Source organism: Typha angustifolia, chromosome 13, assembly GCF_048772165.1.
Source record: "Typha angustifolia cultivar Huaian chromosome 13, ASM4877216v1, whole genome shotgun sequence".
Taxonomy (NCBI): Eukaryota; Viridiplantae; Streptophyta; class Magnoliopsida; order Poales; family Typhaceae; genus Typha; species Typha angustifolia.
Window position 1 is genome coordinate 10,638,535 of NC_133251.1, and position 67,904 is coordinate 10,706,438.

At 36.2% G+C, this 67,904-nt stretch overlaps 2 protein-coding genes and 1 pseudogene across 2 annotated transcripts; 2 read left to right on the top strand and 1 right to left on the bottom strand.

The window, feature by feature from the left end:
- Positions 1–3,446: 3,446 nt before the first annotated feature.
- Positions 3,447–5,201, top strand: LOC140774699 (outer envelope pore protein 24, chloroplastic-like). Its single transcript, XM_073117785.1, has 3 exons — positions 3,447–3,725; positions 3,986–4,363; positions 5,063–5,201. Exons 1-3 carry the CDS (start codon positions 3,528–3,530, stop codon positions 5,141–5,143), a joined length of 657 nt encoding a protein of 218 aa, XP_072973886.1. The 5' UTR covers positions 3,447–3,527; the 3' UTR covers positions 5,144–5,201.
- Positions 4,427–4,612, top strand: LOC140775209 (U2 spliceosomal RNA; annotated as a pseudogene).
- Positions 5,202–42,494: 37,293 nt separating the features above from the next.
- LOC140774944 (COP9 signalosome complex subunit 4) lies at positions 42,495–59,120 on the bottom strand. The gene is made up of 14 exons (XM_073118138.1): positions 58,874–59,120; positions 58,632–58,783; positions 58,314–58,417; positions 58,153–58,213; positions 57,978–58,070; positions 57,770–57,870; positions 57,150–57,258; positions 53,424–53,468; positions 53,266–53,334; positions 53,086–53,177; positions 52,949–52,991; positions 49,293–49,352; positions 44,077–44,136; positions 42,495–42,820 (listed from the first exon to the last, which is right to left on the bottom strand). The coding sequence occupies exons 1-14, from the start codon at positions 59,007–59,009 to the stop codon at positions 42,746–42,748; spliced, it is 1,200 nt and encodes a 399-aa protein (XP_072974239.1). The 5' UTR covers positions 59,010–59,120; the 3' UTR covers positions 42,495–42,745.
- Positions 59,121–67,904: the final 8,784 nt, after the last annotated feature.

A 67,904-nucleotide genomic window follows, 5' to 3' on the forward strand; every position in this document is an offset into this window, starting at 1 on the left:
CAAATTTCTCCGATGAAGCCGATGAAAGAAAAACTCAAAATTTAATTATAATTCTTAGCCAAAAATTAAATTAGTTACATTGAGGGGTGTAAGAAACTAACCTATGGTTGGATTGGCTCGACGGTGCTCCAGTGGTCCACAACTCCTATCGAGCTATTCGGTGGCACAAAAGAGAGAAGAAAGAGAAAGAGGTGATGGGGAGGAGGAGGCTAGAATCAAAAAAATCCCTTAAAGAGGGATGGCTAGCATTTTATAGAAGAGAAGATGCGGAGGGAGTGGACTCCGAACTCCACTCCAACAGGCAAGATCTCTCCCCTCTCTTAACTGCTTGCGAGAGAGGGGGAGAGAAGAGGGGAGGTAATGCACGCACTCAGCGCATGATTTGCAGGTGAGAGATTTCACGTATACTAAGCTTCTTTTTTTAAGGGTGTTACAGTGTGCTTGTGGATCATCTACCATTTATTGAAGCACAATAGAGAAGCTTAAGCATCAGTGTACATGAAGAGTTAAAGAGCAAGAGTGATTGTGATCCACGTCGAGTTAAGGACAATTAACGAAGATTCAACATATATACATGGAATAGTTGATTGAGAATGAGTTCGAGCAAAAGAAAGATTTTGGTCATAAGGTAGGGAAGATTGAGAGGTACTTCAATTAATGGTCGATGGGCAGTTGGGATCTATTTCAAGCAAATATTTATTTTAGTGAAACAGATTAATATGAGATGTTAATTGGATATGTGTCTCTAGGCGAGAGGGTTTTCATATTAAAAAAGCCATGGTTATTTGTTTGTCATGTTTTATTTCTTTCCTACTGGTATTCAGCTTCTTTTTCCTATTTGGCTTTGACTTTGACATTTAATATCACTCTGAAAATTTCAACAGACCATGGCATATTGAAAAGCAAATCAAGTTTCTTAACAATAGTAGATACATCAGCTTGAAGATTTTTAATGCTTTATCTTTGCTTGAGCTCCAAATATAGAGCAAGAGCCCGACACACTCCTATGCATCGAGCTCCACATTCAGCATTTATTAATATATATATATATATATATATATATATATATAAATCAATTATTATGTCTTAACATTATTATTTTTTAATAAAAATTTAGAAACCTCATATCTTTAAATAATACTATTTTTTTAATAATTTCATAAGTAATTTTAAAATACTAATTTATTAATTAAGTAAAGATCGAAAGTAAAATTCTATGCATACATGATATTACGAAAAGAACCGAAGCAAAAATTATATGACAGAAAATAAGTATCGAAATAAACATTTAAACAGTATGGTAAGTTATCTCCGTAGTATTTAGAATTCTTCAAGCATAATTCGTCATTATTAAAGGACTAGCATGCTTTTAAATATGACATCATAACTACTATATAATATGATTGTGGAGGATGAGCCGAACGAGGAACCAAATATTATTTATTCTACTTAATTTTTAATCATTGAAGAACTAAAGCTAATAATGATAAACGATTTCAACAATTACTCATTCAACATAGAATGATTCAACATAGAGAGGTGCATTTTAAGCTGTGATTAAACACTTCTAGCATAAGCACATGAACGAAGGAATGTATTTTTTTATCTATTTTTTTATTTGATATATTTTATGTTTGATGTATTGTAACATTTATTATTTACATTTGAGGATAATTTTGAGTCATTATTTGAATAATTTTAGAACACTCTAATTTTAAATAATAAATCAAAAAATATTTTTATTATATAATGTAAAAATTAAATCTTAAATAATAAAAAATTAATTTAATGTATTTAAAGGTCTCCAATGAGACCTATCGATAAGTAAAATTAATTATACACTTTATTTAAATAATCAAATTATGAAATAAAGATAACATTATCATAAACATTTTGTCGTATTTTATCGCAATAATGTCATATCAGTTTTCTTTATTTATTGTTTTGTCTTGCATCTCATATTACCAACTCAGAAACTTACAGCTTTAACACTTGCGGATCCAAAATATTAAAACAGTTAATTTTCCATTTAGAGATAAGATTCATTAAAATTGTCAAATTATTTAGATGTTTGCCATCCTCAAACGTTAGAAATAGAATTTAAGAGAAGGAATGTAAAAAAGAATCGATTAACACAAACAAACAAAAAGTATCATCAGAAAACATTATCATAAATTTGAAAGCCACGTTAATCTTTTTTTTAATGAAAATGATGCTTGTCAAACAATTACGATAATTACAGACATATCAGAAACATAAGGGGGTTAAATATCACAAATAAAGGTTAAAGGAACTCCAAATTTAAGCCCAAACTAACTGGGTAAAATAAACTTTCCCCCAATTTTATTCATCTTGCATCCATAAATAGGGTCACACTTGTGATATATACATGCAAGGAAATGGTTATTAGACTAATGGGCCTTAAGATAGTATGGGCTTTATGTGGGTTTTGATACTTTATTATGGGCCATGTATAAGGTGCCACTGTCAAGTTCCAAAGGTTCAGAACTTTTCTACTAGATGTAAAAAGGGATCAACTCCAATTCTAAATAATTATTATAAAAAAAAATTTAGTGATTTACGGTAATTTTAGCTTAATGAATTCGCTCGATTGATAGCTCGGCGGTGCAATTAACTTGAAAAAATAGTTCGATAGTGCAATGACTTTGAGCACTATCTTAGCGACATTTAGTTCGGAGCAATAATTCGACGATGCATACAGTTTGAAGTCTAAATTAGACGGCTTAATATATTAGTTAAAATTAGCTCTTTATACGGCTCTATCTAGTCTTTGGCATTTTGAATGATAAAAACCACGAAAAACTAGGCCAATTCTTTAATCTATGCCGTGAAGGACTATGAGATAATTGGATGAACCATGAACTAAGTCCGTATACGAAAATTCATATGTCTTAATCTTATTTTCACCAAAGTTTATAGTACATCTAAGCAGCCTTTATAGAGAGTTTTTCTTTGTCGAGAAAAGTTAGAATTTAATGGCGTCACAATTAAATTGGAACTCAGAAGACTCATACAGTGTGAGCACCTTTTAACTATTTTAGCGTTATCTCACTGATCTGGGTTTATAGAGATGTGGAGTAATTGAAGGAAACCAATCTCATGGTATGAGTGTTGCAAATTGCAACTCTGAGAAGACAATCATTGAAAGCCTAGAACTCCATTCCTCAAGTTCTTGGACCGTGCATCTAAGCCTTTCAAAGAATAATCAAAACAAAAGGAAGAAGGAACAGAGACGAGGAGAAACAAAGAGACCGCAGAAATCCATATTATTTGGCCTCACTCTCTAATCTCTATACTCTTTCGGAATAAAGAAAAAGTAAAAGAAGAACAAAGATAAAGCTAAAGACAAAAGAGGGTCGAGATTGCATAGAAATCAGATTCTTGTCTTCTGTTCTATTCTCATCCACCCTTCCGTCCCAGCCATTAATTTCCTCCAAGAACTCACTTGGGGCAGACTGAAGAAAAGAGAGAGAGACGCCAAAAATATAATTAGTACGAGCGAAGAGATGACCGCTACTTTGACCGCCAAGTATGAGACGGACAAGAAACCCTCCGCCTCCGTCTTCTTCAATAGAACCATCGGCCAGGTCAAGCTAAGTACCTCCGTTAAAGATGTCGCCCTCGGCGGCTCCCCCTCCCTTCAGGACGTTTCCTTCTCCTTGGAGAAACCCGATTCCTTCTCCGTCAACTACTCCGCTAACAAGGTACGTACCAACTCTAGCGGGTGTAAACGAGCCTCTACCAGCTCAATTCAAGCCTAATTCGAGATTGAACCTTAAGCAAGTCCAACTTCAAACTAGGATCAGGGTTAATTTAAGCTTGAATTGAATGACTCGTTAAAGCTTGAGGCTCACGGTTAGTACATAAAACTAATCATCAACTTAACAGGGTAAAAAATAGTCTCTGTTTTTTCAATCTAAATTTCGCTTAGTCAAACTTAACCGACGGAATAGTATTGTTACAGAATGTCACGTTCAAATTCATGAACTCGATCACGGTGCTCACGAAGGCGGTGAACTTCACCTACACTCACGAGTACCCGGCGAACCGGACGGTCGTGGACGGGACGTTTCCGTTCGACAATGGGAACAAGATGACGGTGAACTACGGCCTTGGGACGGGTGACTGCAAGGTGAAGTACAAGTACGAGAGTGGGGAGAAGGAGAAGAGGCAGGTGGTGGTGGAGCCGTCCTACGACTTGATGAAAGATGCATGGGATCTCGCTGTGACGGGGACGTTCGAGGATACAGATGTTATCAAGGCAACGTATGCGACGAAGAGCAACGTTCTTGGGGTGCAGTGGAGCCGGAAAACCAGGGGAAAGGTAAATTGGAGCATGAAGGTACGAGAAATATGAACTTTTACAACTCTTGTACTCTTGAATTTTTAATACAGAAACTGCACGAAAACTTGACGGGCAGGGCAAAATAGACTGTTCTTATCAGTTCAATATCTGATACGTGGGCCATCGGCCCACCATGATATTAAATTAATTTCTTTTGGGGGAGGGCCCACCTCACAGTAGCTTGCTACCGGGGACCTCAAGCATCGCCCATGCGTTGCACTACTGCACAGGCCTGGCGCACCCCTTCAAAAAAAATCAAGGAAAAAAAAAAAAAAAACCATATGAAAACTAGGGGTGTCAAATAAGCTCGGTGACTCGCCATTAGTTGAATGAGCTCGGCTCATTTTTGGCTAGGATCGAGCTAAGCTTGAGCTAAACGTTTGAGTTTTTCTTTTCTTTTTTTAATTTAGATTTTACTCTAGCAATTTGTATATGAAAATAATTGAATTTGCTTTTAGCAAAATCAAGTTAATGGGATACACACTAATAAAAGTAAGTGCATTTAATGCACATACCTTATTTATCAAAAAGAAAACATGACCTTTATTTAAGTTTTCTGCTATTTGTCATCATGTGGGTATTAAACATGACCTTTTAGTTAACATCGTAGCATGATTTCTTTCTTTGGGTTATTATTTTTTCAAGTTTAAAAAGAAAATTATATTAATCAGAATTTTGTGACTATTATTGTCTCAGGTTTCTACTTCATTCAATCTGGCGGAACGGCAGGAACATCCCAAATTTATGGCAGAGACTACATTGAACTACGACATCTGAATATCATTTTTTCTTTCTTAAAAAACATTTGTGTTTTATGATACGAAGTCCATATTTGCTCCACTCATGATATTTGGTTTATTGGGATGAGCATATTTATCTAGTTAATTCTTTGTTTGAAGAAATAAAAAGATTTTGCCGGGGAGTATTCGAAAGCAAGGACCGTGTTCGAACAGGCTATACGAACGCCTACAGGCGTTCATAAAAGCAGAGAACACGATTTGCACGTTCGAATAGGCTCGCACGATCTGAACGCGATCGTTTGAACGCCTGCACACGTTCGCAATGATAAAGAACTGTAATTTTGCGTTCGAACGTGATCGGGCGCGTTCGAACGTACCACGACGAAAATTGTTAGTTTGTTAGTATTTTTAACTTAGTTGATGGATCCCTAGGGTGAGCCTTTATAAATATATAAAGGAAATCCTAATTGGAGTTTTTATTTGATAATTAAAAACGTCATTGTGCCTTTATCTCCTTCCCTCTTACTCTAGTCATTGGCACCCTCTTCCACCTCCTTCCTTCCACCGCCCAAGTCTTTGGTCAGCTTCCTCTAACTTCTAATACCCATCTTCTACAACAACTTCTCCCCTTTCACACTAAGGAATTAATCTAGCACCTATCTAACCATCGAAGGGCTATCAAGCTAGGGTTTATCTAACCTTTGGCCACTGATTGGTCGATATCTGAAAATCTAGCCATCCAAACCCTGCAATATTAGATTCGTTGGAAAGATCTTTTCAAGGGCGACAACATATCCAAAATACATGAAGATCTAACGGTTAGATTATCCGTAACTTTCTTCGAAAGTCATGTCCATAATATAGTTCGAAACCGTTACGAATCGGTTCAAGCCGATTCATAACAACTAGTATTAGAGCCAATGTTCTTTGGACCGTCATGGTTACCACAAGATCGAAGGTAGCAAGGCAAATAAGCGACCAAGGCTTGGAGACAGACCACATGACTTCGTCAAGGTTGCCATCCCCACCTCATTCGCAAGATCCCATGGAGTACCTAGCAGGTTTAGTCGATCTACCTCAAGCCATAGCTTTCATTGCACAAACAATGTTAGAGATGAAGGCAACCATGATGGACATGAACAAAATTTTCAAAGGCGTACCCCTGAGCATATTAATAGTGATGAAGTTAATCAAGACGGCATCCCACCTAAAAATAATGAGGAAGATCCAGCTAGGGCTGCGGCTTCTGTGGCTCTACCACTAGTTGCTATCCGACCAGATTGTCGACCTCCACCTTGTGAGCACTATCGAAGACAAGAGGATCATCCCTTACCACGAGATAGAGTCCGACGAGGATCGATCATGGAGGCACCATGGCAATAACGCGACAAACCGCAAGGGCGTCGCACTAATTTACCTCCCTTGCACTCGAGGGCTCCTATGGCCCTATCCCTAAAGGAGGAACCTTGAGAGGAGTGAGAGGAGCCCCCATATCAACCAAGGGTCCAGCAACATGAGCCAATACATCAAGGACACGAGAACGGACGCGACCAAATGCTAAAACCCCAAATCATTCGAGTTGATTTTCCTAAATTCAGCGGGGGTGACCCGTTGGATTGGATCTATAGGGCAGAGCAATTCTTCACCTATCAAGGGACACTTGACCACCAAAAAGTGCTTCTGGCCTCATTCCACCTTGAAGATGTAGTAGTGAGGTGGTTTTAAGCAGCACATCGCGTGTGCGTCTTCATCACTTTGGAGGAGTTTTTTGATACGCTTTGTGTGTATTTCAGACCCTCTAACTATGAAGACTTCCAAGCCACATTGATGAAGCTAACCTAAAAGACACCTATAATAGCCTACGAAGAGGAGTTAGAAAGAATTAGTAATCGAGTCCACAGGTGGTCAGACACTGCTCAAAAGCACCTTCGTCTCTGAGCTTTGTCGTGATATTCAAGCAGAAGTCAAAGCTACTCGTCCTGCCACCTTAGTAGAGGCCTTCTCAATGGCACAAATAATTGGGGAAAAGATATGAAAGTTGAAGGCAATACGCCAACCAAAAGTGGACCACATTGGAGTCAACAACCATGGATCAAACGCCATTGAGCAGCCCAAGACCGTCAACCTCAAGTGTGCCATATTCGGGACAAACTCGACCAAATCCAAGCGGGCAGCCCTACCTCAAATAGGACCAAACTCTAAGGACTAGTCGAGGTTGATAGGTCAACGCCTCACACTAACGGAGATCGAAGATTGGCGCTCGAAGGGCCTATGCTTCTATTACGACCAGCGCTTCATACTGGGCCATAAATGCTCCAAACAGCTCGCCTCCATTATGCTCATGGAGGAGATGATCAAGGATGATCCGAAGGGCAACATGGAGGACCAATCACAGGAAGAGCATGGACAAACTGAAAAGGATACACACTCAATAAAGCAACTACATAAGGCTTGAAAACCACCACAGACACCTTGATCGGATTCGAACTAGATCGGATCATGGTGAACGAAAGCATGGTGCAATTATACGATTCGAACTAGATCGGATCACCTCGAAAGACATTGGGCTCAATGGATTGTCTAATTATCTTATTTTCTTGTTTTGTTTAGTTAGAGCATTAGTAGGTTAAGATTTTATTTAATTAACTAAATCCAGCTCTGCGTAGTTTTGAAAAAATATTTGTAGAATATTCTACAGATATCTGAATAATATCAAACTAGTTGGATAAGATCATCAACCTCTAGATCTACAACGGTTAAATTATTCGCAGCTTCCTTCAAAAGTCACATCCTCAATCTAGCCCAGAACCATTACGGATTGGATCAAATCAATTCGTAAAACTTTCATTCAGTTAAAAGTTAAAAGTCTTTTCTCTTGATTATAGTTTTGTTTTATTTCTAGATTGAGTTCACTTTACCGACTAGTAATACTAAGGTTTGACTAAGCAAATTTGTCTAGTCTTCACTTGTCCAGACCAATTGAACAAATAAACGTTTGAAATATATTTTTTTTAAGAAAAGGAGATAGCTTCTTGTTTTAACAAAAAAAGATAGAGATGTTTAGTCCAACTCTATTTATGAATATGTCTAACAACAGAAAAATCAACAAGCGATAAATACAATATAGTGCACAAGAGATCATAACTAATATATAACATCGTTCTCAAAATAAATATATTTTTCAAAAAAATTCCAAAATGCATGAATTATGAATATTGCAATAACTTGCATCTCTAAATAAATCACTCTAAAAATAGAATTTGTATCTGTTGAAATTAATATCTTAGATACCCAACAAAACTAATAAAATGGCATTTTATCTCTTTAATGGGTACTCGAATCCGTGGCCACATCACACTACTAGTTACTATCGGGATGGCGTCTGAGAATTTTCTAGATAGCCGATTCGTCTAGGATCACAATAAACACTTTGCAATACCATATCAATTTTTTTTAGCCATTGAGTAAGATTATAGCCACTAGGATAAAAATCTAGAAATATTTTTCCTAATTCTGCCAGAATTACTTGGTAGCACATTGTAATATTACATTCCAAGAATCTTTCCCCTAAACTTATCTCTAAATGGGTTTTAAATATCTTTTTCACCAACATAATTCATACTGACTTAATCCAAATCATATCATGATCATAAACTTCTAGATTATAATTTTTAACTAATGACAGTAAGGATCTACAAATTAATTAAATCATATCATAACCATCACCCAAATAATGATGGATATATCTCTCACATTTCATCCTCAAGTTCCCAGATAGCTTCTTCAATTGAATAATTTTTTTGTTGAATCTTCACAAAAGGCACTACGCACCTATGGAGTGAGTTATTCATGGTATCAAGAATCTTCATAGGCTTTTCTTCATAAGTCATATATTCACGAATTTGGTGGGGTGCATAATCAATAATGTGGTGAATCCAACTGTCCAGAATTTTGAACAACCCAATGTATTAAGGACTTAGCTTTCCTTTCTTTCCATATCTAATAACTCCTTTCCAAGTACTCAAAAATATGTGTTCACCCACATCAAACTCTAATTCTCTTCTTCTATTATCAGGATAATTTTTCTGGCGACTTTGAGCAATTAATAATTTCTCTCAAATGGTAACAATCTTCTGAGTAACGTCCTTGACTAATTTTGGTCCCAATAACTATCTCTCACCAACTTTGAACTAATAAAGTGGAGATCTGCACTTGCAATCATAAAGAGCCTCATATGGAGCCACACTTAGACTGGAGTGGTAATTATTATTGTAGGAGAACTTAATTAATGGCAAATAATTGTCCCAATTACCTTTCCATTCTAAGGAATAAGCTCTCAATATATCCTCAAGTGTTTGAATGGTTCTCTCAAATTGTCCATCTGTCTGTGGATGGTAAGCAAAGTTGAAATCCAATCAGGTCTCCAAAGCTGATTGCGGGCTTCTTCAAAATTTAGATACAAAATGTGGATCACGATCAATTACAATAGATATTGATGTTGCATGCAACTTAATAATTTCATTTATATAAATCCATGCTAGTAGATTGAGAGTATGACTCATCTTGATAGCAATAATATGAGCCGACTTAGTCAATCTACCTAAAATTACCCATACTACATCCATGCCAGATTTGGTACGAGGAAAACCTAAAACAAAATCTATTGTGATATTTCCCCATTTCCACTATGGTAAAGGCAAAGATTGCAACTTTTCCATAGGCCTTTGGGGTTCAATTTTAACTTGCTAGCAAGATAGACATTGAGTTACATATTCGGTGATGTCTCTAATCATACCATTCCACCAAAATTGCTCTCATAAGTCAATGTACATCCTTGTACTTTCAAGGTGGATACTAAAACCTAAACTATGAGCTTTAGTACAAACCTCTTTCTTTAGTTGTTCATTAGCATAAATGCATATTCGACCATGAAATTTAAGTAATTCCTTTGTAGATATTGAAAATTCAGGTACTTCATCTTTCTCGAATTCTTCCTTGATCTTTTGGTATTGAGTGTCTTACTCTTGCATTACCGTTGAAAAAAATTTAGACACATGTATGTATATAAACCCTAGGCAATGATATCACCCCTTTGCTTAAGTAAAAGTGAATAAATATTAAAAAAACAAAAGCAAAGATGAACATCAAGATTTTTACGTGAAAAAACCTAAATATAGAAAAAATCACGGATCTAAACTCAGATTAAAACCAATCACTAGAATAGTAGCAGTTATAACACTGACTCATAAAATAACTCGTTGATCCCCATGGCGTTGTTTCTCTCAGTCTTGCTCGCTAGAACTCACGATTCACCATTTTTCATGATTAATCTCCAACCTCAGTAGCCCTTGAGATTAATCGTTCGTTTAGATGACTCTTAAGACAAAAGCTTGATGTGATATAGAAGAGATGGACCTTGTTGGTAGAAGAAACAAGGGTCGGGTGGACTGGGATCACGAGCCCAGTCCACTACTGGCTACGGCGTGGGCTGCGGCCCACCCCGTAGCCAACACAACTGGTGGGGGTTTGATCAACCCCCCCCCCCCACAGCTCAGATCTTCTCATAGTAGAGAGAGAGCGATGCTGCTGCCGGTGATCCCCGTCGCCGGCAGCCAAGCTCCATCGGCTCCCCAAAGTCGATGAGGTCGACTTGTGTTGCAAGTGAGTTTGAACCATCGGCCAGTGTGGCCGATGGTGAGAATTGAGGAACTCCATGGCCGGCGGCCATGGAGATTCCTAGTTCAGTGAAAGATGGGCTCGAAGCCCTCTTCTCGAGTACCCACCTCTTCCATGTGAAGAGATGAGTCAATCGAGGTTGACGAGCGAGGCCACCACTGCCGGTGGTGGCCGCTTGTGTCCAAGTAACCCAACGGTGGGAGGCGACATGGCATCGCCTCCCTCACGCCCCGTGGGTACCCAATTTGGGTACCCATGGCAAGGGGCTGATGCGGGGAAACTTCCCAAACCGGTGGGTAGTCGACCCGAAGTCGCTGGCCGGCGAATTTCTCCGGCGAAGGTAGTAATGAATAAACTATAATTAATCATGATTTATTAAGAGATATTCAAATTAAACTAAATGGGAGATGGAGGCTAACTCGAGGATTGAGGTGAGGGGGTTTTCGTTGGCTGTCGGTGCTCCGGTGACCCGCTGTCCGCGACGAGGTCTTCGGCGGCTTGGAAGAGAAAAGAGAGGAAGGAAGAGCAAGAAGGAGAATTTATGAAGAGTAGAAAACCCGAAGGGGAGGGTTGTTGGAGTTTAAATAGAGATGAGGCGGAGAGGGGAGCGGAGTGGAGTTCAACTCCACTCTGACGCACTTCTCTCCCACCTCTCGCAACTAACTACGAGAGGTGGGGAGAAGGAGAAAGAGTCAACGCACGCACCAGGCGCGTGCGCTTGCAATTAGAGTGCACGCGCTTGGTGCATGCGCTTAATTTTTTTTTTTACATGGGTGTTACACACAGTTTGGTGATAAAGATCCCAAACGACAAACCTTCACGAGGAGCCTCTTATTGTGTCGCTGACACAATGCTATTATAAATAACGGTGGCGATGTCAATGGATACGCCTATAAGCATTGCGTGAAGGAGAAACACCTGATCCTAACTAATGCTGGAGTGCCGAGTCTTTGGGGTGACATTGTAGAGACAGATAAGATGTAACATGCGAGCCACTGATGTCAACATGGCATGAGGCATCATATTGCCTATCCACTCTTCCCACTGTGCTAAAATGTCACTAGCAATATACTGAACAAAAAGAAGAGGCTCGGAGGAAGGGTACTCAAAATCGCCTGATGGAAGATGAAACTCTGCGCAAATGACGTCGGAGTCCAGATAAATAGAGACCATAGACTATTGATCGTATACACTGATCTACAATAGTAGCATTACTAAAGAATTCACGGACAACCTCCACATAAGCTGTTTCATCCATCTTACATACTGCTAGCCATCCACGCTTAGTAAACAACTTTTCAATCCCCAAAGATGCAAAATCTGATATGGTCAATAGCCTCTCACATATTATTGGGCATATTCCAAGTTATGCTTATATCTTCCTATAGCAGTTGATAATGAAAATTTTGGGGTAGATGACACCGAAGAAGACGGCCTTGGCCTCTTGAAAACAACTGCTTTTTTGGGCATTCTAGAGAGAAAACACATCTTAACATCCAAAGCATACCCAAAGCATAATAAAAAATAAAAAATCCAAGAAACCATGAAAACCCTAAGTGAAATCCATATTCCACTTGAAAAAGCAAGTTTGTCATATTCAATCGCTCAAGAAACATCAAGATGAAAACTCCATTGTGATCAAAACTTGAAAATGCACAAAATCAACCAAGATCAAGAGGCTAATTTGAATAAAAAAAAATAAGAAAGTATTCACAAATCATACCTTGCAAAAAGTGATGAAGAATTTGAAGATTCAACCCAAAAGCACTAGATCCAGAGTAGAAATGGCCTTTGAGAGAATGTAAAGTGGAAGATTTAGTAAAAAATGTGAACATCTTGATGATTTGGGAGAGTGGAAGAAAAAGGGTTTTAGGGTTTGAAGATGGGGAAGATAAAACCCTGGGTTCGGACGCAATATATACAATCTAGAACTAGAAACCAAAAAATCAAAAGATTTTCAGAGAAAAAAAACCTAAAAAATAAATAAAATAAAATAAAATAAAAACACGTAACACCGTACTCAAAAGAAATCAATTCAAATCACAAATCCCTAAAGAAGTATGAAGATACTCAAATCTCTGTATATCCAAAAGTTTTGTAAATAAATCCCCCAACTGTTTCTCCGTCTCAATATGTTTTAGTGTTATTACTTTGTCTTCAACTAACTCTAGTATAAAATGATATCGGATATCAATGTGTTTTATACATGAGTGTTGAATAGGATTTTTCGATCTATTAATAATACTCATATTATCAAAATAATACACCATAATACTCTAGAGGCTCTGCTATAAAAAGATGCCCTCACTACTCTAAAAGGTGATGCTAAATTGTAAGCGATGAAATTGTTGGTAATTTCATGTATTTGATATGAATTTTTTATTAACTTTGAGCTAAGTTTTAAGTGGGGCCCACACATTATTAATGATAGTTTAATGGTGGAATTAATTTAGCTCAAAGAGTACTTTATTGTCAAATATTCACTTGGTCAAATCCATGAAGAGAAGTGAATGAAAATTGGCTCTAAAGTGGGTATCATGGTAATGGAAAATAAAGAAAAATGAGTTTGGTACCATATTGGATATTTGAGAAATGTTAGTATGGTATATAAGTAACAAACTTCTTATGGGCCTTGGGCTCTAAAAAGGGGTACATATTTTGTGGGTAAAGATTACTATGCAATTTAACTCACACGCGCGCGTCGCCCGACCTGGCTCGGCTCAGTTCACATGCACGGGTTAAGTCCAATTTTAATTTTTTTCCTAATACGGGTTCAAATCTGGTTTGATTCGGAGTCGAAGTGGTGTGTCCCTTCGATGAACCGAACCCGTGCATGTGAGCTATTACTTGGTTTCAGACCCGAAATGGTGCATCCATTCGGTGACCTTTTGCAACTTTTCATCAAGCCTGTTTAATTCTATAAATGGGCTGTCAATCTACATAATTTCATATAGAAATTTGGTTCATTCCTTCTAGAGTCGAGTCTTAAGTTTGAGTCTGCATTTGAGAGAGAGCACAGTACGATTCCAGTTCAACAAGGCAGTCGTTGTATCCTAGGAAACTGACATCCACTGTTCCAGAAGCAATCGGTAGAGGGCGAATCGGTCTTAAAGAGATAGTGTCCAACACTAGACTCGACTATTCAGAATTTTATATTCTGTAATTTGTAAGTTTATTTAATTTATTTTGATTAGATTTTTTGTGACTCTTTGGAATCAAATTGTTACCGCCAACAGAAATAAGTGTCGCTAACAACTTCCTACTTTTAGTATCAGCCACTACATTTGCTTTGCCTAGGTGGTAGTTGATACTAACATCATAGTCTTTGATTAACTCCAACCATTAGCACTGTCTAAGATTTAGCTCCTTCGGTGTGAATATATATTTAAGGCTTTTATAATTTGTATAGATAGAACAAGACTCTCCACAGAGATAATAATGCCAAATTTTAAGAGCAAAAACAATTGCCGTCAAGTCCAAGTCATGAGTGGGATAATTCTTTTCATGAGGCTTTAACTGTCGAGATGCATAAGCAATGACTTTATCATTCTGCATAAGTACAAAACCTAATCTATGTCGTGAAGCATCACTATAAATGATGATATTGCCGCCTATAGTTAGGAGTGAAAGGATTGGTGCTGAAATCAATTTTGTTTTGAGCTCCTGAAAGCAATTCACAATCATCTGTCCATTTATATTTTATCCATTTTCTAGTCAAGATATCATCAATGAAGACAACACCATAATGATTTAATTGAGGCCTGAATATTCTATTCCTCAAATCCATGAATTCTGCGAATGCATTAGTAAGTCTAAAGGGCATAACCAAAAATTCATAATGACCATAGTGAGTCCTAAACGTTGTTTTATGAATGTCTTCCTCCTTGATTTTTAATTAGTGGTAGTCGGATCTCAAATCAATCTTGGAGAAGACTTGAGCTCCTTGTAGTTGATCAAATAAGTCTTCAATGTGAGGTAAAGGATATTTGTTTTTTAATTGTGACCTTGTTTAGCTCACAATAATCAATACAAAGATGCAAAGAGCCATTTTTCTTTTTTACAACTAAGACTGGTGCTCTCTAAAGTGATACACTAGACCTGATAAAACCTAGGTCTAATAATTCTTACCATTGGGTTTGCAACTCTCGCAATTCAACTAGTGTGGTTTTAGATATTGGTACAATATCAGGAGTCAAATCTATTTTGAATTCAATCTCACGATCTGGTAGTAATTCGGGAAGATCTTCAGAAAAAATATTACGGAAGTCTCTCACAATTGAAAAGTCTTCTATGCTTGGTGTTGATTTTTGCATGTCTACAATAGATGCTACGTAGCCCTTACAACTTTTCTTAAGTAATTTATTAGCATGAAGTGCAGAGATAATGCTTGTTCAAGGGAACTTTTTCTCTCCCTGAAAGAAAAGTTCAGGTTGACCAGATAGAGTAAAAGTAACTTTTTGCTGCCTATAATCAATTGTCGCATGATGTGCAACCAACTAGCCCATACTGAAGGGCCTAACCCTAGTGGGTTGAGCGGAAGATGCAGCTTGATCACTAAGTGTTTGTGCTATAGCTTGGGAAACATGGAGTATCTTATCAGCAAGCCGAGAACTAGTGCCAGAACCTGTAGGCATTTCATTTTAAGTAGTAGTTGATGTTGGATTGCTATCAGGAACCACTAAGACATAATCTGCTGCAGGGGGTATGTCTGCTCGATTTGGGCCAAGCTCAAACTCTTCATTAGCAGCAATATTGCTAGCAGTCCTATCAAAATTTCGTACTATACGTCTTTATCTAGGAGGTATTTGTGCTTTCATTAAGTTAAAGAGTCTTTTCTCTAGATTGTAGTTTTGCTTGATTTCTAGATTGAGATTGTTTTACCGACTAGTAATACTAATTGGGTTTGACTAAGCAAATTTGTCTAGTCCAGACTTATTTAACAAATGAATGTTTGAAATATATTTTTTTAAAGAAAAAGAGATAGATTGTATTGCTTAATCTTTACGATTACAAAATGCTAAGCAAATATTAGTAGTCAAAAATTATACAAGAGAAATGGGGAAAGCTCCTTCCCATATACATCCAAAACTTATAAATCTAATAGTATTTATGAGCCAATCAACATTTTTATTGCCTTACAATACATATAGGAAACATAACAATGTGAAATAGCAGAACTGATGAGTTGACAGTCTTCAACTAGTGTGGCCATAATCCAAGGTGGCTTATGCAACCCTGTTGAGTTGACGAAAAGCAGTTTGTCACACCCTACTTAGTTATATGACATGCTATATAATATGAGAAAATAATCCCATGAGACATGAAGCCAATGAAAACAAAATGTTTTATATCTAAAATAAAGCCAAAGATTTTTATTCAAAAATTAATCTAAAGTAAATAATATCTAAATAATTCATAAGGTTCAGCAACTTCTGACATAAAAAGAAAATCTAAATAATTAGAACTAATCCATAGACTCCTAATATGGAAGATTTCAATCTCGAGCTTGGTTTTCAAAGTCCAACTTTAAATTATTCTGATCTGCTCCTGAAAAAATAGATTTTTAACGAGCTCGACATTTAATAAGTAATCTCACTCTATCTATGAATATTTTTAACAATAGAAAAATCAATAAGTGATAAATATAATATAGTGCATAAGGGATCATTACTAATATATAACATCTTTCTCAAAATAAATATATTTTTCAAAAATTTCCAAAATGCATGAATCATGAATATTGCAATAACTCACATTTCTAAATAAATCACTCAAAAAAACTGAATTTACATCTCTTAAAATTAATATCTTAAATATTTAACAAAACTGATAAAATATTATATTGTCTCTTTAATGGGTACTCTTACTCGTTGCCACATCACACTACTAGTCACCATTGGGATAGCGCCCAAGAATTTTATATATAACCATTTCGTTTAGGGTCACAGTAGATACTCTACAATGCCCTATTAACTTTTTCTCTAACCGTTGATTAAGATTAGTCACTAGGACAGAAATCTATGAATCTTTTCCCTAATCCTGCTAGAGTCACTTGATAGCACGCTGTAACGTTACATTCCAAAAAAATTTCCCTGGACTTATCTATCAAAAATGGGTTCCAAATATCTCTTTCACTTGTATAATTCATACTAACTCAATCCAAATCAAATCATGATCATATATTTCTAGATTCTTAAATTTTATCAAAGAATTGATTATACATCAATTAAATAATGCATAGATGTCAATGTTTTGAATCAAATAATTTTAAACTCATACAATACTCTAATATCATCATTAACTTTTATATCCTATTTACATAAAAACAAAGTCGGGTAAATATCTAAAATCCAGTGTGTCTTATTATCTAAAAGAAATTATTCTAAAAAAAAATCTAATTCTTAATCATAAATACTAATAGTAAATAAACATTTACATGAACCAATAAAATATAATTATGAATGTCAAATTATCATTATTTCCAATAAACCAATAAAATATAGCCATGAATGTCTAACTTATCATTGTTTTTAATAAGCTAATAAAATATACCTATAGAAGAGATCATAAACATTTGAACATCTTTATACAGATTTTATCTAATAAAAGAAAATTACTATTAATTTTTCTGCATTAATAAAACAAAATGTGAACAAAAAAACTTATCTCTCACGCTTATCCAAATAAATTTTAATTTTTGAAATGTTCTTTAAAAATCACTGTTCCCAAAGCTATTTGTCCCTTTCTTCCCTTCTTTTGATTTTAGTATTGCTACTAAGTATCGTGTGTACTATAACAGCAAACCCCTTCTCTCTTTCCTTTTTTTTAAACTTCCTTCTCCCTTCTTTCTCCTTTCTTCTTTCTTCTTCTTCTTCTTCTTCTTCCTTTGTTGCACTCCCTTGCTGCTGACGTCAAAGTTCATTGTTCCCGAAGTCCGCACCGCCGAAGTCCACACACACTCTCTGTCTCTCTCTTAAAAGTTTAGGATTTCTCTTCTCTATATATTTTTTTATTATCATCTAGTATATATATATAAGAAGATAAATCCTAAAGAGATACAAGTTTAGTTTTCTTTTTTATTTCCTAATAGGATTCCAATACGGATTAAGGATAAGTGCATTATTATCCTTATCATTATTATATGCTTATCTTCTTTTTTCGGTTATTACACAGTTAGTCTGAGAAAACATGGTGCCAAATGGCCATGAGCATTTCCCATAGGGCAACCACTTCAACCATGAGCACAAAAGAGAAACAGCCAAAATGATTACTAGCAAAGATAGGAGTGCCTCTCTCTAAGCAAAAGATAAAACTCAACCCACCCAACTAAAAGGGTCCAGTGAATGAGTCATCTGTGTTTAGCTTAAGGAAGCCTGACAGAGGAGGTTTATAGCAAGCTTCATAGTACTCGTAGGCAAGCATAATGGATCGCCCTAGTTGAACACTACATCATTACAAGCTTTCTAGATATTTCAAAACACAACAGCAATAAGGGAATAAAGCATAGCTCTATAGGGGTAGAAAGATTTTCCCCCACAAAGAAACATTGTCTATTCACCCAACTCGAGATGAGGCAACAATCATAGTTCCAATGCAGCTACAGGTTTGACCAAATATTAAGATCATAATTGTAGCAAAACAAAAGATGAGAAATAGTCTCATCAAAAATACCACACAAAGGGCAAATGCGATCAAAGCCCCCATTCCTAGCCAACCCAAAGCATCGCGAGTTTGGAGACATTCTAACAAAGCTTCAAGAGAAACAACTTGATATTTGGTGGTAGTGACAAGGCCCAAAGAAGCTTCCTGCCTTTCTAATCCATTGAGCTAGCGGGTTCCACCCTACGAAGTTAACTGTACACACTCCTAACCAAGGCCAAACTTTGCGATTGTGGGGACAAGACCTAGTAGTCCAGACCCACTTCCATGGGCAAGCAAATCTCAAAAACCTTCTCACACAATATCAGTCCAAAACACTAAAGAATAAGGTCCTCCCTCCAAACCTGACCCATAATAAGAGCAGACACATATGGATCATGTTAACATATCCATGTTAAGAAAAGTGGGCTAGACAAAAAGAGGGAGGACGTCGATTTACAAATCATCCAAAATGCAGTAGAACTGCCATCTCTAATGATTTTGAAAAGGCATTCCCGAATGGCAAGAGTAGTCTCAAGAATGAGATACCTACTAGTAGAAATACCCATCCGCTTATTAATCCCCTAAGCAAGTGGTTTGCCATATTTCGCCATATTTAGCCTGCCCTAGCTTAACCCACTCCCCCCCTCAAAGCAATTAAGGACATCAAGGATTTTCTTGGTAGCAATAGCTAATTGCACTCTTCTAAGAACCTAAATCGCCAATTCGGGCATGCTTAGGATGAGTAATTACATCCCATCCTAGTATATGGACGCCCCGTTGGCCATGTCCATAATCCTAGAGAAAACCCCTAGCAACCTTGGCAATTGATCAACCATAGCCAAAAGGATCCAAGTGGAACAGAGCATATGAACAAGAATATAGTTCAAGATAGAGTTAATGAGTGTGAGTCTATCCGCTTAGGAAATGGATGTCTTCTTCCATAATGCCAATCTCCTATCAATCCGAGCAAAGAGATCTTTATGATCTTTAAGAAAAAGGTGTTTATGAGATATCCAAGCACCCAAGTAAGTAATTGGAAAAGACTCAGTCCGTATTTTAAGAAGATCCCCAATATGGTCAACAAGAAGGGGAGGCAAATGCGACAAAAATCAAATGCCTAACTTATTTGAATTAATACAAAGGTTAGAAATTCTTTCAAAATTATTAAAAATCTTGAGAAGATTCTCACGAGAAGTTACCTCAGCATTAATAATGATGAGAAGATCACCCACGTACATCAGCTGGCTAATGCCAATATTAGCACCCACACTAAACAAAGTGATCTTTCCATCATTAATAGCCTCATGACTAAGATTTGAAAGAACCTGAGTAACCAAAATAAAGAGGTAAGGTGAGAAGGGACTCCCTTGTTAGATGCCTCTTTCGCCCAAAAATCATTTCAATGCAGATCTATTGAGTAGGGCAGCAAAGAAACATAAAGAAACACAAGAAATCCAATCAACAAATTGAGACAAAAAATTCATCTTGATCATTGCCTCATGAATGGCTTTCTAGTTAACATGATCATATGCATTTTCTAGATTCACTTTTATTATGATAAACTTATCCTTTTATTTGCGAGGGAACACAGATTGTGCAATCTCATGAGCAAGGATAATATTGTCATAAATATGTCGACTTGCCACAAAGGCGGATTGCTCAAAGGAGGCAAGCTTAGCGAGAAGAGGTTTAATATGGCCCGCAAACGAATGAGCAAGAACACGGTAAGCCACTTTATATAAGGAAATTGGTCTATAAGTTGCCACCTTGGAAGGGATAGGCTTTTTAGGAATGAAGACTAAATAAGTTTGACCCCAACTCCTAGGAATAACGGAGGACTGCTAAAAAAAGAGTAGGCAAAAAACAAGTCATGCCCAACTATATCCCAATAAGTATGAAAAAATTCAACATGAAACCCATCTGATCCAAGAGCCTTCCCAGCCAGCATAGCCTAGACAACATGTTCCACATCATCGAAGGAGAAAGGTCTAAGCAACTCATCATAGCAAGCAGAATCAAGAGAAGGCAATCGCGACCAAATCATAAAGCAAGAACTACCTGGATTATAGCCCAAAAGCATCCGATAAAAATCCACAAAACCATCACTGATCTTTTGAGGGACAACAATAACAGAGTTATTAGGACCCTCGAGACGCAAACAAAGTTTGATTTACTATACAATTTTGTAGTTAGATAGAAAAAAAAATGAGTATTTTCATCACTATCACCTCTGCCATTTGAGATTTATCTAGCAGAGCAAAGCCACACATCTACGATTGAGTGAGGCCAAGGCCCGACTATTAGCCTCCCCTATAGCATCCAAAGCCTCCTTAGCCTCAAGCTCTGAGATAGTAACTCTAGCAACTTCTAGATTAATCTCTAACCGGCCAAAGCTAGTTCAATTACAATGAGATACATCATGAGATATCGCAAGAAAGTTAGAATGAAAACAATACAACGAAGAGGGGCAAGGACTACGGAGGCACTCCCGCCACCAAGCATGCTTGTAACATCCACACACACAAAAATTGCGCATGCACGTGCCCAACACGTGCACTGAGCTTAAGGGCGCGCACGTGTGGAGCACATGCGCCCCTTTCCTCTCTTCCCCCTCTCTATTTTCTTTTTCTCTAGCTCTCCTTCCTTTTCTTTTTTTCTTTCCTTCTCCCTACCCATAGCTCATGCGACCATCGACAACCACCCTTCCTCCTTTCGATCAAGGTGAGGAAGAAGGGAAGGATGAGATGTCTCTGGCTCGGGCTACGTGTAGCCCAGCCCGAGTTTTGGGTCAAGCTAGGTGTAGCTTAGCCCGCCTATGATCTAGGCCAAGTGGGGCTAGGTACAGGCCAACCAAAGTTTGTGGTGTCGTTGGGCTGCATGCAATTCAGCCCAAATTAGTGGTAGGTTAGGCTATAGCCCAACCCAAGTGGCTTTATTGGGTAGTGGGGCTTCAGGCCCAACCTTGGTAGGTTAATATAGTGGCTTTGGGGCTTTCGGCCCATTCTTAGTGGATTTGTGTTAAATTCTTCGGGTTTTGAGCTGGCCCAAGCAAGCTAATGACTCTCTAATTTATTTCAAATCCTTTAGTCTTTTTATTTAATTATCGCTATCAAACTTGAGCATTATAATAATAATTATCGATAGAGAGTAGTTTTGTTTGTTATGATGTGTCATATACTATTATTAATAAATGATGCAATAGTATAAAAGTACCACTAATATTTAATTTTAATGGTTTAATTTAATAAGAATTTAGCTCTAATTAGGGTTTAGCATTGTGAATTATAATTTTGGGTTAAATCAATTTTATCAAAGGAGTCCATGATTGGAGTGTATCTGTATTAATTGCTCCTATTAGAGAACTAATACAAACTATTGTAGCAAAATGATAGTAAGCAAATTGCCCTATTTAGCGAAGCGAATTAATTCAATGTTGCCCATGTGATTTACCTAAGCGATAATAACTAATGGAATGAGAATTCTAGGAAAATTATTTTAAATTACTTTCAAAATCGCGCTAGGCGCTAGTACAGCTATGCTAATTCTACCTAATTAATAAATATAGGAATCCAATAGACGAACCTACCCAAGCCTAGGGTGAACATCAATATAGTTATTTAATTAATTAGTGGGAGGTATTAGTGTTTATACTTTTTATTACTTTTTTTATTGAGGTAAACTCCGCACCCTATGGGGATGATTTTGTGGTGTAATAGTAGCTTGTACAGAGAAAACGGTTCAAGCAAGTGAAACTTCTATAATCTAAGAGTAATATAGAGAAAGAAATAACTTACCTTATGATATCATCACATTTATATTATACATGTATGTTTTCCTTACTATTATTATTGCACATCGTGCATATTAATTTTATTTGGTTGTTCAGTAAGATTTCGCATATCATAATTTCTATGTATATTTATTAGGCATGAGCATGTGTTAGCACATAAAATATGATAATGATGTATGTTCTATTATGCTTGTTATGTTATACTTACATACGTGCACGACCATAAAGGAGGTGATAGCTACGTCTTGACAGCTACGTCTCAACAGTACGGGACACCTCCCTAGCTAGGGTTAAGAGCGGGAGATATTATTATACTTATATATATATATTAGGGCTCATGATTGAGGTCTCAGTCTATTAATCGTAGACAATTAGGCAGCCGTTTAGCCGAACAATGGGCAATTTACGGTAAATTGACCAAAGTCATACCCTTTAGGGTATTTGAGATAAAGAGAGAAAGGTAGGATGACGTAGACTTAGCAGTATCTGATGACATATGGTAAGAGCGTCCGTGAGCGATAGCTCATGATTTTTATATAGTGGTGCGATGATGTAGAGCCATGGGCAATACTGACCTATGTTATGGGCTTACGGTTGAGATCCTTAGTATACAGTGGTGGATAATCGATCATATTGTTCATCGAGCGATGGGCTAACAATTCTACTACTAGAGTCTACTCTCTCTTGGAGGTATGTGTGTGATCGAGTGTGAGTATTGCTGTGGCCTACAGGCGTAGCTCTACATGAGTCTATGTTACAGATTTAGTAGTCTGAGATAATGCATATCATGTGGTATAGTGTTAACATAGCCTATGGGCAGAGCTCGGTGTGAGCTCGAGTCTAAGGACTTGATAGTCAGATTTGATACATGATAGGTTATCAATTGCTAATATATGTGCGCATTAGATGAACATATTGAGTATAGGATACCGATACATTGATTTAATCATAATGTGCATAATTATATAGAATTATTGTTGTATCATTCATTTCACTACTTTTAAACTATAGTGGTGGTTACTTGCTGAGCTTTATAGTCACCGTCATTTGGTAAAATTATTTTCAGATAGTGTCCAACACTAGACTCGACTATTCAGAATTTTATATTCTGTAATCTGTAAGTTATTTATATTATTTTGATCGAATTTATTATGACTCTTTGGAATCAGATTATTATCGCCAACACACCATCACCGTCATTCTTTCGTGTTTTCGTCCCAGTTATAGTTCGAATCTATGAAGAGCGTAAATACAAAAATTGTAGATTAGAAAGTTAAGAATCTAATCTACTTGGTTTCGTAATTTTCTGACTATAGAAAAATATTTGACGAATATTTCATAAACTATTTTCTACAATAAATTTAGACTTTAAAAAAATTATTTCGTAACCAGATAACTAACTCATCAGGCTCGAGGCTTATCCTTGAGATAGATTGGTGCTCAAGGAGCTCGGACACCTACATCGATTAAGTTTGCAGCCTGAGGCAAATCCTTGGAGATCTTGGCTATGAACTTATTCCCAACGGTCACATAAGGTGACACGTTGGAACCCAAGCCAAGTCCTTATTAAGGCCTCTAGAGAGGACGGTGATAGACATGAGGAGGAGTGGTAACCTCACCACCATCCAGATGGCAGGTTCGGGGCTCAAGGCATATCCTTGTGGGAGATCTTTGCTATGGATTTTCTTCCGATGGTCACGTGAGGTGGCATCTGGGACCTGCAACCGGATCATTTATAAGACATCCAGATGGGATAGTGACAAAGACATGTACGAAAGTGATAACCTCACCCACTACACCCTGCACAGAAGTGGTGCTTGTACCCTAATAGGACCCAGAGAACTCCATTGGTGAAGGGCTAGTTGTGAGGTCACCAAGGTTGAACTCACCATTGAGCAATTGCAGGATGTAGCCACGTGAGCATCACTAACTGATTTTTTAGGACAGCAGTTTGTTAGGTTTTTATTTGTTGGAAATTGTGTACAAAATATTCTAAGTGTATTTTTTACATGTATATGAGCTTTACACAAGTCTAGAATATCTCTGATCTAAAGAATTGCAAGGTTATTGGAGAAAAGCTGTTGAGTTCACACCGCATTCACAAACGCGTTCGAACGCGGTGCGTTCACAAACGAGTTCGAACGCGAAATCTGCGTTCACACAGACAGAAAGCCGCGTTCACAAACGCGTTCGAACGCGGGCACTGCGTTCACACAGACAGAGAGCCGCGTTCGAACGCGGGCACTGCGTTCACACAGATAGAGAGCTGCGTTCACAAACGAGTTCGAACACGAAATCTGCGTTCACACAGACAGAGAGCCGCGTTCACAAACGCGTTCGAACGCGGGCACTGCGTTCACACAGACAGAGAGCCGTGTTCACAAACGCATTCGAACGCAACCTGAAGAATTCAAGCTGTCGCGTTCGAACGCACTCGAGCCCGTTCGAACGCACCAACAAAGTTTAAAAATATTGGACTTTCATGAGTACGGATAAGATTCGGATTTGGCTTTATCTTGAAGAACATGAGTACGGATAAGACTCGGAGTTGGCTCTATCTTGAAGATCATGAGTACGGATAAGACTCGGATTTGGCTCTATCTTGAATATCATATATAAGGATTATGAAACCCTAACTCTAGGGTAGTGGAAGAAACATTATTGAGGGTGACTTCTTGAAGCTACATCGGTTCTTCTACCAACAAGGTTCCACTCATCTACAAGAATTTAATCTTTCGTCTTAAGGGTGATCTAGACGAAAGATCAATCTCGAGGGCTACTGAGATTGGACTTCAATCACAAGAAGCAGTGAATCGTGGGTTCTAGCGATCAAGACTGAGAGAAACAAAGTCGTTTGGATCGACGGGGTGTTTTGTGAGTCAGTCTTGTAACTGCTACTATTATAGTGATTGGTTTTGATCCGAGTTTGGATCCGTGGTTTTTTTTTCCCGTTTTGGGTTTTTCCACGTTAAAATCTTGGCGTTCATCTCTACTTTCGTTTTTAATATTTCTTCCGACTTTTACTTAAGCAAACGAGAAATATCATTGCCTAGAGGTTAGATACATACGTGTATCTAGGGATTTATTTTTTTCAATTGGTATCAGAGCGGGTTCTCTCACTCTTTGAGAGAGATCAAATAGGCATGGATTTTCATAGAGATGGACCCTCATCTATTAGACCTCCTATTCTAGATGGATCAAATTATGGATATTGGAAAGCTAGGATGAGAGCTTATTTGAAGTCTATAGATGAGAGAGTTTGGATGGCTATTATGAACGGTTGGAGTCCACCAATGTACATGGTGAATGAAAAACTTATTGAGAAACCGATTGACTTATGGGATAGGTCAGACTATGACAAAGTCGGCTGGAATAGCAAAGCAATAAATGCTATTTTTAGTTGTGTTTCCTCGGAAGAATTTAGAAGAATTTCTACGTGTGAGATAGCAAAAGAAGCCTGGACGATCTTAGAAACTACTCACGAAGGAACCATGGCTGTAAAACTTTCAAAACTTCAAAGGTTGACTACTAGTTTTGAAACCCTACGTATGGAGGAGAATGAGACATTTGATGAGTTCTATGCAAAGCTGAGTGATATAGTCAACTCTAGTTTCAACCTAGGAGAGAAACTTCCTGAAAACAGAATTGTCCGTAAGATCCTTAGGTCCCTTCCAGAAAGGTTTCAGGCAAAAGTTACAGCTATTGAGGAAAGTAAGGATATCGATTCAATGAAAGTTGAACAATTGGTAGGAAATCTACAAACATTTGAGTCCAGTCTTTTAAAACCGAGGAAGTCCAAAGGGATGGCCCTATCTACAGTTGAACAAAATTTAGAGGAGTATAATGATGAAGGTGATTTAGATGTTGAGATGTTGACCATGTTTGTCAAAAAGTTCAATAAATTCTTTCGAAAGCCAAACAAGTTAAATGCTGAAAAACTTGAGAAAAGCAAAGCCTTTGTAAAAAGGAAGAATACTATGAGTTCAAATACAGGTGGTACCAACAACAATGTCAAACAGAAAAATAAGAATTTTGAGAATAAAGTTCAATGTTTTGAATGTTCTGATTTTGGACACATCGCACAACAATGCCCTAATCGTCTTAAGAGGAAGGGCAAAGTTATGAAAGTTACTTGGGATGACTCAGATGAATATATTGATGATTCTGAAAAGGACGAAGAAAACTTTGTAGCTTTTACCTCTTCTCTACTTTATACTGACTCTATTGTTGATACTGATAGTACAGATGATCAGGATATGTTACCTGCTGAGAAAGATGAATCTGAAATCCAAAAGGCATATAATGACTTATACCTAGAGTCGTTTAAACTCAAGAAAAGCAATCTTAGACTACTTCAACGACTCAAGGAAATTGAACCAGAAAGAATTCAATTTGAGGAGAAGTACAAATTGGAGCTTGAACGTGTCAAAGACCTTTCTGAACAACTTGACAATGCGAAAAATAAAATGAAGGTTAATGAAATTGAACTAGAGCGATTGCATAAGGAAGTTACATTTCTGAAAGGGAAGAACAAACTTGACGAAATTCTAAAAGCTCAGATCTCTGGAAAAGACAGGTATGGTGTTGGATACACTGGTAATTCAAATAATAATAAAACTGTATTTGTTTCTGCAGGTATACAAAAGGAAGAATACCTGAAGCCATCAACCGCATTTACAAAGCAATCATGGATGAACCCTTCTAAACAGAACTTGAATATACAAACTGGTGAATCTTCGACGGTACCAAAGGTAAACTCTAATCACTCTCCTCGACATAAGGTGAGTAGAAAAAGGTTTGTTCCGACATGCTATCATTGCGGCATTCTAGGGCATATTCGACCACATTGCAAATTTTTGCAAAAACCTAGAAGTGCTTTTATTTATGGGATGAAAACAAAGGCCATATGGATCAAGAAATCTGATTTGAAATGTTATGTTGTGCATACTGCCTTGAAAGCCTTAAATTCTGAATTGTGGTATTTAGATAGTGGCTGTTCAAGACATATGTCGGGTGACAAGTCTTTATTTTCTAATCTCGAAAAACATGAAGGGGGAGTTGTGACATTCGGAGATGGTAACTCATCCAAGGTAATAGGTAAAGGAAAGGTAAGTACTCCAGGGATTCCTAGTCTCGAAAATGTTCTTTATGTTAATGGCTTGAAAGCAAATTTATTAAGCATCATTCAATTTTGTGATGAAGGCTATGAGGTAGAATTCTCTAAAAATGATTGTACTATTCTAGATCATGATGGTAATGTTATATGTTTTGGATCTAGAACATCTAATAATTGCTATATTGTTAGAACTTCACATAATCTGAAATGTAACAAGACAAAACAATAGCAATAGAACATGTTGAGATGGAGAAACAGTTGGGTGATTTGTTACAAAACCTTTTGATTTACAGAGATTTCAGTATCTTCGCACTTATTTAGGGATTTGTGCTTTGGATTGATTTGTGTTTTAGTTTGCGAGTTTCTTATTATTTTGTTTCATTTTTTTAGGTTTTATTTTACTCTGAAATTTTCTTTGGTTTCAGTTTTAGATTTGTCGAGAGTTTTTGTTATAAAAAAAAAATTGATGCACTCCTAGATTCAATAATATACTCTTGACATAAAAATATGATTTTTCTCTTGATTATGAGTTATTATAGTCAATCTTGTCATCTTGTAGTATATTGTATCAATTTTGATTTTGTCACTCCCTCGACTTCTATAATAATAAATTTTTAATGCCTCATAACGTATATATATTCTTGTGTGAGCATGATATCATGAATATTTTTTTAAATAGCTCACTATTAACTTTGATTTGCACAGTTTGACCTCATACTTAGTTATCAAATATATTTTTATAAAAGATCAATGAAAAGGGCTACAATGAGTTAGTGTGAAAGCCGTCTTGTTTCGAGTCCAGTTTGACTCAGTACATTATATGCAAATTCAAAAAAAAATGATAGATGTGAATTTCTTCTTGCACTTTATTTGATTTGTACTACAAGAAAAGTGCTACCTACTCAGGTGTGAAAGCCATCATTGCACCTATTTTTTTTTAAAAAAAATACAGGAAAAATTCCTGTTATGTTATGGAGAATAAGTCGAAAAGTGCAAAATTTCAATACTAAGTCGGTTTGACTACTGTGTTGCATCATTGTTTATATAGGAAAGTTTGTTTAAGAAGATTGGTTCATGTTATCTATGCTCATCTTGCATATGTGTATCGTTATGATCAATCAAGATTAATTTAATTTTGAGTGATATATTAGAATTGATTATAATATGCTTTTGATGACTTGATTGATCTGTGTATGATTTATTTCATTTTATTGTCATATTCTATGTCTTGAATGTATTTTGAATTTCTAGAAGTGCATCTCCAAAGTCTATTGATCTTGATTGATTTCGTGTAGTTTCAAGTTTTGATCATGTTAAAGTTAATATCTTGATGTTTTTTGTGCGATTGAACGTGATAACTTGCATTTTTAAGTGGAAGATGGATTTCACTTAGGGTCTTCATGGTTTCTAGAATTTTTGGATTTTTTTTGTATTCTTTGGGCATATGTTGAATCTTGCGACTTTTTTCCTTCTCTAGAATGCCTAAAAAAGCTACAGTTACTAAGAAACCAATGCCGCCTTCTTCACCTACCTCGACTCTGTGTTGACGATTCTTCATCGTCAGTTTCCTCCGAGTTCCTAGTCTTTGGCATTTGTGTCAAAAAGGGGGAGAGTGTCTTAGTGTCTAAGTTAGTGTCTAGGTGTCTAGGTGTGTAGGGGGAGTATGAGCATAGGGGGAGTTTATGAGAGTCTTAAGTACTTTTGAACTTTGCTTGAAGTAACTGTGAACTGCTTAAGTACTTTTGAATTTATGCTACATTGATAACTTGTGTTTAGATTGTTTATTCATTTCAAGTTATTTTCACTTGATCTTGGATTGGTATATGTTTATTTGCAGGGCTTGATGTGCAAAATATTCTAGACTTGTTGATTGCTCAATTTGAAGTCTTTGTAATATCTTGTAACCTAGGTGTTTTGTCACAAATTGCCAAAGGGGGAGATTGTTAGGTTTTTATTTGTTGGAAATTGTGTACAAAATATTCTAAGTGTATTTTTTACATGTATATGAGCTTTACACAAGTCTAGAATATCTCTGGTCTGAAGAATTGCAAGGTTATTGGAGAAAAGCTGTTGAGTTCACACCGCGTTCACAAACGCGTTCGAACGCGGTGCGTTCACAAACGAGTTCGAACGCGAAATCTGCGTTCACACAGACAGAAAGCCGCGTTCACAAACGCGTTCGAACGCGGGCACTGCGTTCACACAGACAGAGAGCCGCGTTCGAACGCGGGCACTGCGTTCACACAGATAGAGAGCTGCGTTCACAAACGAGTTCGAACGCGGTGCGTTCACAAACGAGTTCGAACACGAAATCTGCGTTCACACAGACAGAGAGCCGCGTTCACAAACGCGTTCGAACGCGGGCACTGCGTTCACACAGACAGAGAGCCGTGTTCACAAACGCATTCGAACGCAACCTGAAGAATTCAAGCTGTCGCGTTCGAACGCACTCGAGCCCGTTCGAACGCACCAACAAAGTTTAAAAATATTGGACTTTCATGAGTACGGATAAGATTCGGATTTGGCTTTATCTTGAAGAACATGAGTACGGATAAGACTCGGAGTTGGCTCTATCTTGAAGATCATGAGTACGGATAAGACTCGGATTTGGCTCTATCTTGAATATCATATATAAGGATTATGAAACCCTAACTCTAGGGTAGTGGAAGAAACATTATTGAGGGTGACTTCTTGAAGCTACATCGGTTCTTCTACCAACAAGGTTCCACTCATCTACAAGAATTTAATCTTTCGTCTTAAGGGTGATCTAGACGAAAGATCAATCTCGAGGGCTACTGAGATTGGACTTCAATCACAAGAAGCAGTGAATCGTGGGTTCTAGCGATCAAGACTGAGAGAAACAAAGTCGTTTGGATCGACGGGGTGTTTTGTGAGTCAGTCTTGTAACTGCTACTATTATAGTGATTGGTTTTGATCCGAGTTTGGATCCGTGGTTTTTTTTTCCCGTTTTGGGTTTTTCCACGTTAAAATCTTGGCGTTCATCTCTACTTTCGTTTTTAATATTTCTTCCGACTTTTACTTAAGCAAACGAGAAATATCATTGCCTAGAGGTTAGATACATACGTGTATCTAGGGATTTATTTTTTTCAATTGGTATCAGAGCGGGTTCTCTCACTCTTTGAGAGAGATCAAATAGGCATGGATTTTCATAGAGATGGACCCTCATCTATTAGACCTCCTATTCTAGATGGATCAAATTATGGATATTGGAAAGCTAGGATGAGAGCTTATTTGAAGTCTATAGATGAGAGAGTTTGGATGGCTATTATGAACGGTTGGAGTCCACCAATGTACATGGTGAATGAAAAACTTATTGAGAAACCGATTGACTTATGGGATAGGTCAGACTATGACAAAGTCGGCTGGAATAGCAAAGCAATAAATGCTATTTTTAGTTGTGTTTCCTCGGAAGAATTTAGAAGAATTTCTACGTGTGAGATAGCAAAAGAAGCCTGGACGATCTTAGAAACTACTCACGAAGGAACCATGGCTGTAAAACTTTCAAAACTTCAAAGGTTGACTACTAGTTTTGAAACCCTACGTATGGAGGAGAATGAGACATTTGATGAGTTCTATGCAAAGCTGAGTGATATAGTCAACTCTAGTTTCAACCTAGGAGAGAAACTTCCTGAAAACAGAATTGTCCGTAAGATCCTTAGGTCCCTTCCAGAAAGGTTTCAGGCAAAAGTTACAGCTATTGAGGAAAGTAAGGATATCGATTCAATGAAAGTTGAACAATTGGTAGGAAATCTACAAACATTTGAGTCCAGTCTTTTAAAACCGAGGAAGTCCAAAGGGATGGCCCTATCTACAGTTGAACAAAATTTAGAGGAGTATAATGATGAAGGTGATTTAGATGTTGAGATGTTGACCATGTTTGTCAAAAAGTTCAATAAATTCTTTCGAAAGCCAAACAAGTTAAATGCTGAAAAACTTGAGAAAAGCAAAGCCTTTGTAAAAAGGAAGAATACTATGAGTTCAAATACAGGTGGTACCAACAACAATGTCAAACAGAAAAATAAGAATTTTGAGAATAAAGTTCAATGTTTTGAATGTTCTGATTTTGGACACATCGCACAACAATGCCCTAATCGTCTTAAGAGGAAGGGCAAAGTTATGAAAGTTACTTGGGATGACTCAGATGAATATATTGATGATTCTGAAAAGGACGAAGAAAACTTTGTAGCTTTTACCTCTTCTCTACTTTATACTGACTCTATTGTTGATACTGATAGTACAGATGATCAGGATATGTTACCTGCTGAGAAAGATGAATCTGAAATCCAAAAGGCATATAATGACTTATACCTAGAGTCGTTTAAACTCAAGAAAAGCAATCTTAGACTACTTCAACGACTCAAGGAAATTGAACCAGAAAGAATTCAATTTGAGGAGAAGTACAAATTGGAGCTTGAACGTGTCAAAGACCTTTCTGAACAACTTGACAATGCGAAAAATAAAATGAAGGTTAATGAAATTGAACTAGAGCGATTGCATAAGGAAGTTACATTTCTGAAAGGGAAGAACAAACTTGACGAAATTCTAAAAGCTCAGATCTCTGGAAAAGACAGGTATGGTGTTGGATACACTGGTAATTCAAATAATAATAAAACTGTATTTGTTTCTGCAGGTATACAAAAGGAAGAATACCTGAAGCCATCAACCGCATTTACAAAGCAATCATGGATGAACCCTTCTAAACAGAACTTGAATATACAAACTGGTGAATCTTCGACGGTACCAAAGGTAAACTCTAATCACTCTCCTCGACATAAGGTGAGTAGAAAAAGGTTTGTTCCGACATGCTATCATTGCGGCATTCTAGGGCATATTCGACCACATTGCAAATTTTTGCAAAAACCTAGAAGTGCTTTTATTTATGGGATGAAAACAAAGGCCATATGGATCAAGAAATCTGATTTGAAATGTTATGTTGTGCATACTGCCTTGAAAGCCTTAAATTCTGAATTGTGGTATTTAGATAGTGGCTGTTCAAGACATATGTCGGGTGACAAGTCTTTATTTTCTAATCTCGAAAAACATGAAGGGGGAGTTGTGACATTCGGAGATGGTAACTCATCCAAGGTAATAGGTAAAGGAAAGGTAAGTACTCCAGGGATTCCTAGTCTCGAAAATGTTCTTTATGTTAATGGCTTGAAAGCAAATTTATTAAGCATCATTCAATTTTGTGATGAAGGCTATGAGGTAGAATTCTCTAAAAATGATTGTACTATTCTAGATCATGATGGTAATGTTATATGTTTTGGATCTAGAACATCTAATAATTGCTATATTGTTAGAACTTCACATAATCTGAAATGTAACAAGACAAAACAATAGCAATAGAACATGTTGAGATGGAGAAACAGTTGGGTGATTTGTTACAAAACCTTTTGATTTACAGAGATTTCAGTATCTTCGCACTTATTTAGGGATTTGTGCTTTGGATTGATTTGTGTTTTAGTTTGCGAGTTTCTTATTATTTTGTTTCATTTTTTTAGGTTTTATTTTACTCTGAAATTTTCTTTGGTTTCAGTTTTAGATTTGTCGAGAGTTTTTGTTATAAAAAAAAAATTGATGCACTCCTAGATTCAATAATATACTCTTGACATAAAAATATGATTTTTCTCTTGATTATGAGTTATTATAGTCAATCTTGTCATCTTGTAGTATATTGTATCAATTTTGATTTTGTCACTCCCTCGACTTCTATAATAATAAATTTTTAATGCCTCATAACGTATATATATTCTTGTGTGAGCATGATATCATGAATATTTTTTTAAATAGCTCACTATTAACTTTGATTTGCACAGTTTGACCTCATACTTAGTTATCAAATATATTTTTATAAAAGATCAATGAAAAGGGCTACAATGAGTTAGTGTGAAAGCCGTCTTGTTTCGAGTCCAGTTTGACTCAGTACATTATATGCAAATTCAAAAAAAAATGATAGATGTGAATTTCTTCTTGCACTTTATTTGATTTGTACTACAAGAAAAGTGCTACCTACTCAGGTGTGAAAGCCATCATTGCACCTATTTTTTTTTAAAAAAAATACAGGAAAAATTCCTGTTATGTTATGGAGAATAAGTCGAAAAGTGCAAAATTTCAATACTAAGTCGGTTTGACTACTGTGTTGCATCATTGTTTATATAGGAAAGTTTGTTTAAGAAGATTGGTTCATGTTATCTATGCTCATCTTGCATATGTGTATCGTTATGATCAATCAAGATTAATTTAATTTTGAGTGATATATTAGAATTGATTATAATATGCTTTTGATGACTTGATTGATCTGTGTATGATTTATTTCATTTTATTGTCATATTCTATGTCTTGAATGTATTTTGAATTTCTAGAAGTGCATCTCCAAAGTCTATTGATCTTGATTGATTTCGTGTAGTTTCAAGTTTTGATCATGTTAAAGTTAATATCTTGATGTTTTTTGTGCGATTGAACGTGATAACTTGCATTTTTAAGTGGAAGATGGATTTCACTTAGGGTCTTCATGGTTTCTAGAATTTTTGGATTTTTTTTGTATTCTTTGGGCATATGTTGAATCTTGCGACTTTTTTCCTTCTCTAGAATGCCTAAAAAAGCTACAGTTACTAAGAAACCAATGCCGCCTTCTTCACCTACCTCGACTCTGTGTTGACGATTCTTCATCGTCAGTTTCCTCCGAGTTCCTAGTCTTTGGCATTTGTGTCAAAAAGGGGGAGAGTGTCTTAGTGTCTAAGTTAGTGTCTAGGTGTCTAGGTGTGTAGGGGGAGTATGAGCATAGGGGGAGTTTATGAGAGTCTTAAGTACTTTTGAACTTTGCTTGAAGTAACTGTGAACTGCTTAAGTACTTTTGAATTTATGCTACATTGATAACTTGTGTTTAGATTGTTTATTCATTTCAAGTTATTTTCACTTGATCTTGGATTGGTATATGTTTATTTGCAGGGCTTGATGTGCAAAATATTCTAGACTTGTTGATTGCTCAATTTGAAGTCTTTGTAATATCTTGTAACCTAGGTGTTTTGTCACAAATTGCCAAAGGGGGAGATTGTTAGGTTTTTATTTGTTGGAAATTGTGTACAAAATATTCTAAGTGTATTTTTTACATGTATATGAGCTTTACACAAGTCTAGAATATCTCTGGTCTGAAGAATTGCAAGGTTATTGGAGAAAAGCTGTTGAGTTCACACCGCGTTCACAAACGCGTTCGAACGCGGTGCGTTCACAAACGAGTTCGAACGCGAAATCTGCGTTCACACAGACAGAAAGCCGCGTTCACAAACGCGTTCGAACGCGGGCACTGCGTTCACACAGACAGAGAGCCGCGTTCGAACGCGGGCACTGCGTTCACACAGATAGAGAGCTGCGTTCACAAACGAGTTCGAACGCGGTGCGTTCACAAACGAGTTCGAACACGAAATCTGCGTTCACACAGACAGAGAGCCGCGTTCACAAACGCGTTCGAACGCGGGCACTGCGTTCACACAGACAGAGAGCCGTGTTCACAAACGCATTCGAACGCAACCTGAAGAATTCAAGCTGTCGCGTTCGAACGCACTCGAGCCCGTTCGAACGCACCAACAAAGTTTAAAAATATTGGACTTTCATGAGTACGGATAAGATTCGGATTTGGCTTTATCTTGAAGAACATGAGTACGGATAAGACTCGGAGTTGGCTCTATCTTGAAGATCATGAGTACGGATAAGACTCGGATTTGGCTCTATCTTGAATATCATATATAAGGATTATGAAACCCTAACTCTAGGGTAGTGGAAGAAACATTATTGAGGGTGACTTCTTGAAGCTACATCGGTTCTTCTACCAACAAGGTTCCACTCATCTACAAGAATTTAATCTTTCGTCTTAAGGGTGATCTAGACGAAAGATCAATCTCGAGGGCTACTGAGATTGGACTTCAATCACAAGAAGCAGTGAATCGTGGGTTCTAGCGATCAAGACTGAGAGAAACAAAGTCGTTTGGATCGACGGGGTGTTTTGTGAGTCAGTCTTGTAACTGCTACTATTATAGTGATTGGTTTTGATCCGAGTTTGGATCCGTGGTTTTTTTTTCCCGTTTTGGGTTTTTCCACGTTAAAATCTTGGCGTTCATCTCTACTTTCGTTTTTAATATTTCTTCCGACTTTTACTTAAGCAAACGAGAAATATCATTGCCTAGAGGTTAGATACATACGTGTATCTAGGGATTTATTTTTTTCACAGTTGCCCAGCTAGACGCGTATCCATAGCCCAAGCAAAGGAACCAACGATACTTACCAGGGACCATCTAAATAGGTTTCGTATGGGGTCCACCGAAGGAACAACTTCCGCATGGAGAAGATTCGCTACTACAATAAATTTGGGGTAAACTGACATTCGGTAGCCTATTTGACTGCATTTAAAGCAGATGGTTGGAAGATTCTCGTAGACCAAAGGTTGGAAAAAGAAATTATCAAAAGGGCCAACATCTATGCCTTGTTTAAGAGGGAGGGAAAGAACTAGTTCCACATAGACCCAAGCATATATCGCCCTGCGAGCTAGATGCGGCTTCAATGCCGCCACCATAAGGCTTCCTCACATGAGCAGGAAGAGAGTCTACCCCCCTGTCAGCAAACTCTAATCAAAGGGAGAGGAGGGCCTATATCAAGTGGCCACTCAGGGAGATAAGGAGCAGGGTCAGGAGGCGTACCAATTGCTCACCAATAGTCAAGAGAGAGTTTTCATCAACTTCCCTTGTCTACTCCATGTTAGAAATATTAATATTTCTATAGTGTTATTTTAAAATAAATAATTTTATGAATGAATATTTTGATTAGACATCTTTTCATAATTATAACTACTTTTTAGTTAGATAACTACCATAACTAATTTTTAGTTATATAACTACTCACACCTTTTAGTTAGTGTCCTTTCATTTTCTATAAATAGAAGATGGTGTTGTTGTTTTGGGTATTCGACAAACCTAAGTGTTTGCTTTGTTACAATTAACTCTAGTTCAGATTAAGGTTCAATTTTACGAGTTGCATCTTGATTCATGACGGTCTTGTATCCCGAGAACAAATTGTCTTTGTAATTTTCAATTGCAACAAGTGGACGGCAAATTTGTTCAAGAGATAAATTTACCTTCACCTGACCGTTGCAAGTGCTTAGTCATTTGATTTCATTAATCTCCACTTTTAATTTCCTCCTACAATTCTTGAACAAATTTTTCGTCCAAGTGATTTCAAATGGCTGCTTCAAATGCTGCACTTTCATCTATGTTGCCGCATGACAAACTTGATCGCTTTGATGGAAATAACTATAAGCGATGGAAGGAGAAAATTGAGTTTGTCCTTACGGTGATGAAGACTCGTTATGTGATAGAAAAAGAGTGTCCAGTCTTGACCGAGAAGTCTACTGTAGAAGAAAAAACCGCAAAGCAAAAATGGGAGGAGGACAATGTTTTGTGCCGTGGTACTATTCTTGGGTCCCTCACCAATCATTTATTTGATATGTACTCTTATATGAAGACCGTGAAGGAGATTTGGATAGCCTTGGAGAATAAGTACAAAACAGAAGATTCTGGTAACAAAAGCTATCTTATCTCCAATTACTTTGATTTTAAAATGGTTGACAATAAGCCTATTCTTTCTCAAGTCCATGATTTACAGCTTATTGTACAACAAATGCTTTCTGAAGGCATTTCTGTAGAGGAGAAACTTCAAGTTGGTGCTATCATCGCCAAATTACCTCCAAGTTGGAAAGACTACCGCAAGTCTCTTAAGAGAAAGGGTGATAATTTCACTCTTGAGGCTCTTCAACGACAACTCAGAATTGAGGAAGAGTCAAGACTTCGAGATAATGCCGAGGAAACTGCAGAAATGACAAAAGTTGCCCATGTTGTTGAAATAGACAACAAGAAAGGGAAGAAATCCCAATTAGATAATCCTTCTAGTGAGAAGAAGAATATAATATGTCATTACTGTAAGAAGAAGGGACACTACAAAAATGAGTGTCGAATTCTTAAGAAAAAACAACAGCAATCCAACAAAGTTGAAGAAAATCTTATTGTTGTTATATCCGAGGCAAATTTGGTAGTATCTAAAACTGATTGGTGGGTGGACACAGGTGCTACTCGTCAGATTTGTGGAGAGAGAAATCTTTTCAAGAAATATGAACTTGTAAATGACGATGTCTCGTTTTATATGGGTAACTCTTCCTCTACTAAAGTAATTGGAAAGGGTTCAGTGGAACTGAAGTTCACATCGGGAAAAACTCTTACTCTACTTGATGTTTACCATGCTCCCGAGATTCGAAAAAATCTTGTTTCAGGCGGTTTACTTTCTAAGCATGGTTATAAGCTTGTGTTTGAATCGGACAAATTTGTACTAACTAAGAAAAGCTTATTTGTCGGCAAAGGATATGCCGAAGATTGTATGTTTAAACTAAATTTAGTAAAGAATGATGCTTCTGTTTATTTTGTTGACTCTTTGTCTTTGTGGCATGCTAGATTAGGTCATGTGAATTTTGATTCAGTTAAAAGAATGGTTAAATTGGATTTACTACCTTCAAATTTACAAAATGATAGAAGTAAATGTGAAACTTGTGTTAAAACCAAGTTAATTAGAAAGCCATTTCATAGTGTAAATAGAGTTTCAACAACTCTACTTGAATTGATACACTCTGATGTTTGTGACTTGAATCATAAACTCACGAGAGGTGGTAAAAGATATTTTATTACCTTCATTGATGACCTTTCTAAGTTTGCATATGTTTATTTATTAAGGACAAAAGATGAAGCACTCAGTAAGTTTAAATTATATAAATCTGAAGTTGAGAATCTCCTTGGTGGTAAAATAAAAATGCTTAGAAGTGATAGGAGAGGTGAATACTTTAACAATGATTTTGATGCATTTTGTGAAAATAATGGTATAGTACATCAAAGAATTGCTCCATATACACCACAACAAAATGGTGTGGCTGAAAGGAAAAATAGAACTCTATTGGATATGGTTAATGCAATGCTTGACCATTCTTGTCTTCCGGACAATCTTTGGGATGAAGCAATCCTAACGGCTGCACACATTCTTAATAGAATACCTTCTAAAAGGAATGTATCTCCTTATGAGTTATGGTTTAATCGAAAACCTAACTTAGGATATTTAAAATTGTGTGGGTGTCTAGCTTATGTTAGATTACCCGATCTGAAAAGATCAAAGTTGGGGCCAAGAACTTCTAAATGTGCTTTTATTGGTTATGCATCTAATAGCAAAGCATATCGTTTTGTAGAGATAAATACAAACATTGTGATTGAATCTAGGGATGCTGAATTCTTTGAGGATAAAACCTTTAAAGAATCTAAATCTCTAGAATTTGATTTTAATAATCAAGGAAAATCTCTAGATCATGATTCTTCTGAAAATTCTTTTGAAAATGTGGAAATTAGAAAATCCAAAAGAATTAGAAAAGAATCGAATTTTGATCCAGATTTTGTGACTTACCTTGTGGAAGGGGCTTCAAATTCTATTTTGAATGAATTTTGCTTTTGTCTTAATATGGAGACTGATCCATCTAGCTTTGATGAAGCAATGAAATCAAGAGATGCCATTTTTTGGAAGGAAGCTATCAATGATGAAATGGAGTCTATTTTGTCTAATAATACTTGGACTTTGGTAGACTTACCTTCAGGATCTAAACCTATTAGATGTAAATGGATATTTAAGCGAAAGCTTAAATCTGATGGATCTATTGATAAGTATAAAGCTAGATTGGTAGCCAAAGGGTTTAGATAATCTAAAGGCATTGATTATTTTGATACCTATGCCCCCGTGGCTAGGATATCTTCAATTAGAATATTGATTTCATTAGCATCAATATATAACTTCAAAATCCATCAAATGGATATGAAAACAGCATTTTTGAATGGTTATTTGGATGAAGAAGTTTATATGGATCAACCAGAAGGTTTCATTTTACAAGGCCAAGAAAATAAAGTATGCAAATTGGTTAGATCATTATATGGTCTAAAACAAGCTCCTAAGCAATGGCATGAGAGATTTGACAATGTTTTGCTTTCTAATGGATTCCGGTCAAATGAGGCGGACAAATGCATCTATTATAAGATGATTGATAATGACACTGTGATCATATGCTTATACGTGGATGATATGCTTATTTTTAGCAAGAGTGACTTATGCATTAATATGACTAAAAATTTCTTATCATCTCACTTTGATATGAAAGATTTGGGTATTGCTAATACTATTCTTGGTATGAAAATACACAAAATCGGAAACTCTCTTGCATTGTCACAAAGTCATTATATTGAGAAAATTCTAAGGAAATTTTCTCATTTGTTTGATAAAATTTCAAGAGTTCCTTATAATCCAAACTTGAAGCTTGATATTGACAAAAATCGATGTGTATCACAACTTGAATACTCAAGGGTTATTGGAAGTCTGATGTATGCAATGTATTGCACACGTCCAGATATTGCTTTTGCCATGAGCAAATTGAGTCGATACACTAGTTATCCTAATTTTGAACATTGGAAAGCAATATCCATTGTATTAGGATATTTGGAAGGAACTAAATCGTTTGCACTATACTATGGAGGAAATCCATCTGTTATTGAAGGGTATAGTGATGCAAACTAGAACTGTGTAAATGATGGTTCTAAATCTACAAGTGGGTGGATTTTCACTCTTGATGGTGCTGCTGTTTCTTGGGGATCCAAGAAGCAGACTTGTATAACTCATTCTACTATGGAGTCTGAGTTAGTGGCTTTGGGAGCAGCAGGCAAAGAGGCTGAGTGGTTAAAAGATTTTTTAATTGATTTGCCAATATGGCCAAATCCTATGCCTCCTATTTCAATTCATTGTGATAGTCAAGCCACTTTGTCACGGGTATATAGCAAATCATATAATGGAAAGTCGAGACATATACGTCTTAGACATAATTCTGTGAGACAGCTATTAGAAGATGAAGTAATCACCGTGGATTACATTCGATCGTGCACAAATTTAGTGGATCCTTTGACTAAAGGCCTTAACAAGGATCTAATTAGGAAAACATCTTGTGAGATGGGTCTTAGACCAGTTGAATAATATCACCAAAAGATGGCAACCCTACCTAAACCATGGATTTTCATGCTCTAGGTTCAAAGGGAAAAACAAATCTGGAGGGTGATGATATAGCACACTATTTGGACCTACTTAGAAATTATTTGGTAAGTGCTATGTTCCTGTAATGAACATGTGAGGTTGAGTTAAACTCTTAATGAGTTCGTATAATAGGTGTATTTAATCTACAGGAGCACCTAGAAGAACTCTACCTATGTGAGTGCGAAGTCAGGCCGCTTATGTCGGAGTTTGGTCAACTCCTAGCACACTCATGAAGTCAGGATCAGCGTATGGCCATTAATGCGCGGCTGGGAAGAACATTGAGATTCTAATAAAGATATGTGTGAATTCTCCGGTTGTGTCATAAAGTTTGTTAATTCAAGGACTTTATGCCTATTAACATTCTGATACAACTTTGAGAATTTTACACTACGTGAAAACTCAAACCATACGGTATTTTCACTTATGTATCAATATCTTTGTGTAACAGCAAGCATATTTGAAATCAAAGTTATTATTATTTATTTTAAAATAAGTGGGGGATTGTTAGAAATATTAATATTTCTATAGTGTTATTTTAAAATAAATAATTTTGTGAATAAATATTTTGATTAGACACCTTTTTATAATTATAACTACTTTTTAGTTATCTAACTACTTTCTAGTTATCTAACTACTTTTTAGTTAGATAACTATCATAACTAATTTTTAGTTATATAACTACCATAACTATTTTTTAGTTATATAACTACTCACACCTTTTAGTTAGTGTCCTTTCATTTTCTATAAATAGAAGATGGTGTTATTGTTTTGGGGTATTCTTCAGACCTAAGTGCTTGCTTTGTTACAATTAACTCTAGTTCAGATCAAGGTTCAATTTTGCGAGTTGCACCTTGATTCGTGACGATCTTGTATCCCGAGAACAAATTGCCTTCGTAATTTTCAATCGCAACAAATGGACGGCAAATTTGTTCAAGAGATAGATTTACCTTCACCTGACCGTTACAAGTGCCTAGCCATTTGATTTCATTAATCTCCACTTTTAATTTCCTCCTACACTCCAGTGTTTTTCGTATGAAATATGAGCACATAACTTTGTGCTTCAAAGATGAGTTTAAGACTCAGAAAATAATTCAGTTGTTTAATGACTTCCCGATAACTGGTTATCTCAGCCAATGAGATAGTGCTCACAGTTAAAAGGGGCTCATATTTTTACAAGATCCCAAGTTTGAATCACATCGATTTAACTGGGAGACTATTTTCACACTTATCTAAACAAAAAAGATAGCTGTCTCAACTGTCTAGATGCTTTCGATCGGACAAAACCCTTCTATACTTGTAATATATTCAAATGATACAGAATATAGTGAAAATGTATATTACATTTGTATTCCTACGTTCCCTCAGAACTGGAAGTACAAAGTTTTAATAGACTCCAGAATGGAATTTGAATTAAATAACTAAATATTTTATTTTAATTAATAGATAGGTTTGACGACTTTAAACTCTGACTTCCTAGTGTCATAGATAGCATATATGCAGTTACAGGACTCAGGTGTCTCAAAAATAAATCCCTCATCATTAAAAGTAGCACAAGACTCCGATTTTTAACATAGGAGGCAGTATAAACAATTAACGTAGTACAAAGCAGTTCACTTTACAAAACAGGTGATTTAATGAACATATAGACGTGAATGATCACATCACAATTTTTTTTTAAAATGATATATCACTATGGCGGATAAGTTGTACGTGAATCATCATACATATGCCGTAGGGGCAGATTAAGACCGATTTAGCAAGGCAACAGTGCACATGAACATGTTCATACTTTGTTTGATACTAGAAAAGCACTGAGCTAAATGAAAGAAAATGATCTATGACTGACCCTAAATGATTGGGACTAAATGTGGAAGAGATACTGTTGCACTCTAATCACAAGAAACAGTTGCAGAACGTACTACATGGAACATGGACTATGGAGATCACGTTAACCACCACCGCCAAGAGTTTACCTTCAAACATGAAAAGCAGGTTACAATATTGAACGAATATGAGACTAGCCGGTTATCTTTTGAATATAGTGAATAGAAGATAATTTTGGCTCCCAAATGCATGCAAGATACAATATTGACAATCCATTCACAAGATGATACTTAGAGATAACAGATAAGTCACAGCCATACACCAAAGCTCCAAGTATTGAGCGAAGAAGTTATCAAAAATGACTCGTCAGCCATCCTCACATGATCGCCAGCTAATTGTGTTTGTCTGATTGATCCTTCAGTGATGGTTCAGATAGGAGTTGCTATGCCTTTGCTGCTCATGCTGTCAAGAATATCATTGAGAGCTTGGCATAGACCAACAATCTGCAATTATTGGTCAAATTTGTCATATAGCACATGAATTCAAATACATGATAGGTAAGCAAGCAGTGAAAACCTAGTCTTTGCTCTTATAAGTGCCACAATATGCAACGATCAAAAGCACATAGTAATATGAACTAGTGTATATTCTCAATATATATATAAACTAGTGTGGCTATTGATGTAAGAAAGCATGCATGACTATGGGAGAACTATAGAAAGCTACTACCAGCCTACCAGTAAACTGACATGGAAATTCATGACCATGGAAAGTTAGAAACAACACAAACATCGACTAGAATCCATATATACAGGTGGTAGTGACATATATTCTGACTCCATAAGAGAACTAAGGCTTAGGATAGAGCATAGCTCCAAAACTAGTTTAGTTACTCTCATTTTTGAATCTTTAATAAGGTACATCAGATGGGCTAAAAAAAATTAGGTGTTTGGTTGTAAACTAGTTTAGTGATGTCATTATTACCTTTGATGTCATATAAAAAGGTAGAAGGTTTAAAAGAGGTATTTTATGCCAAATAACCAAAATACACTTTATAGTGGATGGATGGAGAGAGAGAGAGAGAGAGAGAGAGAGAGAGAAGAATTGAATGATAATTGATTTAGGTCATGTCTTTTCAAGGGCAAAATGATAATTGAACTTTATTGGTAACTATAAAGTAGTTGGATGAATAAGGAGAGGAGAGAGAAGAATGGTTTTAAGTAGGTTCTCCATAACCCTATTTAACCTAAATTGGTGTTCAGATACAAAACCAATTTAGTGTTCACTTAACTAGTTTAAGAAAAAACTTAAACTCAGTCCGAACACAGGCTAATATATTTGATAGCAAGGATGAGAATGGAGAGTCAACAATGCCAACATCTTTTTTTCCTAGGTATTGCCACAAGAAAAGTAGTGTCATAGAAGTCCAGAAACCTCATGGAGAAAGAAAAGGTGTATTTTCATCAAAAAGTATAATATGCTTACAACACTCCTTATGAGCTAGCCAAATGTGATTATTTTTAAATATATCCAAAGAACAAGTACTCAATTAGCCAATTACTAAATTTGAAAAATGGAGGTGGTTTTCTGTTGCAATAATGTCGAAACTACATGTGGTTATTTGCAGAAAGCCTAAAGAAAAAAAATTACAATGGAATTATCCGCTGATTACATTTACTGCAGATCAAATAATAACATGAATGAATCTAAACATGAGAATATTCATTTGTATCAGCAGCATGATTCATAAGGACATTACCTGCTGATCCCACTGTTGTAGCTCTTCTGTGTCGTCCTCAAAATGTATGATGGCCTCAACCTGAGAAGATATAATATAAAGCAGCAACGTTAAATGAAAAGGAGACAACTAAGGCAGTTGCCATAATGTACTTCTCAACCAAATATATTTTATATCCATTTCTCATATGGTCTTGGTTCTGCAAATCCAGCAACTATGGATCCCCATTGTTATATTCTTATATCACACTTTGCTCTTGCCACCCATAAGAGGAGTGCTTAGAAAGTTCTATCATTCTAATTTAATCAATGCCACACAAAGCTCTACAATTCTTGTTTGACATTGTAGTGACCCGTGGTGGCATGCTGTAACAACAATTTATACATCCTATTGGTATCCGTTGTCAACTAGAACCTCTAAAAATATGCATTGTCACAGGAACTAAAAAGTCAATTCTCAGAATCTCAACAGCATTAACACACAATGTCGAAAACATGTGTGCTGCTTAGAGACAACAGAATTGCCAATTTATAGGATATGACTTGGCACTTTTGACTATCACCAATTCTAGAGTAGAAGATCAAGAGCATCTTAGAAAAATTATGTTTACAACCAAAAGCCAAAAGAAAAAGATAATGGCCTTTCAATATAAACATTCCAAGATCGAAGAGAATTATCTTAAAATTGATATGTCAGAACACTAAATAATCATTTTAACAACATGTGCTGGAACATAAAAAATAAAATAACCATTATCTATCAGTTTAAGTTTTAAACAGTTAGTAAATGATATCAGGTCAAAGGTTCTTAGTGAATCCCGTCAGGCCCAACTATTTTTTAAAAAATAAAGTCTTCATCCATTTAAGTCAAATCTACTTCTTGGGCTTATTAGATTGTCTCAAGCCCAAAAATAAGGGGGTGTTAGATTACAAATAATCACTATTTTTTTATAGCTTAAGCTTTTGAAGCAATAGGTGAATTGGCAACATGAATATCAAGAAGTATTACAAAAGCATAAATCAAGTAATAAACATGTTTAACTTGATGACCCAAAGTCGTTGGGGAAGGGCAAGGAACATGTTTAACTTGATGGCAGATGGGAGAAGATGGGAGAGAGGAGAGATGGGTGAGAGAGAGAGAGAAAGGGAGAGAGGAGCCCGTTCCTTAGGAGCAAAAGGGTTCGGACAGTTGGAGGAGGAAGGGGAGCCTTGGGCTGTGCAGCGATGACTAGAGGAAGAAGATGGGTGAGAGAGAGAGAGAGAGATAGAGAGAGATAGAGAGAGAGAGAGGGGGGGGAGGAGATAGGTCAAATATTCACTAATCCCAAACTAGTTGTCATTCCACACTTTTAGAGGCTAGTCATAAATCTCTAAACCACAAATAGACCTAGTACAAGGTGGCCCAGTCGTTGGAAGTGTTCAAATACCTTAACTCTTCTTCTGCTCTCAGACTTGAGCATTCAAACACCTGACAAGACAGTTCGAACGCCTTAACTCCTCTTCTATTCTCGGACTTGGCGTTCGAACATTTGGCAAGGTTCGTTCAAATGCGCAAACCCGAGACCTATAGATGAAAGACCCAACCTAAAAGCAAATACAAGTTGAAATAAAGATAGATGACTCAACCTAAATGCCAGATATTTAGTTAGGCCAAATTTCAAAAAAAAAAATTCAACACGTCTTTGTGCCACTTAATCCCTTTGTAGTTTTAATCCAGTTTTTTGAAAAACAGCCAAGATCAACACCTTGGCGTGGCAAAGCACCGGCTGCCCCACAAGGGGAGTAGACAACGGTGTTTTGGCAATTGGGCCATCAAAGCAATCTTGGCAGGCTGGGCAGTGAGCGACACCTAGTGGAATTGAGCAAAGGCCACGCCCTCCTCCTTCTCCCTGTTCTCCTCCTTCTTTAACCTCTCTTCTACTATTTCTCCTTTTTATTCTCGAAATCACTACTATTTTTTCTATTCTTTTATTTCCCTTTCTCTCACCCTCTCACTAGCTTATAAAAAGCGTGCTTTCTAACATGCAACCACTGCCTCTCCCTAGATATCATTACTTTAATATATATATACTTATTGTTATAGACATATTTATGAACTGTGATATGTTTCTTGTCATGGTTGTAAATTGCACTATTTAAAAAATTATATATGCTATAGTTTTATATATTAGATATGATATATAATTTTTTTTATATATTAAAAATGCTATATTGCCTTAGTGCCCATCTTTCATCTTAGCGCTATGCAGTGGGGTGACTGCTCGCAACCTGCAGTCGCCTTTCAAAACATGTTCTAATCTATGTGAAACTGTGGGTTTTTTATGGATCGAAGTATCGACCGATTCTCGATCCGAAACGTCTGAAAAGAAAGGCCGATAGAGCCAAAATGGCTGATACATATCATTTCTCAAGCAACAAATCCCGATCTCAAACCGATACTTAAAACCTTGGTTTTTTCATCAAAACTGACTACGAAGGTAATTTCCTCTTAAAATTATTAAACTTTGACCACTTTTCCTTCATATTCTCTTTCTAGAATTTTGGCAATATGTTACGGACCAAATCTGGAATGATCCATCCGTAGGATGATTATGAAAATTTAGGTGGGGGTAGCCTCGTGAGTCAGGGTTCTAATGACTCTGATTTCACCTAAATCGGAGGTCGAGATGAAAAGATAAAAATAAAATAATGGAGATAGGTCAGAGAGGACAGAACAGAAATTTTTGACATTGTGGCGGTCGTCGGAGGGTGGTGAACGGCCAAGGGTGGTGGTGGACGGCCGTGTAGTAGGGTGACTGCTGGAGATAGGAGGTGGCTAGGGTTTGGATGCTTATAAGGGATCTACGGTTATGATCTACTCCTATAAAGATAAAGAAAATCTAACGGCTAATGTCAAAAGATAATGATGAAAATAATAACTGGCTAAACTCATAATTCTCTCTATGATTGGATACTTGGACTATTTGATAAATAACAAAGAATCCTTGCCCTCTATATATAGACGTGAGGTACAATGAGTCCTATTCGGACTTAGCCTTAAAGGCTCACTTGACTTAATTAGACTTGCCTTAAGGGCTGTCTTAACTTATTTGGACTTGCCTTAATTAGACTTGTCTTAAGGACTATCATGACTTATTTCGACTTGCCTTAATGACTCACATAACTAAATAAACTTGCCTAAAAGACTTATATCATGAAATAATTAAAAAATAAATAGACTCAACTCGACTCGACTTAACCCACGTGGTCGGATAGTAACACAATATTCAAAATGTAAAGTGAGAATGATTGAGATGAAAAAGCATGACAAAAGTATTTTTATAAAGAAAATTACTTTTATAATTAGTTGATGTAATACAAAAAGGCATTTGGCCATTTTATATTAAAAGTAATATTTGTTAATCAATTGCATATAGATTAGATTTATAAGGAGGTTAAGAGACAAATAAAAGTTCAGGAAGACTCTAAATTTTGGCCTAACCATAGGTGTAAACGATATTCCCCCCTTCTTTTATGAACTAAAGAGTGGGTGCCTTGGGTAGCCACTAGCAAGCAAATCTCTTGTTCTTCAAATGTCTTTGAGCTCTGCATGATTATGTTACTATATAATCTAGATTCCATTATATGTTGTAAATGCTTATGCTTCACTGTCTTCTTCATCTTATATCTGTATTTCACCATATTATTAGGGATGGCAAAAATCGACCCGACACAATAACCCGACCCAATAACCCGAACTTTAAACAGGTTTGGGTTTAGTCTAATCGGATTCGAGTCATAAACGGATCAACCTGTCTAACCCGATTAATAATCGGGTCGTGTTCGAGTTTATAACACTAATCCGTTTGACCTGATTTGACCCGTTTAATTATATGAGTCGGGTTGGGTTGGCGGGTTGCTCTTACTATATATATATATTATAACTCAGCCTCTCACTTACCCCATCTCAATCTTTCTCAGTCCCTAGCCTAGTCATCTCCATTCAGTCGCACCCACCCTCATCTCTTCTTCCTACTCTCCTCGCACCATTGCACGGTGACACCAACTAGCCCTCCTCACGCAGCGTTGCCCTCTTCGTGCATTATCAATCAGCTTGCATCATCTTCGTTGGGTCATGCTCCTCATGCCAACAGCCCTAACCTAGCTTTTCTCATCTTTTCAGATCCATTGAAATCTTCCGCTGCACATTGCCAACTGTGACACCTTCCCATGAGCAACTACACTAACATTGGTAGTACCCACTCTAGTCTTATCCTAGCCCAAGATGGCCCCATGGCATGTCCCTGATAGGAAGAGCTTAAGAGCACCATCTCTCCAACAAGTATGTTAAGGATCTACACTCACATTGTTCTTTTGAATGTTTCTTTGCTAAAAGTTAAACTTTTTTAGTAATGGGTTTTGTCCTTTTGTTTTGATTTATATTTTCTGGCCTGAATGAATTGCTTTGACAAATCCATTTGGTATTATTGATGTTCTTAAGTTTCATTTTCTCCTAGTATCCTCTATCAAATTAATAATATTTGATATCAAGCAAGCATAATTTATTTTCATCTATTATTGACAACACAAATTTGGTTTGGCAGAATAGAGCTTGAAGAAGAAGATTTTAACCAAGTGCAAATATTGATTAATGTTGTATTCTGATTTATTAGATTTGGATGTATAATCATTCTTATCTGTGTTGTATAAAATAGGTTATATATGAATGTTGATAAGTGTAAATATTGTATTTGATTAATCTATTAGATTTTGAAAGTATAATCATCCATATTTGTGTTGTATAAAACACGTTATATGTTATTTGTTAAAATGTCCGGTAAACAAGTAATTGGGTTATGGTGAAATGGGTTATCGAGTTTCATTTAACGTGTTGGAAATAGGGTAATCATGTCAAACTATAAACGTGTTATAAAAAACTTGTTAGTTAAACGGGTTAAACGGGTCGTGTCGAGTTACCCATTTAATAAACAAGTCGTGTCGGGTTACCTGTTTAATAAACGGGTCGTGTTCGTGTTTAGTAATTTTGACCCATTTAATAAACGGGTTGTGTTCGTGTTAGTATAATCTTGACCCGACCTTAACCCGGCTGACCCGACTCGATTGCCACCCCTACATACTATGCCAATCATAAAAAAAAACTAATTTACTAAAAACACAGGGTACAGAGATACAAGTGAAAGCTGTAGTTTGAATTCAAAATTTTATATAATGAAAAATAGCAAAGAAAGAAATTTTTACCTGATCAATTGAGCCCCTCATTCTATCCTCATAAATCATCCGAGATGCTATCTTTTCGGCCTACAAGCATAAGTTGCCAAAGCATATCAAATGTAATAAATATGTAGAAGTAACTAAATATATATAGGATCCATTAGACAAAAGAATCAAAACAGCACATCAGACATCATAAAATGGTTGTGGACTACATTCATTATCACTTCTAGAGGAAGTAGCAAAGGAGGGTTTATTACAAGAAGGAGAAAAGAGGATTATCATTAATCACCATTCTAAAATTGCAGTCCAGTTGCCTGCTTAGGTGGCTCCACATGTTTGTAGACTATGCCAGGCTAACCTGCATGGTATCCACCTATGATCTATGAGCCTTAGTTTTTTTCTTTCTTTTATTACAACTATTACTAGACACCACAAAAGTCCTTATATATCTTATATTTCTTTCGATTTCCAATTTTTCCACATATATTTATCAATTGCAATACTACATGTATTGAGCACATATGCACCTGCATATAAATCTGCATACTAAATATACACTATGTAATCCCTTCACGTCCCATGACTAGGGAGCTAAATGAGCTAGGCTAGGATCCATTCAAAACTCAAGTTCAAGCCAAGCTTATTCATGGTTAGCTCCAACTTGGCCCAATCAGTTAAAAAATAAAAAATAAAAAATCACACAGCTGTAGGAAGTTTGCAAGGGAGAGGCAATAGGGACATTAGGTAGAAAAACTACTTGCAATTGGCAACTAAAGGCTTCCAACGGGGGAAAGAAAGTTCAAAATAGTTAATTTTGTCAGGATTTGAACCCCCACCAATTCCAAGGAAATAGAGCTCTATGTTACGATCCGACGCACATGGATTAAGTCGAGTCAAGTTAGTTACTTAGCTTTATCTTATTGTTTTGAATTTCAAATAAATCGGATAATCCGCATATGGATCCGATCCGCTAAAGATTTTCTCTTATAAATAAAAGTGGACATATATTGATAATAATCATTGAATTGAATAGAACAATTCTGAGTTTAGCCTAATTATTATTTTCATCCTTATCTTTTATCTAGCCGCTAGATCGTTTTATCTTTCTGGGAGTAAATCATAACCGTAGAAACACCCCAACCTTCAAAACCCTAGCCACCTCCTACCTCTAGCAACCACCTTACAATGTGACCATCCACCACCACCCTTGGCCGTCCACCACTCTCCGATGACCGCCACAACGTCAGATATTTACCGTTTTGCCCTCTCTAACCTATCTCCACTATTTTATTTTTAACATTTCATCCCGATGATGGGTTACGATACCAAAAGATCGGCTATGAAACGATTCCTTCAAGATCTAGATATAGTACAGGAATTAGTCCGCGCAACTGTGGAAAAATATTTGTCAAATATTCTCCGGTAGTCAGAAAATTATGAAACCAAGTGGATTAGATTCATAACTTCCTGATCTACAACTTTCGTATTTACGCCTTTCGCAGATTCGAACTACAACTGAAACGAAAACATGAAATAACCTGGGTGATGGTGGTGGTAACGGGTGGAATGGATCTTAGGTTATGGATATGTATGGAGGTGAAGGTGGATGGTGGATGTGGTTAAAGGATGTAGATAAAGGGAATAAAGTAGTCGAAATCCCAAAGAAAATGGGTGGCTCGATAGTCGAGGGAGATTAAAAGTTAGGAGAAACCTTGCCAACGGTAGAGGTGGAAGGATGGTGAAGAGGGAGGAGGGAGAAAGTCTAGAGAGAAAATAGGAGGTAAGAAATCAATAATCCAACTTCATAATGAATTTGGCTGTCATCCACGTACTTATAGATGCTAGCCAACAAGTCCTAATAATAATAAGTAACCCTAATTCTAGAGGATTCCCGCCGATTGCATTCGAACGCACAAAAGACGTTCTCTATATGTGCGAACGCGATACAGGCGTTCGAACGCATTTTTCGCGTCCTCTGTATTTGCGAACCTGATGCAGGCATTCGCAAGGACGTTCGAACGCGACCCTACTTACGTTCGAACACGGCCTACAGGAATTTTATGTTAATGAAAATAAACAACTAATGCAATAAGAAAAGATCCTAACTAAATGTATCACCCGACCTCCGATTTAGGTGAAACTAGAGCCATTAGAACCCTATATCACGAGGCTACCTCCACCTAAATTTTCATAATTTTCTTATTTCCGGATTGGTCCATATCTGATTCATAACACTTTATTAGCTGCTCTAGAAGAAGCAACAGCCTATGATATACATACCTCTAATTACGAGCTAATTCAAGCCAATCCAGAGCAAATCGAGCGTCGAGACAAGTCTAAGCTCATGTCACTTACTAAACTAACTAAAACCACAAGCTCAGGTTTGGGTAAATTTAAACTGAAAATGAGACAAACTCAAGCGCTTGCAACATATCGAGCTTATTTGACACCCTTTTAATCACATACACAACTTTTTAGAACATTGATTGTCACAAATAAAAAGAAGAATCTCCAATGAAAGCCCAAAAGAAAAAGGTGCATTCTATTTGCTTGAAAAGATTATGAGCTGATTAACCTCATTGATCACCGAGGATCTATCCAAGTCATTGATGGCGGATCTTGTATCAACTCGGCTTGGAGCTCTTTCTAAAGCAGGGGTTGTTCTTAGGTATTTCACTTTGGGGCTTTAATGATGTTCAATTTTATGACAAATGGCTCATTTGAAATCTCTTGTACATGCTTATTTTAATATATGAAACCCCACAAAATTCTTCCGTCCAACATCATAAAATATTAGGGGAAATACATTTTACACCCGTGTGATTCCAAAAATTTAGAATGCCTCCCAAAACTTTTGTTTCTGTTACTTAAACCTTTCAAGTTTGGACTTTAAGGTTTTGGCAAAGCAAATTTCAAAGGACACACATTCCCTTTCCTTAATTAAGGAACCCTTATAGTTTTAATCTATATGCAACTGACTAATTGGCGTTAATTTTAATATAAAAAGAACAAAATTATTTTCTTATTTCAAACTAAAAAGAAAAGCCCTCCCTTTTTATTATTTACAAATAAAGCCCTTTGTTTGCTAAAAACTATCAAGCCAAGACCTATCTTTTGATAGATATAATTTAACCCGACTATCAAATTAACTTCGTAGAATCAAATTAACCTCCAAAACAACTTGGGCATATACCAAAATATTGATTACCGACAAAATAAGATCAAATTAAGCCTCTAAAACACTAAAATTGCATCCAAACACCAAATCACATAATATTAACAGATCAAAAACTGTTGATGTTTAGTTGATATTAGAGTAAGAGAAAGGTAATCTTTAGGAAATATAAAAATATCATTTGCAATGGATGAAATATTCTACTTTTTACTCCACTCCATCAAGTGCTTGTTAAATTAAACTTAACGCATGGTGTTCAAAATGCTAGGTATTTTTTAACAAATCGGAGAATTTATTTATGAATAATAAGGATAGAGGGCTTTATCCATAATATAGTCAAAATGTAGGGTGTTATTTGTAATTTCTCATGAAATAAAACAACTAAGATCTATAAGCATAGCTGGAACATTCGGAGTAGAATATAATGAGCCAAACAATACAATTTCAGTACAAACATTCTAGTAAGTAATAATTAGGCAAGACAATGAAGAAACAACAAATGTACCTTTTGAGGAGGAATACCTAATAAAGTTCCTAGCTCATCAAAACTGTACAAAGTAGATGAGATATTTAGTTTAAACAAATTACAAATTGTGAATATAAGAGGTCAAGAAAAAGGAAATGACAATATATTCATCAAACCTTATATTTGTATAAAGTTTACTTGCACTTAGAAGATTATGCTCAATCATCGCACGATCCAGTACAGTGAAATTGTCTGGTAATAAAGCTTTCTGTTGGACGGACAGCAAACGTGTTCAACTGGTAAGGATAGAGAATAATGGTACACAGCAGACGAGCAATAAGGTGGAGTATACACACCTGATGTGCTTTCAATTCCTCAGCAAATGCATCAATTTCTGGTTTTCTTAAAATTCTTTCAAGATAAACCTGTAAATTAAAGCTACCTAAAACTTAGTATGCACATGTCAGACATTGATAAAGAAAGGCCTCCCAATTGAAGTATTCAACATGAATACCTTCTGAAGTATTGGGTATATCTTCAACTTTGAGCATCTTTCATCCTAACAAGAGAAGGTCATAAGAACTCAGAAAGCAGTTATGTTTTCAGTACTGATATTTGACATTAATCCATGCTACATCAATGAATGAAGGCACACTTCACAATGAGTGTGCATGTGTCATATAAAGTTATAAAAATGTAACTTTCAGCAATGCAATTCATAATTCACAGATCAATATTACGGGGCTGGCAAAAAAAAGCATTAAGTATGGACAGATTAAAAAAACAAGAATATGCTCATTGAAGTCTTTATATAGATGCGATAAGTAAGAATGCTAACAAAAATAACTTAGGAAAATAGCTGCATTTATCAAAAGAAACCATAAGGCACAAGCTTCAAGAAGAAAATGACAACAGATTAGGTAACCTGGGAATGATTATGCTAGCACAAAACCTTTCTATGCCATTCATAACGAGGCTATTATTAGTTCAGGACATGTCTAGCACCACTCTTACTTTTGTTGCTCTTTTTCTAGTTGTTTAAAAACTAACAAAATCCAAGGTAGACCAGTACCACCAGAAAAGTGACCTCCCAGCATGATCCCAACGTGTGCGCGTGCACCTGCACGTGCGCGTGCGCGCGTGTGTACAATATTATCTAGACCCGGAAACAACAGCAATACCTAACATAACTGTTAATATAATGGGAAGTTCGTGTACACAAACACTTCGAATACGTTGTGTACATGAACGAGAAATCAAGTCAAAAGAGCAAACAACACACTCATGGCAGAGCTTGATGCGCACCTGGCACAAGTCGATGCGCAAAGCGGAATAGTTCAGTGCAAAAAGTTCGGTGCGGATCGAATAAGCTAGGCGTGCATCAATAGCATAGAATAGAGAAGAAAAATTCAAAATCATATTCATTGTATCCTCATCTCTTAATAAGTGAACCAAAGGCTTAGAAGAAGAAATTAACTCATGGGTAGAAAAATGTTTTAGAAGTGTTTTGTCATGAAATTGTCAAGGGAGATATTGTTAGTATAATTTTACGTAATGGCAATTTCGTAAATATGAAACACTTTGAATTATGTTGTACAATCCATCTTTAATGTAAGATCAAGACAAATGTGACTTGTGGAAGGGTGCACATCAGTGTTTTGAAAAGCGATTATGGCAGCCGCCCCACTATCTAGGAAAGAGCATGTATAAGATGACTTGCCACATTGGCGAACTGCCTAGGTGCTAAAAGGCGCTAGGTGGGCCTGGCGGCCCAAAAATACAAGTTGGCAATAGCACAAAGCCGAGCGACCCAATAATGCGAGCTAGCGGTTCAGCCGTCTAATAGGCAAATCGGGTTGGAATGGGTCGGATTCGATTTAATTGATCAAATCTGATTAACTACCCATTATATTAAAAAAAAAACTCTCTCCTTGCTCTCTCTCTCTCGCAATCAAACCCTAAATAAAACTTAAACCCCTCTTTTCGATCTCCTCCGACTCTCCCTTCCATGACTAGCGACAACCAACGACAGTGTGCGGCAGCTAGGTATGTCTTTGATCTTTCTTCTCTCTTACTCTCTCTCACTCTATTTCACTCTTTGTCTCTCCCAATTCTTCCCACCGTCGACAACTAGCTTTTTTTTACAATCTTGAATTTTCTTCTCTCACTCTCACTCTCTTTCTCTCTTAGTCTCTCCCAATTCTTCCCACCAATGACAACTCTCTCTCACTCTCTTCCAATTACTAATTAGCTACTAATTAAGTGATTACTGATTAGTGATTACTTATTACTTGTTTTGAATATTTGCTTATGAATCTTGTAATTCTTGTGAATTTGTTATTATGGTTATGAATTGAGATTATGTTATTTGATATTTTGGTGTAGTGCATTATTACAAATTTTATATATACTATATTAGTGTTAAAAATTTATCATATATAACTATTTTTAATTTTTTTTATAGATAAAAAATGCTAGACCGCCTTGTCACCTGCCTTATAGCTCGCCTTCCGCCTTGGCGTCTTTCATAACATTAGTGTACATGCGAAGAAGTGCAAGAAGTGCGAAAAACAAATGAGGAATCAAGCCAAAAGAGCAAACAGCACAATCATTGTAGAGCTCGGTGCACACCTGGCATAGGTCGAAGCGCACTGCAAAATTATTCAACACAGAATGAACTTAAGTTCGGTGCAAACCGAATAAGTTGGGTGCGCACTAATAACATAAAACAAATTTAGAATCCCATATAGACTAAGAGATTCCTTTAGTAGATTATCCTAGTAGAAAGTAAAGGCATTTCTTACCTCTATAAAAGTGATCCAAAGGCTCAGAGGAAGTAATCCAACTCATTCGAGCTTCATCTATGAGTTCTAGGATCCCTACTGGAGCATAATTCCTACCAATTGGAAGGAGTGCCACGATCATATGTCTAGGAGCTAAAACCATAATTGTTGATCTTCAATAGTACTAGAGGAGCTAAATAGACATCATCTTCATTCGTCATCTACCGCCACATCAACAATTACTTTCGAGATTTGATCCGTCACTCAGATGCTTACTAAAGAGAGTCAATCTTTTTCACAAGGATAGTTAATCACGTAATTCATGTTTAAGAAGTTATTTAAATACTATGACACTGAAGTGTTGAAAAGAGTTGTAAGTTTTATTTTGATCAAGATTCTAAGTATCAATTTCGAGATCGAGATCGATTGTTTGAAAAATGATGTGTATCGGCTATATCAGCAGTATTGGCCTTCCATTTTGGATGATTCAATCGGGAATTGACCAAATCGGCCATATCGGCCAATCCGTTTCCGCAATACAGATCGGAATAAGCAGATATTTCAATCTATGATTTCAATTGTTTAGTGAAAAAAAATTGATCAATTTTAGACGGGTCCATAATTTTTCCTCTTTATGTGAAAGAGGTTTTCCACGTTAAGAAAAAATCATGATCATGTATTTGTCGTGTTTACTTTTTTTATTCATTCTCGCGGCTTTATGTTTCCTACTCTTACTCAATTTCACTTTCCGATTTGAGTTCGATTTACAAAGTTTGATTTTTAATCAATTTTCTAAACCTAGTAGGATTAAAATCTAGACTAATTCGGATTTGATTTTTGACTTTGACTTGATCTTTTCTTTTCCAAATCGCTAAACCTAGTCAAACTAAGAATACTACCTCCCCAAAATTTTAATTGAAAAAAAAAAACTAATGGCATTCTGGATTTCTTATGCTCATTCATGAATTAAACACAATTGGACAAAAGTTTCTTTTAGTCATTAGAAATATAACTCCAGCATTTTTTCTCATCCTAAAATAGACAAGAGAAATGATGTTTTTGTGCCGTATATGAAGTATTAACTTGGATTCTTGATGAACTTCTATCTCCCTTCAAAAATGAATAACATATTCTAGTCTCTGGATGGAAATTACTGCCAAGAGTGCAACAACCCAACGCAATACAAACTTCCAAGTTCTAACTCCCTGAAACAATTGCAACTCAGATGATAATTCTTAGTGCCTAATTTCAGCGTATGTGAGCTTCTATTTACAATGTGATGGGTACATAAAGCTAGAAGCCTATAACATTTAACAGAATTCATGGCCAGAATATTGCTACCTTCAAAGGATGAAAGTAGGTGCAAATATATGAAGGGATTAAAAACTTAAAAACAAAATGCTACGATATATCTTAAAACAATATGTTCGACTTTTAAGGAGATAAATTCTGAATACCTTGTACAAGGTAGCAAGTACACGAGAACGTTGGGGACCAGCTGCAGCCAATATTGTGCATGTCACAGCAGCACTGAGAGCCTGTTCCAGTGCATCCTCATCAATCTCCCTGAGATTGGACAGTATGCATTAAGGTGGATAACCATCAATAAAACATGGTATTAGAAATGTTAATACTCTGTATTCAACTACATAAGGAATATGAACTTAGGCCCCCCAATTAACAGTAAGCTCTAGCACCTTAGAAAATCCTTGACTCCAGTTAGTTGAGTCAACAACCATTTATTTATATACCAAAAAATGCAATAATAGGAGAAAAACTATAGCTAAATTCTGAAAAGTCCCTCGTTGAGTTGCACATAATCTACTATAAAATACTTGACACCTTTCCTGATTTAGGGAACATATTAAAGTGGACTGAACAATGACAAGTATTTTAATAAGGTGATGACAGAAGCAGAAAGCATAAACTGCACAAAAGAAACTGCAACAGCAGAATCATTAATTCCTTGAATATAAAAGAAGCAAAAAAATCTAAACCAAAGCATTAGGAAAGAAAAGATGTGTTCCAAATTAATCACGGTATAAACAAAAGCATAGAAGATCAAAAATAAACTTACTCGTCTCCAATTTGACGTTTCTCAATCTGAGAAATGTCATAATACCGAAGTGCAGCTTCCAGAAACTTCCGCTTTAAATCTAGTATCCTTGCATAACAAACCTTCAAGACAGTGACAAAATTAAAAATAAATTAATAAGAGCAGCGCATAGAAATTTGGCTTTAGTCTTTTAAGCAAAAGTGTAACAGCTCTTCATAGAGTGATCCACCTTGTATTGTAAATTTAGAACCTCATGTTGACTGTTGCTAACCAAGAAAGAAGCTTTGTTGATAAAAGCCTCAGCATTCACAGCATCATCATCCTAAATAAATGAAAAAAAAAATTGTCTCTTATGTAATTTCCAGTCAGTATCATATATTTAAAATTATAAATTACAAACTAACCTCAAGATAGAGTCTAGCAATTTGGACACATTTGGACAGCTTGTATGTTTCATCAAGCATCCTGAAGATCGACTTAAAATTTCAGCTCCCAAGGAGGCTATCTTAAAAATGAATAATGTCAGCCTTCTCATAAGAAACTGAATCAGAAAAACAGAATCGACCTGATTCCGGAGTCCAAATCGATCCCACTTAGCATTTGTGCTGCCTTTGACCACTGCTGCTCAGACTCATACAATTCAGCTAACTTCTCCCTGATTACTAAAACCTGAGAATGGCAATCGTCCCGGTAAATTTTAGTTATCTCCTACCTAGAAGAATCCCACATTACAAACGAGAGAAGATATCACCACACTACCACACTATCGAAAGCCATCAGTTTTATTATCCCAGAAACACACAACAATCGGAACTCTAAGCCATTCAAACAAAGGAAAACTAGGAAAAATTTTATAAAGTAGTGGCATCAAAAGGTATAAGACCTGCTCCTCAAAGGAGACCACTCTAGGCTGGATCTGCGCTAGGGCATAATGCGCTATCTCCTTTTGAGCGTTCGGCTCCAACCTCCCCAACTCCGTCGCAAATGTATGAAGCAACTGCCTCGATACCACCAACGGGACATCGTCGGAGACCACTACCGCACAAGAAAGAAAGCATTTCTCGATCAAGAAGCTACTAAAATGGGAAGAAAGGAGAGAATCGAAACCATATCAAAGGGAATTACTGTGATCGATGAATCGCTTGGCCTGGGGGATGTCAGGATTAGGAGATGAGAGCATGGAGGCTAGGATGAGCTTGTACTGCTCGATCTTTTGCCTCTGATCCGTGATGGACGAGGCGCTCGCGAGGGCGCTGTCCATGGTGAAGCGCTCGACCTTGGAAGAATCCTTTTGCCTTCTCTGCACTTCTATGGCGTGGCCGGAGAGAACGCAGAAGAGAGGGTTTGGGTCTGATTCCAAACTTCTAATGGCTTGATGGTACAAGGATATGCGATTGAGTAACTTTTTCTTACGAAAAAAATAGTAATAAAATTATTTTGTGGGGTTTTTTTTTAACCCCTTGTGTGTGAAATTTTATTTTCGTTTAAGTATTTGTTCATGGCCCGACCCACCAATCACTCAAGCTAAGCCGAGTTCGGGCCGGGCTAGAATATATCTAGCCCATTACCGCCCGTCGGCCTGTGAGGTATCGAGCTGACCGAGCCAGGCCGGGCCGGGTTGTGCCGATTAAGATTTTCAGCAGCCTGTGAGATATCGGACAAGAGCCAGGACGCTGGCTTTGGCGGCGACGAAGGGGCGAGATCTTGCGGTCAAAAGACGGGGGCAGCGACAAAGCTCTAGATCTCCTACCTCCAACTCCGGAGCCATAATGTCCTGAGATGAAGCCGCAGACGACAAGAACGAGGCAGAATTCCGGCGGTCGACGACGCTCCATCGTAGATCTCGGCCGGATCTCGCGCTGCTTGAGCAATGCCTCCAGCGAGGTGCCGCCAGAAGAGCCGCCATTGTGGTATATTGATCGGGAGGTAAGCGGAACACCAAATTCAAATAGAGTTCTTCCCTCTTCCTTACTCGAATTTTAACGCCCTCCTCTGTTCTTCTTCTTCTTCTTCTTCTTCTTCTTCTTTTAGGATGACGGCGAGGACTGCAACATAGGAAGGTTCGCTTTCTTACTCCGTACTTTAATTTTCGTGCTTACCCTCGAAAATCTTCCACTCTAATTTCGATCTTTTCAATAGAGAGACGACGTCGACAAGTGCCTTAAGGGACAAACAGGCCGATCTGGAATCAACCACCCAAGATGGCGCTGCCTGAGGCTAAGATCGAGAAGTTCTTCGTTGCGGCTGAGCGGTGGCGGTTCACTGACATGTACTTGTGGTCTTGTGGAGTAGTGCCATTATAGGTGGTGACCAGCTGTTGCCAGTTGGCCACTTGCCTTCAAAGTGGGATTTTTTAAGAGTTTTATCAAAAACACCCCATATTTCACCATTATTATTATTCACCCAAATTTACACACTACAAGTAGTTGTTAGTTGGCCGACTATGTTCATACCGCGTTCACACCATGTTTGCACCGCGTTCGAATGCGCTCTCAGGAGTTCACACATATAGATAATGCATTCAGGCTGTTCGAATGCGAAAACAGGCGTTTGCACATATAGAGAACGTGTTGTAAATAAAGTAAATGAAAAATTAGAATTAAAATAAATAAAAATAAATGAGCCGATGTAAAAAAAATAAATAATTAAACAAATGAGCAAATAAATTAGGAGCATTTTTTTTTTGAATCACTGTAGAATGAGCACATCCCAACTAGGTTGTCACCTACCCACCTGTCTATCATTTGCATAATCCATCCATTAATTATAAAAAATAAAATAAAATTATATTAGTCATTGAGATTTAAAAACTTAAATTCTATATTTTCTATTGCAAAATGATCGTCCATTTGCGATCTAGATTTGGCAGCATACCAATCTTGTAGGCACATTAGCGCTTTAATTGTTTCTTTTCCCAAACATGATCTACGTTGATTAATCAATCGCCTACTTATACTGAAAGTAGATTCTAAAGGTATAATAGGCATAGGAATGGTCAATATATCACAGGCCATGGCAACAACAATTGAAAATCTCGTCTCATTTACCTTCCACCATACTAAATTATCTATTTCATCCTCACTTACAAAATGATTATAATATGCTTGAAGCTCAGTGATTCCCCCTGACATTGATAAAGTTCTCCTCATTTTAGGTCAGGCAAACAATGACTTCTTAGAACTACCACTTTTAGGAAGAATAACAAAAGATGAAGACATAGAGGAAGAAGAACCATATATAATAGAATAATCATTAAAAAGCCTTTCAAAATAACTTTTAATAGTTACCACACGAGAAACATAGTCATCTTGTTTATCTTCATATAAACCATTAAAATATCAAAAAGGACAGTCTCTTTAAGTTGAGGTTATAATAAAATGTTAAAACTAATAAGTAATGGAAAATGTTCAAAATATTTAGCATATTTAGTTTCCATTTTTCGTAAAACATTATGTAAAGTCCGATCATTTTTAAAAGCAATAAAAAGTTGAACAATATTAACAAGTTGCATACTGACGATTGTAATTGTAGGAGAATAAGAGCTTGATAACATATTAATAGCATCAAAAAATATTTTTAAAAATTCTTTTATTTTTTCTACATTTTTCCATTCTAAATGGACATTCTAGTTTATTATTAATATCTAAAGAAACATAAGAAATTTTAGCCTTTTGATATTCAAGTACTAATTCTAACATTTCATAAGTAAAGTTCCATCTATGTTGTACATCCAATTAAAGTTTTTTAACTTTTAATCCACATCTTTTACACATATTTGCAAATGTTCTAGCTATTTTATCATTAAAAATGATATGTTGTATAATTTCTCTAATTTTATGAATTAGCTCAGCAATTTCTTTTAGACCACTTTGTACAATTAAATTTATAATATGACACATGCATCTATTATGTAATAATTCACCATTACAAAGTAAAGGAAGAAAACATCGAAGATTAGAAATTGTGGAATCATTATTAGATGCATTATAAAGAGTGAGAGAAAAAAAAACTTATTTTGGATATTATAACTTGTTAACTCTTGAATAATAGTACGAGAAAGATATTCACTAGTATGACTCTCATCAAGCTTTCAGAAAGAAATTATTTATTTTTATATTTTCTAATTATCATCAATAAAATGTGCGGTTATACACATAAAAGACCAACGTTGGCATGGAGTCTAAATATCACTAGTAAAAGAAATTCTAGATTTTTAATTTTTCAAAATCTAAAATTAATTTTTCTTTTTCTTCAGCAAAATATTTTAAAACATCTTTTCTAATTGTATGACGAGAAATTCTTTTGAAAGCTAGATTAAAACCTCTTTATAAACAACATTCAAGTTCCGAATTATCACCCATAGCAAAAGGTTTATTTCTATGAATAATATATTTAACTATTTCTTTATGAGCATTTTTATAATTCCATTGAAAATTAGAAATATTTCTGGAAGCATCTTGATTAAACAACATTTGACCAATATCAAGTTTACCTTTTTTATGCTCGTCTTTAATATGCATCATTAGGTGAGTAGTGTCATTCTTAGTTAATACAGAAAAGTTATAATTACATTGAAGACATTTAGCTCTACAATCTATAACATTACCTTGGCCATCTTTGGTTTCAATCCTTTTGAAATACCTCCAAACTTCGGACTTTAATCTCTTAGAACTGTCTGATGATGAAGTCGAAGCCAGAGTTTTCAGATCAGATTGAGGTTGAGATACGGGTGTATGATTAATTGAGTCTCCGCCCTCCAATTGCGATTCTATATGATCATCAAAAGAACCATATTGGAGAGAGTTTGCTAATTTGAAGACTAAAAATCGTGAAATCTTTAATTTGGAAAGAACTTGAGAGATTAGAGAATTTGAGAATATGTGATGAATTTAGAAAATTTATCATCTATTTAAAAGCATGAGAAATGCAAAATTACCAAAATACCCTTATAAACAAGTTGTTTATTTTTGTTAAAAGGGTAAAATGGTAAAAAAAAAGTGGAGGTCCTATTTTGTTAATTTTCAGAATTTTTTAGCTATTTTTAGAATATTTTTTACCATTATATTTTTCTAAATATTTCTGTTCTTCTCAGTTAAAAAAAAAGTATATTAAAAAAAATTAAATAGTACATGGGCTGATATGTGATGGAAGGTGGGCTAAAAAACGTAAACAATACTTGTACTTGGGCAGAATTATGATTGGAGAGATGGGCTAAAAAAATTATAAAACTGTACAGTGTACAAAATTTCCTTTTACTTTTCACTGTAGCAGGCGGGCTAAACGGGCGGGCGGGCCTAAAGAGTAGACTTTCTGGCTAGGTTAAATGGGCGGGCTTTCGAGCCGGGCCGAGCGGGAAAAGAGTTAGCATGTGCTGCCCATTGGTAGTTCAGGCCGGACTAGGCCCAAACCAGGTCCGAGCCAGGCTTAGCCCGGTCCAAACCAAGCCAAGTCGTGCCGGGCATGGGCGGGCTGGGTCCAATGATCAGGTCTAAACTCAGCCCACAGCATGCTGAGTTAAGCTAGTAGCCCAACCTAGCCTCACCACCTCCTCTCCTCTCCCACCATGAAATAACCAAATGAAAGGGGTGGCTGCCGACGATAAGAAGTAGGTCGACGGAATACTAGGGAACAATGGAGGAACAATGAGTCTAATAGAACTTGGAGGTCGATCGGAATCAATGGTCGGCTGGCCAAGGTGGTTGGCGGTGATGGCCATGGAGATTGCTATTACAATTTAACAGGACATGAGAGCCCCAACAAACTATTACACTGGCTCCTACAAAAGGGAAGAAAAGTGACTGACCCAAGAGGGAGGGAACACATCGACTAAGGTGGCCCAAAAAGCACCAAGAACTCGATGACTAGAGGCTATAAGGTGTAGCCTCAACCGAGAGTCCATAGTACCCACGAAAGGCCCCCAACGAAGGAGGATGACAAGGGGAAGCTCCCTAGATTGGCATGGCGTCGACATGAGGTTGCTGACAGGCTGATTGCCCGACAAGACCAAACAAGGAGAGAGAGGGGAAAGTATACCAAGGCACTAACTAAAATAAAATCAAATTTGCAAATTAGAAGAAGACTTACTGACGAGTTGAACCACGGGGTTGACGGGCTTTGACGGCGCTCCTGCGCAATGGGAAGAAGGGGTAAGAATGGCAGTCTACGAGGGAGAAAGGATTAAAGAAGGGAAAAGAAGAGGAAGGGGGACAAAGGTAAGGCAGCGCAATTGTCGGGCATGTGCGCTCAATTTTTTATTTATTTTTAAGTTTTATTATTTTTAAATTAGAACGGGGTTACAGTAGTGACGACAAACTTGTGGTTCATCTAATAGCCTTTATAGAGAAGATCTACAAACCCGACAAAATAAAACATCAATAAACAAATAAAGAAATCGAGCAAATGATCGATTAATGATGTTGAGAAATAACTAAGGAAGAAAACTATGAAATAAAACTCAAGCTTTGTTGCCAAGATCGGAGTAGAGATCGAGACTCATCCTTCACAACTTGAAAACCTTAACCACATCAACATCACACAAACTTGTTCAAAGGAAGATGCAAAATGCATCATCCTTCGAAGTGTTCGTAGGAAGAAAGAGCAAACGTCGTGCGAGGAGCAAGATTCTGTCCGAAGATGCTATCAAAGGATGTCGTCAAAATAAAGGAAGAAAGAGGGGTAAGAGGGAGAAAGAGTGGAGAGATGAAGAATGAAAGGGCACAACGACTGTGAAAATAGATTAGGGTGTAAGAATTCTGACTAATAGTCATTTATATATACTTGGGTTATTGGGTTGGTGGGTTGACCTGACCTATACAATTAGACGGGTCAAGTCAAATCAAACAGGTGAGTGGTAGAAAACCCAAACACAACCCGATTAGTAATTAGGTTAACCAGTTTACGACCTGAATTTGATTAGACTAAACTTAAACCTATTTAAAAGTTAATTTTATCATGTAAGATTATCTAGTCGAGTCAAATTTTGTCACGTTATTTCTCCTTGAAGCCATTACATCTCTTGCACTGTAGAAATTTTCCACCATCCTCCAAGTTAACTAAGAACCAGACAATTTTTTTCTTTATAAGTCAAATAGTCATGGATCAATATTTTTTGACATTCTAATGTTGTGAAATCTTTCTTCAAACATTTCTTTTGAATTCTTCCTTTGGTATTAAATTGGACATAGGCTTCTTAACTATAGTCATTTGTTTATCTCCATCTACAAATCGTAACACTTTTATAAGTAGCTTAGAACACATTAATGTATGAATGACAACATTCTAAAAATTAGAACTGAGAATTATTATTGGAGCTTTACACCCTTTGGTATTTTATTCTTGAAGCACTTGCTACTTAATCACTCATTAGAAATGAACATATACTTAAATTCTTTTCTCTTTTATCTAAACTGCTACATAAAGTTAGAAATGTTGTTGTGAACTGTGTATTAAGCCTTATCAAGTCTCTTTTATTTGTGCACTTTCTCATCATGCTCAAGGTGATAATTATATCTAAAAATTGCAATACATTTAGCTTTAGTAATCACATTTTTTTTTCATGTTAGGCCTTTCCAATTGCTTCAAATATGATATCCAAATAATGAGCCGCACATATTGTCCAAAAGATCTTTGGTCAAGTATCACTATCATTCTTAGAGTAGTAATAATTAATGAAATACTATCAGTTACCATTTACATCATATTTTTCTCTCCTCCTCAAAACATTCCCTAGTAAGGTTGAAAATAAATTCTATTATATATACTTCACTATAAGAATTAATGAATCTGAAAAAGCTTGTGCCCACGTGATAGTTTACACAAAGTTTGATTATGCTCTTATCTTTTCTTTCAATCTAAGTTTATCATACGGGAACATCTATACATTGTGTACCAATCTCTATGATTTTGTAGTCTTTCTCTTACCAACTACACATCTTTGTTTCAATAATGGCTCACAAGTTCATAAAATATAAACCTAACAAATCCAAGCCTATATGGGCCAGCGTTTTAATTACAGTACAAAAAAATCATACCTTTTGTGACGGATTATTTTAGGACAGATTTCAAATCTGCTACACTACATGTTATTTATGGCATATTTTTTATTCGGACGTAACCATATATATTTGTCACGGTTATTAAAAGGGGCATAAAAGAGAGATTTATTTGTATCACTTTTTGTTAAGTTGACACATACAAGATCTTAATTATGATGATTATATAATACGAGTCACAACTACTTTAATTTCAAGACAAAGTATAAAAGGCAACATAAATAATAGTTTTTAGCGATAATATAGAATAAGTGTTACTTCAGTGACTATTTCATAAGGTGGCCACTAATAATTATAGAACCGGTGATGCAAAAATATAAGTTTTTGTGTAAACATTTGTAGTATATGCAAATGTAAAACCAAAATAAAAATGGTTCAATTAAGATGGACACATATATAACGTACTATAGGAAATACTTAGTGAAGGCTAATAAGAGATACAAAAGTTGAATTCCAATATCTATTTGATTACTAACTCTTAAAATACCTCAAGAATAATTAACAACATTACAAATAATATCTTCAGGTACTGTCATCACTATTATATATATAAGCGAGGAAAAATAGCAACATAGTATAAAAAGAAAAGGTATACTTTTTGAAATTTGAAATATAGATTTGTTAATTTATTTTTAGCTATTCATGATGATGTAGATTTATTTAGATAAGACAAATCTACATCATAAATAGATCATAACCTTGAGATCTCAAAGGTATTAAACAAGTCGAATAATAGTGGGCCCCGCAACTTATATAAATCAATACATGTTTGTTAACTAGTAAAAGCTTTTATATAAATTTATATAAAATATTTTAGTAAATATATATAAATCAATATGGACCCCGCAACTTAAAAATTCTTTGAATTAATCGACGTGGCAAATTTCTCTTTACGCGCGCGAACGATTAAAATCACACCCACATTGTTTCTTCTAAATATCTAATTATTTTTCTTATCTATCACAAGTAGCCAAGTACGTTATCTTCACTTTTTCACCTAATCGTCTTGTTTGTTGGTATTTTCGTCTCTCTTTCTATCTCATTTTATGCACATGATACAATAGCAAATTATACTAATCTAGACATTTCCAGTTGCAAGGTATTCCCATGTTTACTTCTCATATTGCTATGATAAACTTTATTTTACATTTTCTCACCTTTTTTTACCTATCTTTGTCCACATACATAAAAGAAGCAAGATTTAATTATTTTAAATTATTATATGTTCTCGTTTTTTACTGTCGACCTAGTCCGTCTTAGCCTATTTTAAGATCGAATGATTAGCATCAACTTTACTCTATTAATTTAGTCCTAAAATAAACAATCAATAAGTCATGGGGCATATACAACTATAAGTATTGCCTCTTTTTATTAATTTTAAACAGTGTTCTACTTTTGTAAACCATGCAATTACTGCTACAGTGTGATTCTTAACTGAAAATTGTACGAATATTTTGAAGAGCAAGCTAGCTTGTGACTTGATAGCATAATTTTATTTTCCTTTATTAGTGATATTGTAATATGTATATCATTAATTGTAAATTTTTTTTATTGTGAAGATTGCATATGGATCAAATAGATAAAAGATGAATGAAAAATAAAAATAGATTAAACAATGACTACAAAGAAGGAGTTCAAATATTTTTGGATTTTGCCTTTCAATATAATACACATGGAGATTAAATATTGTGTCCATATGTCTGAAATGTAACAATGCTCACATGACTCGAAGAGAGATTAACGATCATTTAATTATACATAAAATTTTACAAATATACACCAATTGAGTAGCACATGGAAAGGACATTGTTGAACTTATACAAAAAATCAATGATGACGAAGATGAGCATGACAATATAGATGAAATGATACATGACTTAAATTGTGAAACAAGTGTAGATCTTGACGAGGAACCAAATAGAGAGGCTATAAAATTTTATAGATTGTTGAAAGATGCTCAAAGTTCTCTTTATCCAAGCTGTGAAAATTTCTCTAAGCTATCATTCCTTGTGAAGTTATTTCATATAAAGTGTTTTAATAATTGGAGTGGTAAGTGATTTAATATGATTATTAAGCTATTGAGAGACGTACTCCCTTTAGGAGAA

Excerpts from the sequence above, each read along its gene's own strand:
- LOC140774944 (XM_073118138.1), bottom strand. The coding sequence starts at position 59,009 with ATGGACAGCGCCCTCGCGAGCGCCTCGTCCATCACGGATCAGAGGCAA. Across the intron at positions 58,214-58,313 it reads GATTTGGACTCCGGAATCAG|GATGCTTGATGAAACATACA; the intron begins GTCGATTCTGTT and ends GTCGATCTTCAG. Across the intron at positions 53,469-57,149 it reads TACTTGCTACCTTGTACAAG|GATGAAAGATGCTCAAAGTT; the intron begins GTATTCAGAATT and ends TTCTCTTGTTAG.
- LOC140774699 (XM_073117785.1), top strand. The coding sequence starts at position 3,528 with ATGACCGCTACTTTGACCGCCAAGTATGAGACGGACAAGAAACCCTCC. Across the intron at positions 3,726-3,985 it reads TCAACTACTCCGCTAACAAG|AATGTCACGTTCAAATTCAT; the intron begins GTACGTACCAAC and ends GTATTGTTACAG. Across the intron at positions 4,364-5,062 it reads AGGTAAATTGGAGCATGAAG|GTTTCTACTTCATTCAATCT; the intron begins GTACGAGAAATA and ends TTATTGTCTCAG.